The sequence below is a fragment of the Megalobrama amblycephala genome, linkage group LG17 (genome assembly GCF_018812025.1).
Source record: "Megalobrama amblycephala isolate DHTTF-2021 linkage group LG17, ASM1881202v1, whole genome shotgun sequence".
NCBI lineage: Eukaryota > Metazoa > Chordata > Actinopteri > Cypriniformes > Xenocyprididae > Megalobrama > Megalobrama amblycephala.
The window spans coordinates 44,486,348-44,558,436 of NC_063060.1; the positions used below are offsets into that span (position 1 = coordinate 44,486,348).

General features: G+C 39.4%; 4 protein-coding genes and 1 long non-coding RNA gene across 9 annotated transcripts in view; 1 reads left to right on the plus strand and 4 right to left on the minus strand.

The window, feature by feature from the left end:
* Positions 1–7,628: 7,628 nt before the first annotated feature.
* On the minus strand, positions 7,629–8,558 carry LOC125251958 (putative nuclease HARBI1). Its single transcript, XM_048165015.1, has one exon. The coding sequence runs from the start codon at positions 8,556–8,558 to the stop codon at positions 7,629–7,631; it is 930 nt and encodes a 309-aa protein (XP_048020972.1).
* Positions 8,559–12,440: 3,882 nt separating this feature from the next.
* On the plus strand, positions 12,441–14,848 carry LOC125251348. Of its 2 annotated transcripts, XR_007180979.1 has the most exons (4): positions 12,441–12,695; positions 13,764–13,847; positions 14,098–14,237; positions 14,342–14,848. It is a non-coding gene; the product is annotated as an uncharacterized LOC125251348 (long non-coding RNA). The 2 variants fall into 2 exon arrangements; XR_007180978.1 differs by having other exon boundaries at positions 14,098–14,848.
* A 9,692-nt stretch (positions 14,849–24,540) lies between these two features.
* LOC125251959 (ribonuclease inhibitor-like) lies at positions 24,541–39,417 on the minus strand. The gene is made up of 6 exons (XM_048165016.1): positions 39,227–39,417; positions 38,713–38,988; positions 34,330–34,503; positions 33,732–33,902; positions 31,628–31,812; positions 24,541–25,110 (listed from the first exon to the last, which is right to left on the minus strand). Exons 1-6 carry the CDS (start codon positions 39,415–39,417, stop codon positions 25,067–25,069), a joined length of 1,041 nt encoding a protein of 346 aa, XP_048020973.1. The 3' UTR covers positions 24,541–25,066.
* A 1,292-nt stretch (positions 39,418–40,709) lies between these two features.
* Positions 40,710–45,127, minus strand: LOC125250599. 4 transcript variants are annotated; one of them, XM_048163261.1, is made up of 7 exons: positions 44,990–45,127; positions 44,116–44,212; positions 43,674–43,781; positions 43,226–43,333; positions 42,974–43,081; positions 41,566–41,650; positions 40,710–41,067 (listed from the first exon to the last, which is right to left on the minus strand). In XM_048163261.1, exons 2-7 carry the CDS (start codon positions 44,136–44,138, stop codon positions 40,831–40,833), a joined length of 669 nt encoding a protein of 222 aa, XP_048019218.1. In that variant the 5' UTR covers positions 44,139–44,212; positions 44,990–45,127; the 3' UTR covers positions 40,710–40,830. The 4 variants fall into 4 exon arrangements, with proteins under 4 accessions (XP_048019218.1, XP_048019219.1, XP_048019220.1 ...); XM_048163262.1 differs by lacking the exon at positions 44,990–45,127 and adding an exon at positions 44,668–44,803; XM_048163263.1 differs by lacking the exon at positions 44,990–45,127 and adding an exon at positions 44,459–44,607.
* A 23,680-nt stretch (positions 45,128–68,807) lies between these two features.
* The window catches only part of LOC125251961, a 3,394-nt gene continuing 112 nt past the window's right edge, over positions 68,808–72,089 (minus strand). The window contains exons 1-6 of the mRNA XM_048165017.1: positions 71,879–72,089; positions 71,444–71,578; positions 71,354–71,361; positions 69,570–69,803; positions 69,220–69,345; positions 68,808–69,103 (exon numbers count right to left, since the gene is read on the minus strand). The exon at positions 71,879–72,089 is cut by the window's right edge and continues 112 nt beyond it. Of these exons, the coding sequence (XP_048020974.1) occupies positions 68,823–69,103; positions 69,220–69,345; positions 69,570–69,803; positions 71,354–71,361; positions 71,444–71,578; positions 71,879–72,089 (995 nt within the window). The 3' untranslated portion in view covers positions 68,808–68,822. The remainder of the gene's footprint in view (positions 69,104–69,219; positions 69,346–69,569; positions 69,804–71,353; positions 71,362–71,443; positions 71,579–71,878) is intronic.

Consider the following 72,089-nt stretch of genomic DNA (forward strand, 5'->3'; position numbering starts at 1 on the left):
ACATTGTTTACACAGATGTATGTTGTTTTACTGACAGTCACAGGCACAGAGGTTTTTTGAGACATTAAGGCTTCACGTGCATCTATTGGCAGAGCCTGCACAGGAATATTTTGTGTATCTGATTGTTCCCAGCCCTGTCGAAATTGATGTCGTCTGGCAAGAGTCTTCGTAATGTTCTTAAAGTTCCCAAGAACTGTGGCCACTCTTTTAAAATACTGGTGTTTTGCTTCAAAGCGGAGACAGGACAGATGCACCAGAGGACCATAAGATAGGATTAACCTTGGATAATGGATCATGTAATGCATCTTCGGGGTGATTTTTCCAGGAAAATGTTGTTGGAATGTGGACAAAAATGCAACTACCTTCTCTGATAGATATGGAATCCAGGATCTTCTTATAACAGGAGCAATGACAATGTCCACTATCTCTCGAAGAAGGAGGTAAAGCCTCCACAAATAGCCGGTTTCTGGAATTTGTTCCGCAATCATGAATGGCAGTAGTCGAAAAAGGGTAATATTCTCCATGGCACTGCCTCTTTTGAGAGCTCTATCTGAGAGTGGTACAGGTTTTGATGACACATAATTTTTGCCATAAGGAAAGTTCTCAATCTCATAATTTAAATCACTTAGTGCAAAGTATTTCTCTTTTAGCCACCGGGAGATACTTAGACTAAGGACCATTGGTATGATCCCTTCATGGAAATCATGCATAATGTCTGGTGGAAAGAGGTGTAATATTGGAGAGGGCACATGCTCCAGCTTTGAAAGGCAACAGGCATTGGTGATCCCATAGACTGATGAATTTGCAGAATCTTCTTCAACAGCGTCAAGATGATATCTGTAATTGGCAGCATTCCTCATGATGAACTCCTCCTCTGTAGTGATGTCCGGTTCGCGAACGAATCGTTTTTTTTAACCGGTTCTTTTCAGTGAACCGGTCGAACCAGTTCACCAAATCGGTCTGAATCGTTCCAAACAGTTCGCATCTCCAGTTAGCAAACACGAATCCACAAATTACTAAAGTTACTCACTTTTTGACGTGCCTGACACTACCTCTCGAAATAAACCAACATCCCGGAGTTATTCAGTTACTCCAACAGTACACTGACTTTACCTGCTGTGAAGAGAGAACTGATGATGATTGGCACGAGCAGCAGAGCAGCTGATATGACACACGAACGAACATACATGGCCTGTCACCGTTCTCATTCTCGAGTCAAGAACCGGTTGCAACGGTTTTCGGATCATCAGTACACAACTGAGAACTGCTTCTTTCGGACATGTCCAATTTGAGAACCGGTGAGCTGATGATACTGCGCATGCGTATAATTTTTCAAGAGAATGAAAAGCGCGTTAGTCAAGTTTTGTTGAACATCGGACAGTCTGATAATATAAAACATACTGGAAAAATGTTTATGACTTAATTCAAAATACAAAACGTTTACTGTGCTTTTCCAAATACACCATAGCAGATTAATAGCATAAAATACTGTACATAATACTGTACATAATAAACTACATGCATGGACATAATATTTTGTACACAGATCAAACTAATGTTCAGAAATAGTTCTACAAATTTATTTTTCTATATTAATGTTATTTAAATAGTAATATAGTGAAAGTTGTGCAGTTGTGCTTTCAAGTTAATTTTTTTTAAAGATTGGAAACATTTATTTGTTTCATAAATAATCCATGGACAGTTTATTTCATTTCTAAACAAGGTGATATGAAGATTAAAAAATGACGTAATCAAACTACAGCGAGAGCAAACAGGCGACTCCTTTTGAATCGCTCTCGCGGTTCTCAAATCTTAATTTCGTTCTCGAGTAGAATCGGATGCAACAGTTTTCGGATCATCAGTACACAACCGAGAACCGCTTCTTTCGGACGTGTCTGATTTGAGAACCGGTGAGCTGATGATACTGCGCATGCGTGATTCTGATCTGAAGCTACCGAACAGTAACATCACAGCACTGGTTAACTAGGACAACTTTTGCTATGAGAGGACTCGAATGAGGGGCCAATCTGGCGAAACTTAAGTTTATTTAATTACAAATAAATTGTAATGTAAGCGGATCATGGTTTCTGCTCTGATGAAGACTAATTTATTCACTTTATAACTGTAAAACTTTGTTTGCACATCACTGCCTGTATATGTCATTTGGATGCTTTAGATGCAAAACTAAATTGTAAGAAACGCTTCAGATAATGTTTTAGTTGACTTATGTTATGATTACTGACTTTATATATTTGAATGGCTGCGTCCGAAACTGCCTACTTCTCTACTATTTAGTAGGGGAAAAGCAGTAGGCGAGCGAATAAGTATGTCAGAAACCAAAGTAATCATAAATGAGTAGTCAAGAAGTTCCCGTATGGCCTACTGCTTCCGCCTAGATTTTTGAGTGGTCATCCGATAGATACTTTTCTATCCCAGGAGGCCACGGGAGAGGATCATAAAGAAGAAGAAGAGGATACGTTTTGTGCGATAGGTGGCGGTAATGCACTTAAATGTCTGCGATCCGCCATAAAGCAAGAAGGATGGCTGAAAAGATAGACGCGGGTGTTTTCAAATGTGAGTATTACAAACCAAAAACACGGTTTCTTGTTTTAAATTCACATTTGTTGAATTACAGTAGAGCAAATTGTTGAAACTAAAGGCGCTAAATGGTATAGTATTATTGTGATTTTGCTGTTGAACATGTTTTATTATGTATAGCTAACAGGGGAGCTCCAGTAATGTACATTTTAAATACGATTACTAAATGTCTATTTAATATCTTGTAGGAAAATCGTCCATATGAATTTCATGAGTATGTCTATTAGGTCCTAGATATGAAGTAGACATCTGAGTGATGTACATGCTATTGTGTAACTTAGTACAATTCACTGTTGTCAGCACAGTTTGCAATAGATGAATGAAAGTAATGTAAATAAATTTCCATAAAGTAACTAAATATAAGTAACCTATATTATTTGTCCACTAGTTCTGTTGAAAAATTTAGGAACATTTGTGTTGGATAAAAAGTTACTTAACACATCAATAACTACCTCAACATTTAAATGTAGTATTGAGCACACAAATCTCAGAAATAACTTAAATCTTGTATGGATGTTACAGGGACAGATGAGCACACACTTCTGCTTATCCGGTGGAGAGTGGCTAATGAAGCCCTCTTCACCAGAAAGCGGAATGCTTCCATCAAAGGCTTTGAGTGAGTATACTAGAAAAGTCATTAAAAGTCTATTTAAATTGTAACTTGTAGTTTATTTCAATTATTGTAATTTCAAACAGTCCTTACAGCACTTTTCTGATTCTTGATTTCTGTTATTTGCTGCAGATCTTTTGTGGCCGAGCAGGACCTGCAAGGCAGAGTGACCGCAGCATTTGTAAAAAAAAAAAAAAATGGGAAAACCTCAAACAAAAATATAAAGTAAGATCATTTTGTTACTTCTAATAAAGAAATCAAATGATATTGTGCTATTAAAATGACAGCTTTTGTATTATGTTTGTGCATTTTTGTAGGATCTGAAATCTCCAAAGACCGGTGTGAGCACTGAGGATGGAGAACCCACAGCAGCATCCTGGAAATGGTTCAGTGCCATGGATGAGACCCTCCATCACTCCACCTGCCCTTATTGCCTCATCTGACCCAGTTGTAGCTGTGAGTTCTTCATCCTCAGTGAGCCCAGAGCCAACGAGGGCTAAAAGAAAAAGGCCAGACGACCTCCAAGACCTACTCAAACAGATGGAGGAGAGTGAAGTGGAGAGAGCGCGGGAAGCTGCTGAGAGGGAGGAGAGACGGTGGAGAGAAATGGAGGAGAAGGAGGACAGAAGAGAGCGACAAGCGAGAGAGGAAAGGCAAGAAAGAGATGCAAGGGATAGAGAAGAGAGATGGCAACGAGAAGTGAGAGAGAGAGAGGAAAGGAGAGATAGGGAGACTAAGGAAAGGGACGAAAGGTTCCTTTCCCTCCTTGAAATCCTTGCTAAAAAATAAATGATGACACAAAAGCATCTTCTGATCATTTACACATTTGGGTTTGTGTAATATGAACAAACACATTTTTTAAATAGAATTAAATAAAAGCATACGGTACTGTGCCAAAATCATAAGGCACAACCAGCTTTGTTGTTTTAGCAATGCTTTAAGGACCATCCATATTTTCTTCTCTTTATTAAGATAAAAACAGAAAATATGAACATTACAATTAAAAATATATAAAATGTGAATTTAAAAAAAAAATCTGTACAAAATGGCTTGTTTAGGCAAACATCAGTAACAAACATGTCAAACAAGAAACTCTGTGAAGCTTATCATATTACTTCTAATCAGAAGTTTTCTTGGTCTTTCTTGGGCTTCCAGTCCTTTTCCGTTTAAGAAAGCCAGGGTTCTTCTGTTGCTCAAGTGTAAAGGTAATTGGTAATTTTACACTTGTAAAAAACATTTTTGCCACATGTTCATTATAGCTTTGCTACAACAATACCAAATGGTGACTTAAGACTTTTGCACAATACTAGGTATATAAAACAATCATTTCTAGGCAATCACAATATATTATAGACTTCTAGATAATAAGTTATAACTTTGAAATAAATATTTAATTTATGAATTTTAGCATTATGAAGTGCTGAATATTTTGTGAATATGTGTGGTGTAATGTACAAAAACACTTTCAAAATATAGCTGCAAGCAGCAATTTGGGGCCAAGCCCCAGAAGGGGCAGTAGCGCAATACGGAGCAGGTAGAGCAAAAACAACAGAAATTGAATGTACATGCAAAACAGCTGGTTCAGAAGGACAGGTGGAAATGAAATGAAAATCAATAGAAGTTCAGATGAGAATGAACACGGAATGAACTAAAAACACTTGTATTTAATTCAAGATGAATAAAGATTAGTACAATGCTTATTTGGATTAAAAAGGAATCAAAATGACTCAGACACAATTGCATAATGACCACCCAATAGGGAATTCGAACCCACGACCTCCAGGTCCAGTGTCCATTGCACATCTCATTGCACCACTGTGCAGGGGATTGTTGGCACAACTGCCGAAGTTGATTAGTTCATGTGAAAATGAACTCAAAATGAAGAATTTTAATAAAACTGCACTGAATGTTATATTTAATAACTTTGCTTTAGATCATTCTGCAGCTCATCATGCTGTTGCGCAATACGGAGCAGGAAGAGGAAAAACAGCAGAAAATGAACAAACATGAAACAGCTGGTTCAGAATTATGGGCGAGAATGATCTCAGAATGTACAGAAGCTTAGATGAAAATGAACACAGCATGAAACAAAAAGCATTTATTTCTAATCCAAGAGGCAATAAAGGAAACAAAACACACTCTTTCATAAAACCGCTCCACCCGGGATTCGAACCCACTAGCTTCGGATACAGGGCTCTTCAGGTACCTGGCTTTACAAATTGAGCTACATCATGACACATGTTCAATCTGCTGTGGAAGAGAACTTTTAGTGTAAGAAAGAATTTACAAAAAAAGCATTACTTAGCATGGTAACCATATTAGCATGCTAAGCTAACTTAATGCTAATGAAGCTCATGGTTAACCTGATAGCTGAAGAGCCACATTAAAAAGAATGACAACTGGTTAGCATGCTAAGCAATTATCATGCTAAGCTAACTAGCATAAGACAACAAACACAAGCAAGATCACATTCAGAGACAAATATCTCGGGAACGGTAGCGAATATCAAAATTCCGTTCAGTCATTTCTATGCGGCTCGGTCCAAAGATCATCTGAGCTGATTGTGGACAAAATTGGACAAAATTTGTGGGAGGAGTAGCGAAAAAAACGTTTTTCATTTATTTCAATATGGCAGACAGGTACATTTAAGGAAAATGACAAATGATACAACGTTGGAATTGGCATTAGCCAGGGAATAAAATGACATAAAGTATACATGTTTTGGAAAGTGTTTTCAAAAGTTATAAGCGTTTTTGCAAAAAACATTATATCTGTGGAACAGTAGGTGGCGCTGTGTTGAAACTTCTCCGGTACCTTCAGGACCTACTAAAGGTCATACATACCAATTTTTGTGAAAATATGTCAAATAGTTTAAAAGATATTGCAATTTATGACAAAATTCAAAATGGCGGACATGCTTTTCATCCGATGTTGACAAATTCAATATCCCCGGATTCGGCATGGCCCAAGGAATCCATAGACATCAAGATCTTGATTTTCTAATAAAGTGTTCAAAAGTTATTGGCCAAAATAGCCATTTTTCAGATCTCATGACCTGTAGGTGGCGCTGTTCCCAAATTCGGCATGGAACCTCAGATCATGGTCTTGATCAAGTGTACCAATTTTTGTTTTGATTGCTCAAAGTTTGGCTGATATACAGCCTCTATAGCAATTTTGGGTCAACCTTGTTAACTTCGTGACATCATAACTTTTGAACAAAGATGAATAAAAAAAATCTGTTCAGTCATTTCTGTGCGGCTCAGACCAAAGATCATCTGATCAAAGTCTGGACAAAATTGGACAACTTTTGAAGGAGGAGTAGCGAAAAAACGGAATACTGTACTTTTCAAAATGGCCGCTACTGTAATGGGCGGAGACTTAATATAAGAAGTTGAATAGCATCAGCATGAAGAGATTAATCAGATGTACTAAATTGTATTTTTCTAGACCAAATGGTTCAAAAGTTATAACCTTTAGAATGTTGAATTTTTGAACTGGTGGTGGCGCTATAGAGTTGGTCCAAAATTGGTCAGATTTCTAGACATGACCATCACTACAAGTGTGCCAAATTTCATCATTTTCTCATGTTCCGTTGATAGGGCTGCCATAGACACCCATTCGGGAGGAAGAATAATAATAATAAAAGGGAAAACGTACAATTACAATAGGGGCTACAGCCCCTTTGGGGCTTGGCCTCTAACAATAGTTTTATTGTTGTGTATATAATGTGACTTATAAATGCATACAGAGCACATGCAGGGATATTCAGGGCAGGGCATGGAGGGCTACTGCCCTGCTGGGTTCAGTTCCAACACACCTGTCAGTCATTTTCAATTAGTCATTAATTGGTTTAACTAGATTGTTCAGGTGTGTAGAATTAGGATAGGAAAAACTCTGAAGGACAATGGCCCTGAATGACCTAAGAGTTTTGCATTAACTACACACAGTAAAATAGTGGCTGAAGTGTTATTGCACCCAAACATACAAATTCAGTCAGTATTTACTCGCCTTTATGTTGTTGATCCCTCTGTTTTTTTTAACCCAGCTAATACAAATAGTAAATGTATGCATTTTACTAAGCAGCTTTAAGCATTTATGCAAGACACAATTTAAATAAGACTTTACAAAATTCAAGTAAATGCATTTACTTTTATGCATTTGGCAGATGCTTTTATCCAAAACAACTTACAGTGCATTTATTACAGGGACAATGCCCCTGGAGTAAAGTGGCTTGCATAAAGACACACTGGTGGTGATGGCTGCAGAGAGACCAGCAACCTTCTGCTTACCAGTTCAGTAGTTAACTACCACTACAACACTAAAGTAATAAAGCTACAACAAAAATTAGCATGTAACTGTTAACAAGAAATGAAGCTGTAAACAAACAGAATGCTGACATGAATTGTAAATCTTTATTGTTTTACAGGTAGGTGTGCTCATGGAGAGCAGGCACACGGATGTTTGCCGCAGACACTGCAGCAGCCAGATTGTCCCGCACATCTTCTCCCATTCTTGCTTCTAAGTTGTGTTCCGGGGGCCTGTCATCATGGTCTTCCTCATTTTCTGCCTCAACGATGTCGCCATTGAGAAGAGCGAGATTGTGAAGCACAGCACAGCACGCAACCACCTCAGGCACGAAGGCAGGGTTTACCTCTAAGGCCTTGAAGAAAATACTGCGCCACCGTGTCTTCAGCATCCCAAAAGCTCTCTCTACGATGTTCCGGGCACGGGAGTGCTTGTTGTTGAAACGAGCCTGCACAGGGTTCTGTACAGGCTCTCTGTAAGGCGTGATGAGGCAGATGGGTGCACTCAGGCAAGGATAGCCACCATCCCCGAGGATGCACTTGCCTGGTGGTGGATAAAGGCTGCCAGTGTAGACAGGGCTGTTCCTCAGGACCCTGGCATCGTGCACAGACCCAGGATATCCCACGAAGACATCAAGGAATTTCCCCCGGTGATCAGTGATGGCCTGGAGCTGGATGGAATGAAACAGCTTCCTGTTGTAGTAGCAGTGGGAGTTATTTGCTGGAGGTTTAATCCGGACTTGACAGCCGTCTATAGCACCAACGACTCTGCTGAAAGCTGGTGACCCAGCCAGCTGTGCAAATCCTGCTCCCACTGCCTCCAGGTCATCTCCGGTCGGAAAGCAAATCACCCTCCTCAAAATTCCCATGATTGCCTGGCTCACTCTGTGCACAATGTCATGCACAGAGAACTTGGGGATATCGAAGGTCTGTGAGACCACCCTGTAGGATGCTGCATGGGCAAGCCAGAAGAGGAAGACAAGCACCTCGATGTCCCTCTCCCATCCATGGTCAGATTCCAGCCTGAGTGCACCAATGAGGGACATGATGGATGGCAAAGACAGGCGAAGGTGGGCACGGTGGTCAGCTGCTTCATTGAAATAAAGCTGCAATATTGGCACAGCTCTGTTGAGATGGCAGTAGGACGTGGGGTTGTCCGCCTGTAAATATGATATAGCTTGTTAGAATAATAAATTTGAATTAAGATTTGTTTCATGTGTTGTTGATTTGTATTTATTTGTTTTATTCAGTCGTTTACTCATTTTTGTTTATGTTCATCTTGTTGTCAGTTAATGCATGAATTAAAATAATTATATTTAATTCATTTTTTAACTGAAAATTGATATATTCACATTGGCTGCATGTGTGTACTATTCATGCATAAAATGTCATGACAATTAAATTTACATTTTGTTATTTTACACAAATATATAATTTCAGTAAGAAAATATGTAATATAATTAAGTATTGGTTTGCATTTATCAATATTATAGTGCAATCATTCAGGGCTAATGTTAATTTTAGCAATTCGTACTTACACTTTTAGAGTACAAAATCAGTTTTCTCCAAAGGTGAGATCTTCGAGCGGCTGCCCGACGTCTCCTTGTTTCAAACATTTTAAGTGCAAACATTTTGGCAGATGTTGCAGAAAACGTACAAGGTTTTTTTATTGTTGTCCAGCTACTGATGAAATCAATCAGGTGTTAGTGCACCTGTCGGTCATATCTTTTAAATTGTTGCGCTTGTGATAACGTCGTAGGTCACATGATAACGTCAACATGGCGGATTATATCCGGATCTCGCATACTCAACGAGATTTGGCTGTTAAGTACCTACTCTTTTAGCGCTCGTTAAGTAAGTACTTAATGAAATTGAGTACCTACTCATTGAGTAGGCGGTTTCGGACGCAGCCTGTTTTCTTCTTCTTCTTCTTCTTCTTTTAGTTTTTTGGCAGATTGCATCGTTTATGTGTTGCATACCGCCACCTACTGTACAGGAGTGTGTAGAGTGTTGCAGTAAACCTTTGGTTATTCAATCAAAAATGGGGCAAAAAAAAATAAAAAATTATAATAATAATAATACTTTTAAATTCTTTTAATTAAATCACTGTCTTTAAGGAAAATAAATAAGTTTCTAATTCTTTCACTTTGCATTCCTTGTTCCCCAAGAATATCCTCAATGCTATCGTCCATTTCTTTCCATCTTTGTCTCTGCTCACTGTACCTTCCACATCTAAATAAAACATGTTTTACATTTTCCTGTGTTTGACATTCTGTACATAAACCATTTCCTTTTCCTATCATCTTCAGTGTTGCATTCAGTCCTGTATGTCCCATTCTTAATCTTGAGTATACTATTTCTTCCTTCCTGTTTTTCATATTAATTCTTTTTCCACCAACCTGTTTCTGAAAATTGTAATATTGCCTAGCCTTAGTTTCTGCTTCCCATTCCTGTTGCCATTTCTTTATTTCAAATTTTATTTTAGTTTTCGCTTCTCCTTTCCCTATTGGAACATTAATTTCTATTTCTTTATTTTTTAGTGCCTTTTTAGCTAAATCATCTGCCTTTTCATTACCTCTAATTCCAATATGTGCTGGAACCTAACAGAACTGAACTGTTATTCCTAGGCTTTGAATATTTAACAGTATATTTCTAATCTCTACTATTAGATCATCTCTGACTGAAACTCCACTTTCTAAGCTCTGCATTACAGCCATTGAATCTGAGCATATTAGCGATTTTAATGGTTTTATCTCTTCTATCCACCTTAATACTGTTATTATACCAATCATTTCAATTGAATATACTGAAAGGAAATTATTTAGTCTATACTTCAGACCTTTTTTAAATTCAGGTATATAACATAGACTGTTTTACCAGATAATATTTCTATTAAAATGAAAACAGTGACAAATATGATACAAACAATCATGGTAAAAAGGTTGTATGAGTTCATAAAGCAGAGTTCATTCATGTGTTCGAATTAAAACACATTAAAGTTCAAAGTCATATATATATATGATGTTAACATTAATTAGTTAATTTGAGTCTAAAAATGGGTATAAAATGTGAAAGAAAAGTTATCTTTAAGTCTTTAAAGGAGGCCTATTAAGCAAAATTCAAAACTATACCTGTTCTATCTCCATGCAGTATATATTCTCAGTTTCTGACATTACAGAGAATACAAATCTGACGTCATTTATCCGCTATATCGACAGGATGACTAGCCCACTGTGTTTCGAATTATGGGTTCCACTTCCGGTTTTGGGATCTTCCATTTAAAAAGACTGAAACGAATTGTTTCAAATCATAAGGTTGCCCTACAAATAAAGCGTATCTGTCAGCTTGACTGAATGAGCTGTCAATATTCCTTCTTGTTTTATTTTCATACATCATGAGGATAACGTAACACTTGGTATCCCATTAAAGGTGATACAGAGGTTCTTTTTGTCGACTGAGAAACCAAAGACTGTTGAGTTTTTGAAACAAGCGCATGCGTGAGAACAACCCCCCTCCTTCACAGCTCATTTCGAGGGAACGCCTCCAAAACTCGTGCACGAGTATGTTTGTTTACCACCGGCATTCGCTGTGTCATGTTCATTATATCGGACTCACCGCAGATAACTCATAATCTGCAGTTGTTACTCCTGTCTCCTGACAAAAACATTGCATGTGGCGCCTGTGGAGTGTGGAAAGTTACTGGAGCGTGCAGCCGCGCACGTCTCTCACAAGGAACGTCATGGCAGTGACTGACAAGCCAGAGGGCCAATTGTTTACGTGATGATCACACAAATGATTGGCTGATGTTTTTAAGGCCCTACCTCATGCACAGATGATGTATATTAATATTATTCCTTTCAGTGCACCTAATAAATAGTCTTTTATCAATTAGTAAAGACAGTTTCAAGTAATATTGCAAAAATGTATAAAACAAAACATCCTCTGTAGCACCTTTAATAATTCATTGGAATGCACGAAGAATCTCTAGTTTTTCTTCTCATAGCCTCACGTCTCTTTCCAGGTTTGTTTTCACAGGTAAATACAATTTATCATCTGTAAAAATGACGGAAATCACTTTGAAAGTTCACTTAATGCTGAAGTTCATGAACATTTTTATTAAGGAACATATATTACATAATGCACATATATATCACTATAGTTATGGTTAACCCGTCCGTTATTGCTGTAGAAGAATCATGCTTTTTCATGGCCTGTTGAAAGTACCTTGTTGATGCTTTTACACTTTCATTTTCAACACTCTCAAATGTATCTAATTTGATAAACAGAGCTGCGTTACCTCATACTCATGACCAGAAAAGCAGAAGCAGTGCTGGCGACTGTGTCATAATAAAAGTTCTGCTTGTGTGTTGCTCAATCGCTCCAGCTCCTCGTTCAGCTCCCACAGCTCCTGCTCTGCTTCTTACTACAGTAACGTTAATAATCGCATCCATGAACATGATTTCTTCCTGAGTCCTATCCCTATTCTTTTGCACCGGGCATTGAGAATGGATACCACATGTCCCAAGATTCCGCTCTAAAACGTGGCGTCATCAAGCTACGCCTTTGTTTTGAATAGACCTCTAGCGGGCAAAATTATTACATAGTGTACCTTTAATACCCATTGTGTGAGCTGTCTCTTTAATACAGCGACGTTTATATGCAGGTTGCCATTGATTGGGCTGACATTTCTGACACTCCCACCAAACAAGAGAAAATGTATCTCAAACCCCATTTCACACCGTTTCCAGGAAACATGTCGTTCAACCCGGAAACTGTAGCAAAACGTTGCGCACCGGTTTGAGCTTAACCGTTCCCCAGCTCTTGAAGCTCCACTCTCTTCTTGAGAGCAGGAGCTCATTTGCATATAAAGGGCACACACTGAAAGGGTAGGTTTTTGCTCACATGCACATTCTGGGAACATCAGAGACTTATTTTACTTGTAAAATGGGCCATAATAGGTCCCCTTTAATGTTATGAAGAGACGAGAATACTTTGTGTGCAAAAACAATGACTTTATTCACCAATATGTTCTCTTCTGTGTCATTCCCATACATTGTTTACGTCCATTGCTTCCAGGAACAAAAGGCTTGTTTGAGATGAACTACACCAGCCTGCCACTAAGATCTTCCAGTTGCAAGCTGAGATGAACATCATTCAACAGCAGAATAAAGAAGCTCCAGCAGGTGAACAAGCATCAATATCAAATTTTTTCTCTGATTGAAGACTCTGTGTCAGCTCAATCTGAGGATCCATTTATCCAGCTGTAATTCCTCCAGATCTTCTTAAATAAGGAGATCAACCTCTGAATTGGATCAGCTGTGCTTCATAAACCAATCACATTACAGCCTCGACTGGAGTTTGAGCACTTATTAGACAGTTTTCCCCATCTTGGAGAATCCAAGATGGCTGCTGCAGTGTTTCTCTGAGCTTGTGCAAGGTTTTCAATCAAATAAGAATCCAAAGAATCCTGCCCAAAACAACATTCTTCTTTTGAAGATTGTGTGAAGAAGAGAAAAATCAACTTTAAATAGCAAAATTGTGGACTTGAACTGTATTTTGTGGAGGTTTTTGGCTTCAGGTGAACTTTGGGCCTAACAGACCTTGATGACCAAACCATGCCACCTAAAGCAATAAACAACAATACCGAGGGATATGTTACCAGGGCCGGCGACTGAACTAGGCGGTTGCCTAGGGCGACAAATATGTTGGGAGCGCGGGCGCCCTCTAGAGTCGCCGTTACGTTACGTTAGGCAAGTGCGCAGTTGAAGAAAATGAAGCGGTCTAATAAACCCTCCGGTGCACAGGGAAGAAAACGGAGAAAGGAAGAAGATAAAAGGAAAACCCAGTATAGAGATAAATCTTCTCATCTCAGCCATTGAGGTGTTAAATGAAATAAATTTGCTTAGTATTGTGCATCATCACCTTGAACGTTTCATTGCTGTCACTAAGCTATCACTAGCTAGCTAGTTACTTTGCTAGTTTGCTACGTATTACTAGCAAACCAAACTTAACTTCACTGATAACCTACATGGATGTAAATGTCAAAAGACCAGTATTTCGGATAACGTATGCATGCTAGTTATGAAAAGTACAGTTGCTCTCTACTCTACGTTCATTATAACTAGCAGGCTTACACACACACAGTAACCATTATGCTGATAGTGGTGTTGACGTGGTGTTCACCCTTCTGTACAGTTCCCCTCTAGGAATATACTAAAATATGTTTGTTTTTTTTAATTGGCCATGGCCAGATGCACTCAGGCAATATTTGCAGAGGCCGGCACCTGCTGGAGAAAGGACACCTGATCCTTCATGTTCTCCTCTCTCTGAACTTTGTAAGTACAACTAGTACTTATGTTGCTGTTTTTGTTATTGTTATTATTATTAGCAATTATTACTTTTAGCAGCCTAATAGATTAGTAATAATAGTAGTGGTGGTAGTAATTGTAATTTATCTACTACAAGTTACATGGTCAGAGATAAAATGTATTGGTACAATGCAGCTATGTGGTAGGATGATAGAAATAACCAAATGCAATTGTGTAACGAACAGCATGGATGAACTCTGTGTTTAAATACATACAGCTGCAGGAGTAGGGACATCCAATAGTGATACTCCAGGGACCAGTGACACACAGGCCAGGAACACACAACCTGCATCAACTGAGTCTATTTAATAGTATTTATTCAAGCCACATCCATACTTTAAAGTACAACAGAAAAAGGTTAGCATGTATTAAAATACAATAGCTTGTTTTCTTAAAGAAGTTCAACCACATTCATCATTTCACTCACTGCTTGTCTGGCTATACAATATGCTTGTATACAGGTGAAGGTGAAGGGACACCCAGGACCACATCAAGAACTCAGGGCACCAGTGAAAGACAGACGACTGAGACCAGGGACACGCAGCCTGAAGGAAGTTAGTCCTTTGAATATGTCACGAATCCTGTCAGTTCCGGACTACATTTCCCATCATCCCCCCTGTCAATCACATGCACTCACTCCACCTATCACCTGTTGCCACATCCACCCTAGCACACCACACTGATCACCACACCCAGCTGCAGCTCATTATCAGGACTATAAAGGACTCACACTCACACCACCAGTTTGCGAAGTCTTGATTACTACTGTGTCATTTCTGAGCGTGTATATCCTGTCTGCCTGCTGGTTATCTTTTCTGCCTGTCTCTCGTTTTTGACCCTTTGCTGCCTGTCCTGATCATCGCCTGTCCCTTGACTACGACTCTGCCTGTTCCTCACTGTTCCTGTTTGTTCCTGTCTTGACCCTGCCTGTACGACCACTCTTGTTATTAATAAAACGCTGCCTGTGAGTCCCCTTCGTTACAGAATAACTAATTCAAGCTTACAACCATCTGACAATATGTACTAGAAAGGTCATTCTTGTATGCCGCACAGAGGAGAACCGTTTATAAATTAGCTAGTTAATTACTTTGTACGCATTAGAAAATCATTTTTACTTTTAAAAGAAGTAGCATAAAGAACAAAAGGATTATAAAGTAATATCTTACTTGCGTCGCATCTGCATTCAGAGTTTTCAGTCACACACTGACTGAAATTTCCCCTCAAACACAAAGCACAGCAGAGGCAGCAGACGAAGATCTTCCTTCCTCACGTTGTTTCTCTGATAAACACTCATCTCTTAGTGACAGGTTACCATCGTATTTAGATTAGATTAGATTAGATTCAACTTTATTGTTGTAGCACATGTAAGGTACAAGGCAACGAAATGCAGTTAGCATCTAACCAGAAGTGCAATAAGCAGTAAGTACAAAATATACAGTGTCTACAATATGTTACAAATGTACAAAAAAAAAATACAAATAAGGCAATATTTTGGACATACTTTACAGGTTTTAAATACTATCAGCATAATATACAGATAAGTGTACTATGAACATACTATACAGATAGATTATGTATAAGTGTATGTACACTATAAGCAGAAACTATGAACAATGAACATCATTTACATTAGTGCAATGGACAGTAAAAGTGCATAGAAAATATTTCAGTGTGCAAATGGATTACTCAGGATTCTGAATGAACAGACAGTGGTGCAAGTAATAACAAGCTTACTGTTTTCTTTTGCTTGTTTGTAAATCAGGGGCCCGTTTCAGAAAGGAGGTTAAGTGAAAACTCTCATAACCCTGAAATGAGGGAAACTCTGGGTTTTCTGTTTCAGAATGGGAGGTAGGTCAAACCCGAGAAAGCAGGGTAAGTCAAGCCCGTTTCTGAAAGAGAGGTAACGTCTACTCAGAGTCAGTTACCATGGTAACTTACTCTGTGAACCTAACCTGGTTGGGAGCAGGTTTTCTTCGGTAAACCCAGAGTTTCCTTCGGTCTCCTCCCCTTTTTTAAAGTGGAAGTGGTATTTAAGTACCTCATTCATTCTTTCGATACACTCATTTATTGCGCATACAGAGACCTGCATGCAGTGAAAATGGCATGTCCTTTTATGGAGGATCCTGTCGATGAGGAGGCTGCATTAATTCGCAGAGAGTTGCATTTACATCGTGAAAGGATTTTGAGACCCCGAGTGGATTTTTTGTCATATCCCCATGCATTTTTATTTGAGCGGTACCGTTTTTCTTTACAGTCAATTAGGTATATTCATAATCTCATCCATCCGTACATCAGAAACACCAGCCATCGTGGCCGTGCGCTTACGTCCGAGCAGATGCTTTGTGTTGCTTTGCGTTTCTTTGCAAACGGCAGTTTTCTTTATAACATCGGGGATGCAGAGCACATTAGTAAGGCCACTGTGTGCAGAACAGTAAGAAAAGTGTGCCTCGCTCTCAAGCGCTTTCTGCGAATTTTTGTGGTGTTTCCTGGGCACAAACCTGTAAGGGTGGAACTCCTACAGCGGTTCAGACTGTAAGGTTTGCCGAGCGACTAAAGAAACTTTATCAGTAAGATGTTAGAAAACTGTACATTTCTTGTCTATTACCACCCACTGCAACTTATACCAACGACGGAAATAAGGCGCAGTTACAATAGCAAAATATGTGGGAGAGCGTTGCTATAGTGTGACGAATATTGTATTGCAATAGGGAGCACATTAATGTGTCACGATATCCAGTTGGAGTACCCTGGTTGGCCACCAGAGGGCACGGACTACGTCACCAGTTTTCACTTCATTTCCCATAATTCACCCCTTGGACTTATCAGCCTCATGTCATTGCACACAGGTGTTTTGTGTTTGCTCATTAGTTCTGTCTATTTAGTTTCAGTGTTTTTTGCCTGTGTTTGTGGTTCGTTGTTTACTGTTTCGTGCACTTTGTTTCTGGTTTCTGTTTTTGTGGACTGTTTATTCCCTGGACTTACATCATTAAACTGCACGTGGATCTTATCATTTCGTGTCTGTGCATTCCGTGACAGAACGAACCACCAATTAAGATCCAGCAGCATGAGGACTATTTTGTCAGGCTCATGCAGGGAGTGTGTGGCTCTGCTTGGGGCAGTGATTGCGTTACGCCAGGAGGGAGAAGAGGTAGGATGCTTTGCCAAGGTCTTTTGGACGGTGGCGGTGGGGCTGAGGTACAACGATGCGGCGCTGAAGGATCTCTTTAATGGCTGCATTGACGATCCTCTACCTCGGTGTGAGATGGAGGGGCTACAGGACTTGGATTTCTGGAGATTCGCCGCCTATCTTCGCCACCGGGTAGATTGGGCCTCACCAAGTCAACCAGGCAGTGTGCATGCTCCTGACCATGAATCCGTCTCTGAAGTCACCGGGGAGGTGGGCACTGAGCCTCAGCTTCAGCCCGGTAAAGCGAGGAGGAGGAGAAGGAAGAAGGTTTCCTTCGGACGTCAGGGCCCGGAGACCTCTCCGGTCAGTGAGTCCGCTCCAGCCGGTGGGTCCGCTCCAGAGCCCGCTCCAGCCAGTGGGTCCGCTCCAGAGCCCGCTCCAGCCAGTGAGTCCACTCCAGAGCCCACTCCAGTCAGTGAGTCCACTCCAGAGCTCGCTTTAGTCAGTGAGTCCAGTCCAGAGCCCACTCCAGCCAGTGAGTCCACTCCAGAGCCTGCTCTAGTCAGTGAGTCCACTCCAGAGCCCGCTCCAGTCAGTGAGTCCACTCCAGAGCCCGCTCCAGTCAGTGAGTCCACTCCAGAGCTCGCTTTAGTCAATAAGTCCAGTCCAGAGCCCCCTCCAGCCAGTGAGTCCACTTCAGAGCCCGCTCCAGCCAGTGAGTCCACTCCAGAGCCTGCTCCAGCCAGGGAGTCCATTCCAGAGCCTACTCTAGTCAGTGAGTCCACTCCAGAGCCTGCTCCAGTCAGTGAGTCCACTCCAGAGCTCGCTTTAGTCAGTAAGTCCAGTCCAGAGCCCACTTCAGCCAGTGAGTCCACTCCAGAGCCCGCTCCAGCCAGTGAGTCCACTCCAGAGCCCGCTCCAGCCAGTGAGTCCACTCCAGAGCCCGCTCCAGCCAGGGAGTCCACTCCAGAGCCCGCTCCAGCCAGGGAGTCCACTCCAGAGCCCGCTCCAGCCAGGGAGTCCACTCCAGAGCCCGCTCCAGCCAGGGAGTCCACTCCAGAGCCCGCTCCAGCCAGGGAGTCCACTCCAGAGCCCGCTCCAGCCAGTGAGTCCACTCCAGAGCTCGCTCCAGTCAGAGAGTCCGCTCCAGCCAGTGAGTTCGCTCCAGAGCCCGCTCTAGCCAGTGAGTCCGCTCCAGAGCCCGCTTTAGTCAGTGAGTCTACTCCAGCCAGTAAGTCCACTCCAGAGCTCGCTCCAGTCAGAGAGTCCACTCCAGCCAGTGAGTCCATTCCAGAGCCCGCTCCAGCCAGTGAGTCCACTCCAGAGCCCGCTCCAGCCAGTGAGTCCACTCCAGAGCTCGCAGAGGTCCAGGACTCCAGCTCCACTCCAGAGCCCGCTCCAGCCACCGCTCCAGAGCCCGCTCCAGCCAGTGAGTCCAGCCAGATGCCAGTCCACTCCAGCTTGTTCATCCAGAGCCCGCTCCAGTTAGTCCAAATATCTTTAGATATTTTCAATCAGCCAGTGAGTCTTACAGCCAGTGAGTCCCTCCTTCCAGGCACCTTTGGCCACACTCAGCCAGTGAGTCCACTCCAGAGCCCGCTCCAGCCAGTGAGTCCACTCCAGAGCCCGCTCCAGCCAGTGAGTCCACTCCAGAGCCCGCTCCAGCCAGTGAGTCCCTCCAGACCCGCTCCAGCCAGTGAGTCCCTCCAGAGCCCGCTCCAGCCAGGAGTCCACTCCAGAGCCCGCTCCAGCCAGTGAGTCCATCCAGAGCCCGCTCCAGCCAGTGAGTCCACTCCAGAGCCCGCTCCAGCCAGTGAGTCAAGAGCCCGCTCCAGCCAGTGAGTCCACTCCAGGCTTCCAGCCAGTGAGTGTCCAGTGAGTCCGCTCCAGTGTGGCAATAGCAGTTGGTCACTCCAGCCAGTGAGTCTTCAGAGCCCGCTCCAGCCAGTGAGTCCACTCCAGAGCCCGCTCCAGCCAGTGAGTCTCCAGCTTCCAGCCAGTCAGCCAGTCCCTGAGCATGAGAAGGTCCATCAAAGCCGTGGTGGAGCACCGCTTGCACCGCTGTCCGATATGCTCCGCTCTGATACGGCCGTCATCCATCGGCCAAGGCCGTCACCGACTTCCGCTCTCTCTGACACCTCGAGCACTCCCTGACACGGCCACGGAGCGCCCTTGGTCAGCCCTGCCGCCGCTGCCATCCAAGCCTTCTGCCCTGCCGACGCCACCTGAGCAGTCTGAGCCTGCTGTCGTTCCTGAGCAGCCCGAGGCCGCTGCCGTCCCAGAGCTGCTCGCTCTTTTCGATATGGCCACGGAGCACCCTCGATCGGTCTTGCCGTCGCTACCCAGATCTTCTGCTCTGCCGCTGCCATCCAGGCCTTATGTTCTGCTGCTACTGCCCAGGCCGTCTGAACCGTTGAAATTTGCTTGGTCAGTTCCTCCAACGCCGCCCTGGCAAACAGCTGGGACTTCAGACCTGCCAGTGCCCGCCTGGTTGGTTCCTCCAGCACCGCCCTGGCAAACAGCTAGGACTCCAGACCTGCCAGTGCCCGCCTGGTTGGTTCCTCCAGCACCGCCCTGGCAAACAGCTAGGACTCCAGACCTGCCAGTGCCCGCCTGGTTGGTTCCTCCAGCACTGCCCTGGCCTTCGGGGGAGCACGCTGGATCTGGCCCGCCATCCCTCCCCCTGATCCTCCTCCTATCCACCTCCCTCCTGAGTTTTGTTTTGTTTTGTTAAGTGGAGCGTCTGGTATCCGCTCCGTAGGGAGGGGGTAATGTCACGATATCCAGTTGGAGTACCCTGGTTGGCCACCAGAGGGCACGGACTACGTCACCAGTTTTCACTTCATTTCCCATAATTCACCCCTTGGACTTATCAGCCTCATGTCATTGCACTCAGGTGTTTTGTGTTTGCTCATTAGTTCTGTCTATTTAGTTTCAGTGTTTTTTGCCTGTGTTTGTGGTTCGTTGTTTACTGTTTCGTGCACTTTGTTTCTGGTTTCTGTTTTTGTGGACTGTTTATTCCCTGGACTTACATCATTAAACTGCACGTGGATCTTATCATTTCGTGTCTGTGCATTCCGTGACATAATGTTACTAAATCAAAACTAGTTAGCACATCATTTGTAATAGAAAGGGTTTAATGACAATATCTGATTATGGTTACACTTAAAATAATTACAAAATAGATGTATGAGATGATAAAATCATATACCATTAATCGTACACAGCATGTATGAAAAAGTTACCTGAGAGAGAGAAAGAGAAATAGAGAGAGAGAGAGAGAGAGAGAGAGGGCAAGAGAGTGCCCGAGATCCAAGGAAGAAGAGCATAGAAAAGGAGAGCAGAGCAACAGTTAAAATCCGCTTTTATCCCTTCCTTGACCATGTGACTTAAACCCAGACATTCAAACTGACCAATCAGAAGATTAAAACTTCCCCCCACTGTACTAAAGGTGTGACCATTTGTAGACCCCCGATGTACACACATCTTGGCCTACAGGCCTTGATCACTATCAACACCTTTGTGCCTTCCAAATGGCCCTTGGCAAGAGAGAGGGGGTTGAAACAGTAAAGCAAATGTCTTTGTTCATTTTAAAATATCTTTAGATATTTTCAATTCTTACAGTCCCTCCTTGGCACCGTTGGCCACACTCATGTGTCAAAAGGTGGCACAGTCCATGAAGACATGCTTTCTGTTGTGTGTAGATGTCAACTTCAGACTTCTTGTCCAGACTTGTTGCAATAGCAGTCGGTCAGTCTTCAGTCTTTGTTCTCCCTTCAGTCCTGCATGAGAAGGTCCATCAAATGGTGTTGCACCATTCATAGATATGCAAATCATCCATCGAACACTTCACACCTCCACAAGAATCAGGCACTGATAATGGTAGAACTCAGTTGTCCCTCCTTTGAGACAAGACACAGGATTTGAACTTTGGCAGCAGGGATCCTGTTATTTAAAAGAACATATAGCACAACAAACAGCAAAAGCATACATATGGCATTTGTCATTGGTCAGAGGTTTGATGTGGTCAGATTAAATTTGTCTCTGGCAATAAGCCCTTAAATCGATGTACTTGATAAAGTGGTCAAGGCAAGAATAAAAGAAGATCCTACAAGCTCTTACATTGTTTCTGGAAACATTGAAATAAATTGCATAATAACAAAACAACAAATGTTGGTTTAAAACACCCATTTCATGAAGAGTATTAGCAAAATATTCAGTGTAACCAAATACAGAGATTCAATTGAATAAATGTCCAAAAACATTATTACAAGTCAAATGGACAAAATACAAAAGAAACATATGAAGTAAGCTTCAGAGTTGTTTCAAATGCATTAATGATAATACAAATTGTGTGCTTAGGTAGAATGAGAAATACTAACATTTAATTTGGTGAGACAAATAACGAAGTGATTTAGTAAATCCAAAGTAAAAAACAACAACAACAACTGGATGAAATTCACAGTTATAGTGCAGTCTAGACTTAAAGACTTAAAAACAAAAACATTATATGCAAACATTTTGTGAGGCATATGTAGATGTAGATTTGACTTTGTGTTTGAAGATCAAATCTATGCGGCTGCATTTAGCTGTGGCTATGTGTAAATTCAATCATGCTCCAAACAAAGGTGAGGGAGTTTTACAATTGTGATGCAAATTTGGTCCTGTTGTAACAGGAAGCCAGCTTGAAGATGTGAGTATGAGGTGTGATTTGGCTCAAAATCCTTCTACACCAATGTTTTCGTTAAGGAGCATGATAAAGTGCAAAGTTCAGAGTTTCTGAATCCTGTTGTGAGGAAAGCATTTTCATGGTTAATACAATTGTGAATCACATTGTAGCCACATGGCAATTCTGTGCTCCTGTACATGGTTTTACTCTAGCTATATGGACAAATAGCAGAGTTTTCCACTTTAGGAAGGCAAACAAATTCAACATAGTCACACATGCAACTAGAAATTGCTACACAATTCCAGTACTACACTTATTATTCCAATTTAACACAAGGATACTTGGCCTAGAAATGCATAGCATCTACAACCTATTAATCCTAAGTGTTTAATCCAACACTTACAGTAAAGCAATCATGTGTTTTAAAGAATAAACTCAGCTAGTCTTTGTGTACATATAGTATCACAAACAACTTTAATGTGTGTTCTATGCGCACAATGTGTTTAGCACAATCACAAATTTGGAAATACAAACAGGATCATTGCTATTGGGCTGCTAATCCACTAGCAAGTGAAGTCAAAAGTTGGAGGCCTTGCATGAACAATGCAGTTAACTCACTTAAGAGTTTTACCTGCAAATGAGCTCTGATCTTTACTCTTAAAACGTGGTTTCCTACCTTTCTGAAAATAAGGTGGAGGCCTACCCCTACCCAGTGACCAGCATTTGTCCTCTGTATGGCCTATTTTCTGACAGGAACGGCAAAACCTGTTCTCTTTGCCACAGGGTTGTTTGCTGTGTTCTGGAGTTTGAGGGTTTTCATGACTCTCTAATGCTTGAACACCATGCGTTCTGGTACATGACTCTGCGCTATTACGGTGCTGCATCACCTTAAGAACTGAAATAGGCACACTTTCTTTAGCAGTGATCCTCTGAACAAAACATTCCAGATTCATCAGAGCAAGTTCACATTCATCTAAGGAAGTGAACATGCTTTTTAGCCCCATCACTGTTAAGCGTTTTGGGAGACTTTTGAGCATTTAGCTTAGCCTTGAGATCTGCAATGGTCTCTTTGTGTTTTTTACATTTTTCAGTCAGAGCTAACTGTTCAGCTAAGTAAATTATCTAGCTGTGATTGAAGATCCTGAATCTTTGCCTCACACTTTTGTACCTCTGCATTTTTAGAATGCACTTCTTTACATTTAGCATCTATACATGAAAACAGAAATGTGGTCACATCATGCAGCTGTGCACAACTTATGAAGTTTAACCCTTTCGCACGTAAGTTTTAAATATTCTGTCTGACCCCCCAGCGTGAGTTTTTTGAAGCGACCGTTATTTAGAACGTATCACTTTATGGTTTCCATGGTGACGCGTCATTGCTTGTTATGTGACACACCGCAGCACTGTATGAATGATAATCTGCTTTCATTTAATTTTTCCTTTGTTATTCAAAATATTTACAAATTTGTTGACTATAGCATGAAATATCTAATATTCCGATCGACAAATATGTGCAAGTGGATGTGTTTTGCAGTTTAAACACCTTTATAACGATCATGTTAGTTGAGCCATATGCGCGATGGGCGCCGCCATGTTAGATTGCGCCGCACAGAGAATCGGATCTGTTGGATTTACAACCAGTGAATTTATCTTCTCCCGAAATACATGAAAGTAAGTGAGTCGGTGAACTGGGGAAGAATAGAGTAAGCTTTAAAGTTACTTTCACAATCTGATATGAATAAAACGTGTCGTCTAATTATAATGGAAAGGGTTGTTATTTCCGCTTCTATAGACATCATTGTGTATTTTACAAACTCTAAATATATTGTTTTGTTAGTACTCGTGTGTATTTAAATGTCTGAAATCTACAATAAACATTATTTGGTTGAAAACACTGCATATATGTAATATATGAAAAGCGCTGCGCGCATCCGTCTCTGGTTTAGCGCCAGCCAAAGCGCGCACGCACATTTGAATTTGGTAGTTGATCACGCGATGCACTGAACGTTCTAATCACACCGGTGTGATCGTACGTGTTAAAGGGTTAAAGCCTCAATTATTTCACCACGTTTTGATTTCTTTTGGTGTTTGCCAATTATGTCCCACCATTTGAGCATTTCATCATCTGAACATTTAATCCCAATGTATTGTTTCTTGAGTTTGCACAAGGTAGGCTCAACTTTTTTGCTCCATAAAGCAAACAATACTTCACTCTTTCCAGAAATTTTCCCTTCCATCCCTGAGGAGATCTGAATATCATACCATTAAATAATTAAAACAGACTTACCCATTCCTTGGTGAGATGGTCAGCTTTAATCCATTCACAAGATTCAACTGTGAAAAAATGTCCTCATTCTGATGAGCAATCAAAGTAGATTTCAGAAAACTCACTGCAAGGGATGCCCGGGTTTCGGCACCATCTGTAAGGGTGGAACTCCTACAGCGGTTCAGACTGTAAGGTTTGCCAGAGCGACTAAAGAAACTTTATCAGTAAGATGTTAGAAAACTGTACATTTCTTGTCGATTACCACCCACTGCAACTTATACCAATGACGGAAATAAGCACAGCCCTTACGAAAAAGAAGTTTACTTCAAGTTCATTTTATCAAGTATACTTTAGTAATGTTAAAGTATATTTTTTAAGTATACTTTATGTAGTAAGTATACTAGTATCAATGTACTAGTAGTAAACTTGTAAGTGTACTATTTTAATACCGCTTGGGACTAAATTGGCCCAACTGAAGTATACGTTTAAGTGTACTATAAGTGTAACAGTAGTAAACTTTAAGTACACAACTAGTTCACAGTTTCGTTTCTCATTTGTACTGCATCTGTACTACAAGTGAACTTATAAAAATTGTACACAGCATGTATGAAAAAGTTACCTGAGAGAGAGAAAGAGAGAGAGAGAGAGAGAGAGAGAGAGGGCCAGAGAGTGCCCAAGAATCCAAGAAAGAAGAGCAGAGTATCAAAGAGACCAGAGCAACAGTTACAATCTTCTTTTATCCCTTCCTTGACCATGTGACCAAAACTCAAATGTGAGACATTCAAACTGACCAATCAGAAGATTTAAACTTCCCCCACTGTACTAAAGGTGTGACCATTTGTAGACCCCCAATGTCTTGGCCCCTCGGGGCTTGATCAATATCAGCACCTTTGTGCCTTCCAAATGGCCCTTGTAGCAAGAGAGAGGGGTTGAAACAGTAAAGCAAATGTCTTTGATTATTTTAAAATATCTTTAGATATTTTCAATCTTACACCTCAATCTCTCCAGTTTACAGTGTGAATCCTTCAGTACGTCACATAAGTGCTTCATTCCTGTGTTTTCTAGATTATTCCTGCTCAGGTTCAGCTCTCTCAGGTGTGACGGGTTTGATTTCAGAGCTGAAGTCAGGATGACACACTGTTTCTCTGTAATTCTGCATCTAAACAGACTGAAGACAGAGAAATAACAATAGTTCACATCTGTGATGATCATCTTATTGAAGAGCTTCAGCAGCATTTAGTTTCCAATAGTCTGTTTGAAACCCAGTTACACTAGTTCTGTGTGCTGAAGATACTGTTTCTTCTCTTTCATTTTAACTATTTATTTGATCTCTCTATTCTTTATTCTCTGTTGAAAAGACAGATTTCTGCATGTACACAATCAGAACATTATATCAAATGCTGGAAATTAAACAATTAATAAAAAGATAAAAAATAAATAAATAAAGTGGCCAACAGGAAAACCGCAGAAAGTGCACTGCTATAAAATATGAAACATAAGTCCTGCTGTCTTAAAATAAATAAACTTCAATCTCACTGTAACTGCTGTACAGTATAATGATACTAACTGTAGTTCCCATTCAGTCGGTCACGTTCGACGTATGTCGGACAGACCGACGAATAGGAATCTCGCCAGAGAGGCCAATCTACTTTGAGTGTAACTAAACGAGCCAATGCACATTGGCATGCAATCATCTGCATCAGCTGCTCGCCTCGCAGCGCGGGTATATAATGAGCAGCAGGTGCGTTGCATCTTCAGCTTTTCGCTTCGGAGCCGAACTACTGAGCAAACACGGTGGTTTCTATGAGCGAGTGTTTGAAGAACGGACTTCAACGAGCCAGCTCTCTCTCTGACTGCTCTTCTCGTCCGGTGCAGGAGGAACAGCACAGCAGCGGGGCCGATTTTTCTTCTTTGCTTTCGTTTTTGCCTTTTTTTATTTGAGCAAAAAAGCTGTGTATCAGCGTGAAAAGCTGTGTATCAGCTCCTCAGAGGGTTGCTTCGGGCGGCGGCACTGGTGACCTGAGGATCACGGTGAGCGCGTTTCCTTCGGGGAACCAACCCCCTAGGAACCCTCATCCCTCCTGCACTCCGCAGCCAGTAGAGCTGCCGGGGGAGCGCGGTGGACCACCCCAGAGGTGTGTACCATCTGTATCCTTCGGAGCTCCCCAAGACGACCGGATGTCGATCGCTGCATCGGAGGGTGAGCCTGACGCTTCTGGGGATGACGATTCGGCGCAGCTGCCTCCCTCGGGAGTGACAACTGTGCCCGATTCAGACCCGGAAATGATGGCTATGCTTTCCCGGGCCGCCAACAGGGTCGGGCTCGTGTGGAATCCTCCACCGTGTCCCGAACCCTCGAGGTTGGACGATTGGTACCTTGGTGTGGCAAGGGCTGGTTCTCAGCCCCCCACCCCAGTGCCTTTCTTCCCGGAGGTGCATGAAGAGCTCACTGGCACGTGGACGGCACCTTTTACTGCCCGAAACCGTGTCGGTGGGTCCTCCTCCTCACCACCCTTGACGGCGGGGCAGCGAAGGGTTATACGCGCATACCCCCCGTGGAACGGGCCGTTGCTATGCAACTGTGCCCTAACTCCACCTGGCGGGGGGAGGCCTGTGGGGAAGCTGCCTCTGCCCTACACGCTATGGCGTTGTTGCAGGTCCATCAGGCCAAGGCACTGAAGGATCTGCACGAGGGTGGCCATGACCCACAAGTTCTTCAGGAACTTCGTGCCGCGACGGACCTCGCGCTACATGTCGTTGATTTTGATGATTTGATAAGTTTAGATAATTCTTCCTCTCCTATAGCGGCGAATGATTCTAGTTTTACCTCAGGGACACTACAGTGCACTGTCTGAAGCGAAACTGTAGACGGTTGCATGTTTTTTAATTTTCTCTCTAATATTATCAATCTTGCAAGTAAAGAAGTTCATAAAGTCATTACTGCTGTGCTCTATGGAAACGTCAGCAGTTGAATCTCTGTTTCTAGTTAATTTAGCCACTGTGTCAAATAAATACCTAGGATTATGTTTGTTTTCTATTAAGAGATTTGAAAAATAAGTAGATCTAGCATTTCTTATAGCCGTTCTGTACTCAATCATTTTTTCTTTCCACGAAAGGCGAAAAACTTCTAGTTTTGTTTTCTTCCAACTACGTTCAGCTTTTCTAACAGCTCGTTTTAGAGCCCGAGTGTGCTCATCATACCACGGCGTTGGATTAGTTTCCTTAATCTTCTTTAGACATAAAGGAGCGACTGCATCTAATGTGCTGGAAAAGAGAGAGCCAATAGTTTCTGTTGCAACATCGAGTTCTTCTAAGTTGTCAGGTATACTAAGGCGATGAAACTGCTCGGGGAGATTATTTATAAAGCAATCTTTAGTGGTAGACGTGATGGTTCTACAATATTTATGGCTGGGTGGTGGTTTTGTAGCCTTGGCTAATTGTATTATACACAAGACTAAATAATGATCTGATATATCATCGCTCTGCTGTAGAATTTCAACAGCATCAATATCAATTCCATGCGACAGTATTAGATCTAAGGTATGATTACGACAATGAGTGGGTCCTGACACGTGTTGTCTAACTCCAATAGAGTTTTAAAATGTCTGCAAATGCCAATCCAAATGTGTCTTTATTATTATCTACATGGATATTAAAATCACCAACAACAAGGACTTTATCCGCAGCCAGTACTAAACTCTGATATAAAATCAGCAAATTCTTTGATAAAGTCATTATGGTGCCCTGGTGGCCTGTATACAGTAGCCAGCACAAATGTCAACTTACATAATGTTACATAAAGCACCATCACTTCAAAGGAATTATATTTGAAATTCTTTTGAATGATTCTTAATATATTACTATAAATTACAGCAACACGTCCCCCTTTGCCTTTCTGTCGAGGCTTGTGTCGATAATCATAACCTTGAGGACTAGATTCATTTAAAGTAATGTAATCGTCTGGTTTTAGCCAGGTTTCTGTCAAACACAGCAAGTCTAGTTTATTGTCTGTGATAATTTCATTTACAATAAGTGCTTTTGAAGAAATAGATCTAATATTCAGTAACCCAAGCTTTATCATTTGTTTATCTGATTTATCTGTGATTTTCATTTTTTGAACATCAATTAAATTTTTTACCCTTAAAAGGTTTCGGAAGTTTTTTGTATTTACTAGTTCGAGGTACAGACACAGTCTCTATGTGATAATATCTAGGTGAAAGAGTTTCTATGTGCTGTGAATTATTTGAGTTCTGTGACGTGAGGCGGCTAGCAGACGGTCGGTTTAGCCAGTTTGTCTGCGTCCTGATCTGGGCCCTGGTTTGTCATGTTTCAGCTCTAAGACTATTTGCCAAATTTCTAGATAGAAGAGCAGCACCATCCCGGGAGGGATGAATACCATCTCTTTTCAACAGATCAGGTCTGCCCCAAAAGCTTTTCCAATTGTCTATGAAACCTATATTATTCTGCGGACACCACTTAGACAGCCAGCCATTGAGTGATGATAACCTGCTAACTATCTCATCACTCCGACGAACAGGAAGAGGGCCAGAACAAATTACTTCTGCTGACATTGAATTTGCGAGTTCACACACCTCTTTAATGTTAATTTTAGTGATCTCCGACTGGCGAAGTCGAACATCATTTGTGCCGACGTGGATAATTATTTTAGAATATTTACGTTTAGCATTAGCCAGCACTTTTAAATTTGCTTTGATGTCAGGTGCTCTGGCCCCCGGCAAACATGTGACTATGGTGGCTGGTGTCTCTATTTTCACGTTCCGTGTAATAGAATCGCCAATAACTAGGGCACTTTCAACAGGATTCTCAGTGGGTGCGTCACTGAGTGGGGAGAACCTGTTTGATGTTCTAATCGGAACGGAAGAGTGGTGTTTGTTCTTGCCATTATGCCGCCTCACAGTCACCCAGTTAGCCTGCTGCGTGGCTTCTACAACCGGAACCGAATGTGCAGTGTTTACTAGGCTAGTCGCATCCAAAGCAGTATCTAAGGCCCTTTCATTCTCACTATCCTCAATTAAAGTTTGGATGCGTGTCTCTAATTCTGAGATTCTCTCTGTCAGCCTGACAATATCCCTGCATTTATCACATGTGTAAGGCTCACTGCTGACAGAAAGAGCTAAGCTGTACATGTTGCATTTAATACACATGATAATCGTCGGACATGACTGACCGTGTGTTTGATGAACGCCGTCCGAAAAACTCCACAGCTTCCCGATCTGGCGAGGACAGATCAGAATAACATACATCTGATAAATCCGCCATTAAATCGACAAGAAAGGTTGGTTTAGAGGAAAAAAGAAAGTAGACGGTAGCTAGCAGGCTATGGCTAACACTAGGTGATTACGCTGGTGGATTGCTAGTAATAGATCGTTCCGTTTAGTAATACTATGCAATAGGTTAAGTAATCTAGTGAAAAATAAGAAAGTTATATTATGTGAATAGGAATAAAGAGAAGGATTTAGGATAAACTCCACGAAGCTCCGAGCGTAGGGCAGCAGCGTTGAGCAGCGTTGACCACCTTGACATCAACCGTCAAGGTGGTCTACGCTCCCGTCGCATGTCGCAACTCGCCCGCCATCTCCTCCTGTGGAGTCGGAAGCATCTGAGGTCGCTTTGCGCCATTCATGTCCCCGGTGTGCTCAACTGTGTGGCCGACGAGCTATCATGAGCTGCGCTGCCAGGAGAATGGCGACTCCACCCCCAGGTGGTTCAGCTGATCTGGAGAGAGTTCGGAGAGGCTCAGGTAGACCTGTTTGCCTCACCAGAAACCTCCCACTGCCAGTTGTTTTACTCTCTGACCGGGGGAACACTCGGGACAGACGCACTGGCACACAGCTGGCCCCGAGAAGACCCCCGAAGATGCTCGATCGGTGTCGTGCTTTCCTTCTTGCAGCAAGGGTTGGAGCGTAGGCTGTCCCCCTCCACCCTCAAAGTCCATTCTGCTGCTATCTCCGCTTACCACGACCACATAGATGGCAAATCTGTTGGTCAGCATGACCTGGTCGTCAGGTTCCTTAGGGGGGCGAGACGGTTAAATCCTCCTCGTCCCCCCTCCATACCCTCTTGGGACCTCGCTCTGGTGCTAAAAGCACTTCAGATTGCTCCCTTTGAGCCTTTGCAATCGGCAGGTTTAAAGATTCTGTCTATGAAGACTTTGCTGCTGGTTGCATTGGCTTCTATCAAGAGGGTAGGGGACCTGCAGTCATTTTCGGTCGACGAATCGTGCCTGGAGTTCGGGCCGGGTGACAGCCACGTGGTACTGAGACCCCGGCCTGGCTATGTGCCCAAGGTTCCTACAACTCCCTTCAGGGACCAGGTGGTGAGCCTGCAAGTGCTGCCCTCGGAGGAGGCAGACCCAGCCCTGGCTTTGCTCTGTCCAGTCCGCGCCTTGCGACTGTACATAGACAGAACTCGAAGCTTCAGGACCTCAGACCAGCTCTTTGTCTGTTACGGAGGCCAGCAGAAGGGAAAGGCTGTCTCCAAGCAGAGGATGGCCCACTGGATAGTGGATGCCATCGCCCTGGCTTACCAAGCTCAGGGCGTGCCCTGCCTGCTCAGGTTGCATGCTCACTCCACGAGAGGTGTAGCATCCTCTGGGCGCTGGCTCGTGGCGCCTCGCTAACAGACATTTGTAGAGCTGCGGGCTGGGCGACACCTAACACGTTCGCTAGATACTATAGCTTTCGTGTCGAGCCGGTCTCCTCCCGTGTTCTTGCCTCAGGTCAGAGGCACGGAGAGGCCCAGGCTTAGTGTCGGCTTGCTGCGCTGCATGCGCTTCTTTGCTCCAGAGAGTCCCTACGGGCACACCCTGTTGAGTCCTCCGGTCACCCTTCGGCAGCTGACGTGGCGGAACGTCCGGCGCCAGGCCTATACTCTGTTGCATCCCTGAGAACCGGATTTAGGCTGGGTTCCATATGTGTGACCCTACGGGGATCCCATATGGCTTTCTCCACGGCTGCTCCTAAACGAAGCCCGTGTCTTTCCCTCTGGGAGAACCCATCTCTACCGAGTTGGAGTCACCCCAGTTCTTCCATATGTAGCACAGCCCTACAGGGTTAGTCCATATGTACTTCTCCACATAACTCCTTCGGGGAAGGATGTGGCTTCCGCAGCGTTCCTTTCAACGAAAGGTTACGCTTTCCCAGCGTTATCCAATAGTCTCACTGAATGGGTTTGGGAACAACAGTGATCGACCCTCTCTGTGTGTTAGCCCTGTCCCACCGTCCGCAGGCAAGGGGGTTCAGGTGGCTTACAACAGAGCGCTGGAGGAGGCCAGCTCCTGTGGCGCTTTGGTAGGGATTCCTATTCGTCGGTCTGTCCGACGTACGTCGAACGTGACCGACTGAATGGGAACGTCTCGGTTACAAAGGTAACCCTCGTTCCCTGAAGGAGGGAACGGAGACGTACGTCCCGTCGCCACAGTTGTTGTCCTGCTGTGCTGCCGCCTGCTTAGTTCGGCTCCTCAGCGAAAACCTGAAGATGCAACGCACCTGCTGCTCATTATATACCCGCGCTGCGAGGCGAGCAGCTGACGCAGATGATTGCATGCCAATGTGCATTGGCTCGTTTAGTTACACTCGAAGTAGATTGGCCTCTCTGGCGAGATTCCTATTCGTCGGTCTGTCCGACGTACGTCTCCGTTCCCTCCTTCAGGGAACGAGGGTTACCTTTGTAACCGAGACGTTTCTCCAACTTGAATTGTGGGTTCATCAGTAGATCACTGAGGTTTTTCACTCCAGAGTCTCCTAGTTTATTCCAGCTCAGGTTCAGCTCTCTCAGGTGTGACAGGTTTGATTTCAGAGCTGAAGTCAGGATGACACACTGTTCCTCTGTAATTCTGCATCCACTCAGACTGAAGACAGAAAGAGAAAAGACAATGACTCAGAACTATGATGATCAACTACCATGTTTAGCTTCATCCAGCAGACTTTTGCTGACAAATAAACAGGGATATCCAGGTGTAGGTAACATGGAGAAGGCACACATTGTTCATTTAGGGGGCTTTCACACTGGGCTTGTTTGCCGCGGTCCAAGCCCGGTCTCAATTGTTCCCGGTCCCCCGTGGTCTTGTTTCACACTCAAACTGATTCTATCGGACCCTGGTGTGTTTGTGTTCATCTTACGTCACAGACATGATATTCATGTGAACCGCTGCACAGTTCGAGTGCAACCAAACTCAGATCACCTCCTTCAGGTAGTCTCGGTCTCGGTTCGGTACTCCGGTGCACATCAGGCTTCACATGACAGCTTTCACATTAGAGATTTTTCATGAGAAACGCGCCCCGTTTCAAACTAAACTGCTAACGATTCAGTTTCTAAGCACCCTGGAGAAATTGAGAAATTTGTTACAAATTTTTATAGGAACCTGTACTCCCCTGATTTTCAACAGTTAACGAAAACAAAATATATTTTTAATAATTGGCTCCAAAGAAATTTATCAATTTATTGAGCTTTCTTATTCAACATTTAAAATTAACTGGTTAAAAAGATGTGTGCTTGGGTCAGATTGTGGTATTTTATTCCTAATAATATATTTAATAGGGTATGTGGCCTTTTTTTTTTTTTTTGATGAAATGCAATTACTCCACTGGTAAATCACCTGTTAAACTGGTCAGATTTCATCAACAAGCTTTGTTAGCCTGGAAACTGGTCCAGAAAGTGAAGATATTTGTCATTTATTCTTCTCATGTAATGTTTCATCACTTTTCTGGAAAGATTTGAGTTCCTATTGTTTTTCTAAAGTTGATATGAACTGTAATTTACACATTAAGGATGTTGTTTACTTTTTGGAAAACCAAAACAAATCTTTAGAATCTACTGTTAACTTTCTTATCCTTGCGGCAAATTTTTATTTTCACAAACAAAAGGTTTCTTAAGAAAATACTTACTTTTATAGATTTATTATGTGAAGTTGAACATTTAATCAAATCATTAATAATTATTAACAAAAAATGTAGTTCTGTTTTGAAGAGATATGATGAGATCTTTCATGTACCGTGACTATTACCTGTTTTGTTGTTGTTGTTTTTTTATCCTCTTTTCTTTCTTTGTTCTGTTCCTTCTTTTCTTTGTTCTTAAAAAAGCTATTTAAATGTATCTTTCTCTTTTAACGATCATTCTCAATTTATTTTTTTCTCTTTCATATGTTCAGATGACTTTGGATGTATTGTTGATACATTCTGTGATACATTCTATTTCATTAATGTCATCTATAAATTGTTTGCAATAAAAAAAAAATAATAAAAAAAACATTTCGTACTTTGTTGGGACAAAAGTGAGTAACTTCTGTCCACCTCGTCTGTAAGCAAGAAATAAAATTAAGAAATTTATGTTTAATTTAATGTTGATTCTGGAATTTAAAAAAAAACTATATATATATATATATATATATATATATATATATATATATATATATATATATATATATATATATATATATATATATTTTTTTTTTTTTTTTTTTTTTTTTTTAAATGATTCATTCAATCAATTGTTTTTTTTTCCTCCCAGCCCTATTACACGTCACCAGCAATCAGTAAACAAATGATCACATTCAGCAATCATGTTCAAAAAGAGCAACTTATATTTTAATTACACAGAATTAAACTGTGAAAGTTGGGAAAGACATCTCTGTGTTTATAATGCAGCATGTTTTTTCAATCTATCACTTATTTAAAGAGTTTTCTAAGCTCTGGAAAAACATTATTATCAGCTACAGTAACATTACAATGAAAAGTAATGTAATATTTTAAATAAATGAACAATACTCACGTCAGTTTGTTGAGTTGACAGTGTTTATCCTGCAGTAGAGCAGCGATCTGATTCACTCGTGTGTCTCCTAGTTCATGTTCACTCAGTTTCAGCTCTCTCTGGAGTAACGGGTTTTTACCCACAAATCTCTCCACATACTGACAGGCTTCATCTGCAGCAGCACTCAAAAACCTGCAGAAGAGTCAATTCAGTTCTCAACTAAATGTCTGTTGCATTACAAACATGATTGATAAGACAAAAAACTTAATTATTGTTCTAAAGACAAGCTCTAGTTAGTTATTTAGATGTAACAGGTGTGAGAAACATAAGCACAGCGAAAACTGGCTTCTGAAACTGCAGTGTTTGAACATCTGGAGACTCATAGACCTGCTGTAGAGATACAGTGAATCTGGCCTTGATGGAAAACAATTGTGTTCAGAAAACAATTTGACTGTAGCTGTAGCTTGTACCACAACTAAACTGTGTTTATGGTTATCATCATCTTGATCATTTTGATGCAACAAATTGTCCAGCTTATTGTATAACTAAAATAATTTATTTGTTATGAATATTTAGCGTGCATATAACTAATCTTGTTAATGATTTCATCCAGTCTCACCTCAGTGTCTTCAGCTGACAGTTTGGATCCTGTAATAAATCATTTAGCTCCTTCACTCCTGATTGTCCAGGATCATTTCCTGTGAGATCCAGCTCTATCAGGTGTGAAGGGTTTGATCTCAGAGCTGAAGCCAGAGCTTTATAACCTTCTTCTGTTACACTGCAGTTAGAGAGTCTAGAACAGGAATGAAAACATTCAGCTGGTTAATCCGAACAATATAAATCTTTAAACTGAATTTTATTTTGTTCTTTGTACAAATGTATTGAAAGTTAGTTTCGACAACTGAATATAAAGGCAAAAAAACAGGAAAAAGAATGAAAGATAATCTCTGTGTATCTCAATGAATTACCGCACAGAGGTACACAATAATATTAGAATGATCTCTCTAATAGACCACCATCTTCTCTTTAATTAAAAAAAAAAAACATTTTAATTAGACCGAAAGAGTATGAGTGGAAGTAAACATGCACACACTCGCATCGTTCACAGGCGCCATCTTGTACACCAAGCCCAATTTGATCTTTAACATTAGGGGCCCTATTTTGATGATCTAAATCAGGGATGGGCAACTTCGATAGTGACAAGCCCATCATTTTTTCTCCTTAATACCAGGGGGCCAGATTACTAATCGCCACTCACACCATTTACACCAGGATCGACCGGAAATAGCGACCTCTCCTCAATTAATTTAGTATTAATATCATAATCTGAATGCAATCTTTACATTACTTGCTTTTTAAATGTCCAGCGGGCCGTATTTAAAGACATTGCGGGCCGTACGTGGCCCGTGGGCCACCAGTTGCCCATCCCTGATCTAAGTGCATGGTCTAAAGCACAAGGAACAAGTGCACTTAGGGCATGTCCGAATCCAATTTAATTTAATTTCTAAACGCTTTTCTAGCAAGGAAACGGATCTACTTTTGCGCTAGGTTAAAACACGCGAGCAGATCATCTAGCCTACGGGACAAGCAGGATTTTAGCAAAGCATTTTTATTTTTATGCACACAATAATAATCTTTTACATTGTAATCCTTTTATTTTTAATATTTGACATGTTTGTGTGCTGCTGTGTTACACGCCTTGTGCACTCGCCTATAAGCGCATATTACTAACGTGCTCGTTAATTAACAAAAAATATTGTGCCATTGACTTTAGACCAGGTTTCAGTTGGTCAATGGCTCAGTCTTTCAGTTAGATCTCGTTTTCAGACCAGCACGTCCAAGGGGCACAAATGCATTTGCTATTTAAACAATGTGGCACAGGACGTGAAAATGATAACTGCGTCGGGCTTAAACTAGCAAAAAACAATTGCGTCACACATTCCGCCACATTGTGCCAGGTGTATGATAGGACCGTAGATCTTTCCTTTTCTTGGAACAAAACTAATGCTTAATGTCAATTCAATATTACTCTTAAAGGTGGAGTAAGCAGAATTTCCAAAACATTGTTTGGAAGTTAGTCGGGCCGACACCAACAACAAACGTGTAACCAATCAGCATTAGGGGGTGTATGACGGTCGAGGAGAGAGAATTAGCAAGAGGGAGATTTAAAAAAAGAAATAAAAAAACAACAACTGCTAAAAGAGAGATGGGACACAATACAAAAGAGCTGAAAAGATCATCACTGGAATGAAGGTTTATGACTGGGCAAGCTCTTTAGGACCCGTGTATACATTAGAAAAGCTTTCCAGCGCTAGAGAGGCCTGAAGGAAGGCCTGAAAACAGACGCTGATGCTGCTTTCATTCCGCTTCACCTGTTTACCGACTAACAATGAACACTTAATTTGTATTTACTCGTGTACTGTATGTTAATTTTTTTGTGCTTCCATGTTGTTCATCAACTGCACTTTACTTTTCGTGAAGCATTTTGTTGCATGTCAGCTGTGATAAACAGACATCCACTCACATTGCGTGTGTAACAGTGGCCAGATAGTCAGAGTTTTGCAGTTATACTACTGCACAATGACAACCACTAGAGAATGCAGTGTTTAGTTAGTGTTTAGTTAGTTATTGTTAGAGTACTCGCCTTCCCTGCCAGCAGTGATCAGGCCAGAGTGCGAGACCGACTCGGAGCAGGGTGGTTCGGATTGGAGTGTGCGTTTTGGAGGCGGAGCAACGAAAAGAGGGGTGGGCTTGTTTGGGTTTCTTTCACATATTAACAATGTCCAACAGCATTTTTCAAAATCTAATTATCCCACCTTTAATGTAAAACACATCAACAATATAATATTACAGTGACAAACTCGCTTATATTAAACATCTATCTTTTATCAATAAAACAACAGGACTGATGACATGGTATACCCGTGTTATAACAAATAAATTAAGGTCTTTGGAATATTTGCATATGCCAGCCTATGTTCCCAACATTATGAAAGGAATTTATTACACAAGGGCAGGCAGTAACGTCTGGAGCACCACAGCCGAATCATCAGACTAGACTGTTTTTACGATGCCGTTTCATGGGTGAGAAACTGCAAAAGACACGGGAGACAAGTGCAACATCTAAACATGTCCGCCAACATAAAAACATTAGGACAAATAGCGCAATGCAAAAACCTGTTTGATATTTCATGTTTGCATGATGATGACAGGCTGAAAGCTGCTGTTGTTTTCTGTTTTTACAACGCAATTGCTATTAATAATAGCCTATTACTGGTGTTATTTATTGCTATTACTTTTTGGCTAAGAAATATTTAGCATTTTCTTATTTTATATTATTTCAGAGTATATAGGATGTGTTTAAGATAAGTTTGTACAACATTTGTCTTCATACAGTGGTGGTCAGAATTATTGGCACCCTTAGTAAATATGATCAAAGATGGCTGTAAAAATAAATCTGCATTGTTTAACCTTTTGATCCTTAATTCATAAACTTAGCAAAAATCTAACCTTTCATTGAAGAAAAAGAATTGAAAGTGGGGGGAAAGTTACATTATGAAATAAATGTTTATATCCAAAACACGTTGGCCACAATTATTGGCACTCTTTTATTTAATAGTTTTTGCAACCTCCTTTTGCCAAGAAAACAGTTCTGAGTCGTCTTCTATAATGCCTGATGAGTTTGGAGAACACCTGACAAGAGATCAGAGACCATTCCTTCATGCAGAATCTCTCCAGAACTTTCAGATTCCCAGCTCCATGTAGCTTCATTTTGTGCTCAGTGACACATTTTTGTGTTGGTTTTGATGTTTGTTTTGGATCATTGTCCTGATGGAAGATCCAGCCATAGCCCATTATTGGATTTCTAGCAGAAGCGGTCAGGTTTTGATTTTTTATCTGTTGATATTTGGTAGAATCCATGATACCATATATCTGAACAAGATGTCCAGGACTTCCAGCAGAAAAACAGGCCCACAACATTAAAGATCCAGCAGTATATTTAACCGTGGACATGGGGTACTTTTTATCCATGTGTGCACCAAACCCATCTGGTGGGATTGCTGCCAAAAAGCTCTTTTTTTTTTTTAGTTTCCTCTGACCATAGAACCAGGTCCCATTTGAAGTTCCAATCATGTCTGACAACTGAATATGCTGGAGATTGTTTCTGGATGAGAGCAGAGGATTTTTCTTGAAAACCTCCTGAACAACTTGTGGGGATGTAGGTGCTGATATTTTTTTTATCGCTTTCTGAGACTCAAGACTCAACTAATCTCTGCAGTTCTCCAACTGTGATCCTTGGAGAGCCTTTGGCCACTCAAACTCTCCTCCTCACCACGCATTAGGACGATTTAGACACATTTCCTCTTCCAGGCAGATTTGTAACATCTTTAGTTAATTGGAACTTCTTAATTATTGCCCTGATAGTGGAAATGGGGATTTTACAGTCATCTTTGATCATATTTACCAAGGGTGCCAATAATTCTGACCACCACTGTATTTCAGGCATATTTCTGCAAAGATATTTAACAAATTGTTTTACACTTGAAGTGGAGTTTTTTTTAAGTTTTTTTTAAACCACATTGTTAATAAAGAGAATGTTACTTAAATCATATTTTAGTTAAGTTTTTAAGGTGACTAGTTAAACAGTTAAAGCCTCTGAATAAAATGTAGCCTATTTTCCCTTCCTCAAGTATGAGTATGAGCCAATATATAATTCTATGTAAGTCATAAAAGTGTTTATGATAGAAAAAAATTATTTGCATTTTTAACATTTTTTAATATTTTAATATTTTTTATTTTTAATATTTTTTATATTTTGTCTAAAGGTTTGATAAACTGTTTCCATTCAAATTTAGTTTGCTTTTTCAGACTATTATTTCATATGTCATGCTTTAAAGGGTTAAGTTCATGTTTATAATGGGAGAATCACTATAGAATAATGTAGATAAATGCATTTTTCAGATGAGAGCAAAACATGACAAAACAGTATTAAATGACTTACAGAGCTCTTCTGGAGGTTTTGAGGACTGCCGATAATCTAATGAGACACTCGTCTGATTTCTTGAATTTATGAAGCTCAAACTCCTCCAGCTCTTCCTCTGATGTCAACAACACAAAGACCAAAGCAGACCACTGGGCAGGTGAAAGGTCACCAGATGAGAGACTTCCTTTGCTAAGGTGGGTCTGAATCTCCTTCACCAGAGTTTGGTCGTTCAGTTCATTCAGACAGTAGAACAGATTGATGGATCTCTCTGCAGACAGATTACCTTCTAATTGTCTGCTTGATGTACTGAACTATTTCCTTGTTGCTCTGGTCATTGCCGTCTTGCTGTGTCAACAGACCCTGTAAGAGTCGTCGATTCGGACTGGACTGAACAGACCGAGGAGGAAGCGAAGGAAAAGGTCCAGGTGTCCATTTGTCACTCTTGAGTGCCTTCGTCCACTGCAGCCTTGAGAAAATCAATCATGGTTTCATTTTTGTTTTTCCTGTTCTGTAGACTCATGAACAAACACACTTTTCCTTGTTGATGTCTAGAAACAGATGTGCATAAAGGGCTGCAATAAACTCTTGAATGCTCAAGTGAACAAAGCAGTACATGGTACCAAGAATGATCCCTGTTTCCTCCTTAAAGATCTGGGTACACATGCCTGAGTACACTGATGCCTTATAGACGTCAATACCTACAGGCTTCCAGGTCTGTGTCATAGAAGATCACGTTGTTTCTTCTGGAGCTGATGAAATGCCAGATTCCCCAGTGAAAGGATAGTGTCTTTTTATCCAGGAAACATCTGCTGCGTATTCTCCATCATATTTTCGGCGGACTCTGCTGGATCTGAAAGCGGAGAAAGTGTGTGTACATTTGTGTCAGAGTCTTGGGAGTGTCTTCAGTATTTGATTCCTGTGGTGTTTTAGAGATCTCATCAGCCTGATTGTTTTTCACATCATTATTTCTTTTCTCCTCCAGAATGTTCTGGAGAACAGTGGCTGAAATCCAGCAGAAGACTGGGATGTGGCACATGATAAAGAGACTCTTTGATTTTTTAACATGATCAATGATTGTGTTGGCCTGATTCTGATCCGTCAATCTTTTTTCTGAAGTACTCTTCCTTTTGTGCATCACTGAATCCTCGTATCTCTGTCAGACGGTCGATGCAGTCAGGAGGAATCTTACTGGCAGCTGCTGGTCTGGTGGTGATCCAGATGAGAGCAGAAGGAAGCAGATTTCCCTTCATGAGGTTCGTTAGGAGAACATCCAGAGAGGCTGGTGACGATACATCACTCCACGTCTCATTACAATCAAACTTCAGAGGAAGGCGACATTCATCCAATCCATCAAGGATGAACAGGACTTTGAATTGATTCCTTTCTTGTAAGGTTCAGTCCTTTTGTCTCTGGGTAAAAATTGAGTTATAATGTCCATCAAACTTAGCTTTTCTTTCTCCTTTTAAGTTCATCTCTCTGAATGGAAGAGGAAATATGAAACGGATATCTTGATTTTCTTTTCCTTCAGCCCAGTCCAGAACAAACTTTTGCACAGAGACTGATTTTCCGATGCCAGCGACTCCTTTTGTCAGTACAGTTCGGATCTTCTTGTCTTGTTCAGAAGCTTCAAACAAATTTGTGCACTTAACCTGAATCTCTTGAGATTCATGACGTCTGGAAGCAACTTCAATCTGTCTGACCTCATGTTCAGTATTGACCTGTTCACTGCCACCCTGAGTGATATAGAGATCTGTGTAGATGTTATTCAGAAGTATGGAGTCACCATTGCTTCGCCAATTCCTTCAAACACACATTGATACTTCTCCTTTCAGGACCACATTTTAGCTGATCAGTTGAAGACCAGCTCAATCTAAACACAGGAACAAAAATAGGTAGTTTTAGTCTTAATTTATAGTTTTATAGATAGTCTACATCAGTGGTTCCCAACCACGATCCTGGAGGCCCACCAACACTGCACATTTTCTATGTCTCCTTTGTCTGACACACCCATGTCTGGTCTTGGAGTCTCTGCTAATAAGCTGATGACCTGATTCAGGTGTGTTTGATTAAGGAGACATGGAAAACATGCAGTGATGGTGGGCCTCCAGGATCGTGGTTGGGAACCACTGGTCTACATTAATAAGTGTCAATCTGACAGATGGTCATGAGTCTCTGACCTTCTAGAGCATCAGCATCTTCATCTTGCTTCATCTCTCTCAGGTAATGTAGTGTGAGATCAAGAGCTGCTGCTTTGATACTGCATCTATTCTCATTAAAGTCCTTCACAAAGTTTTCTGTGTTCTCATTTTGTAATATTTTCTTAAACTTTTCCAGCTCTTTCTTCAGAAATCTTATTATTTTGCTCTCAAGATCCTACAAACAAAAATAAGGGGAAAAAAACAGTACAACAATTTAAACTAAATTGTACATCTACATTTGGTCAACGCTATTCATTTAATAATTAAAATATCTGTAAAAAAAGAAAAAAAAAATTAAAAGACTAATACCGTGTCTACACCAGACTTGACTTTTTCGCGTCAGGCGCAGCATGTCTACACTGAACACGACAAACCAACCGTTTCAAAGCATTGGGACTACGTCAGAAGTAGAATGGGGAATCTGTTTACTGTTGGGAATTTGCCGCGTCACGCCGCATCCAGTGTAAACAATATCACTGATTATAATGGGTTCTATTATCTTTTGACGCGTCACGTCGCTCGCGTCCGGTGTAGACACGGTGCATTTTTAACAAATAAAAAAATGTGTGCTTAAAAGGAAAAATAAGTGACTAAGAGAAATTAAATTAAATTTCTATTTTCAATAACATGTTTGTTATAAATATTAAACATTTATCAAAATGTGTTTTCCTACCTGGAAGATCCCCAGGAGATTGTCTTTGAAATTCTTGTGGTTCTTTTGAGTCTGAACGTCTGAGTCTAATGTCTCATACTGAAGCCTGTAATCAAATAAATACAATAAAATACTGATTTTCCAGGCAAAACATTACAGAAAGAGAAATAAAACCTGTGAATTAGCTGTGAATACTCTGATAAATATTTGATCTAAAATGTTTCATGATTGGTATTCAAAATTATCCCACAGATACACACTTCCGGTGTGAGAACGCTGGCGCGCTACTGCTGCCGCTTCACGCTGGTGCTTGTTCGCCTGTCTGTTTGACTGTCTGCCGATACGTTTTTATTTTTGGATTCGTTTCTACTGAGTTCAACAGATCTGGATTATTTTCTGGATTACTTTCTGGATTACTTTCTTTACTTAAAAAGTTTTGAACGACTGACCTGGCATTCTCGCGATCCTGTCACATTGATCGGCTACGAGCCCTCTCCATTCCTACTCACATCCTTCCCGACATCTGGCAAGGTGAGTCTCCACTCTCGCTGTCATTTGTGGTGTAAGTCCTCGGTATGGTTGGGTAGCCTTCCCTTCTGTGGATTGTGATTTGGTTCGGTTCTGGCTAACGTAGTTAAACCGACAGTTGATATATGGGTCTGCTGAATACTTTTATGAGTGAATGCCTGCGCAAACTGCTGCCGCTGCTCTCTGACGGCTTCATCTATTTTATTCTGTTGTTTGATTACTGATTTCTCTGGTCGTTTTAACAAACTGCACCTGAGGACTGTTTTTCCCAAATAGAAAACTTCAACTTTTCAGTAACTCTAACTGGGCTGACGGTTTGATCACGGCCTTTGGTGTCGCTTACTTCTCAAGGAGCTATCCAGGAATTTGTTTGCAACAATGTGGGTCAGCCGACTTCTCTTGTGGATTATATTTTATTTCATATACCATCCAGTGACATCGATACTTCAATATACAGCGGCAGAACTTTTCAAACTGCTATTTTGTGTCACCGAACCTCCGCTGACCCTTAAGTCTCACCAGAATATTAAATACTATCCTCGGCAGAAGTAGAAGAACCGGCTTTACTGACAAAATGTGCGTGACAATCACATGCGATATATCCCCCAGCCCTACTATCCCTACAACAAAGTGATTGTCTGGTTACTTTTAAATCACGTCTTAAAACCTACTTATTTAAATTAGCTTTCTCTGACCAGTTTTAAATATTGTATGTTAGCTGTTGCTTTGTTTGTATTGTGTCTCGATTTGTTTTATGACTACCATTTTACTGTACGGTGTCCTTGATTGTTTTGAAAGGCGCCTTTAAATATACTGTATTATTTATTATTATTATTATTATTGACTGATACAACTTTTTAACACAGTCAATGTGTGACCAAAAATTAGAAACATAAAATACCTTTTATTAGATGATGGTTTTTCCCCACTGAACTTTGGTGGTTCTCCATCTTTTGACCGATCACTCTTCAGAGACACAGAGATGGACACATGAGATCCTGATCTTACACTAATGACACAAAGAACACAGAGAAAAACACTTTAGATACTTCAATGTCTATCAATGATTTTATTATCTAAAAGCCAAAGTCATGGATTGATACAACTTTTTAACACAGTCAATGTGTGACCAAAAATGAGAAACATAAAATACCTTTTATTAGATGATGGTTTTTCCCCACTGAACTTTGGTGGTAATCCATCTTTTGACTGATCACTCTTCAGAGACACAGAGCTGGACACATGTGATCCTGATCTTACACTAATGACACAAAGAACACAGAGAAAAACACTTTACTACAGGAGATACTTTAGTCTATTTGAAAAGGTTTAATTTTGCAATTAAATGCAGTATAACTGTGTATTTGTCCATTTATGACTACAGTTGGATGGATATATATATGTTTAGTTTCATGCTCTATTTTCCATAGTGAATTTATGCCTCCTTGTGGCTGCCTGTGTAATTGTGTTACTGGAATGAGTTTCATAAGGATCCCAGAGAATTGAATTTTATTGTGACTTATTGTTTTATTCAGTCAAGTTCAATCACATACAACACTGTGACAAATAATGCAACTCTATAATGTAAACACACAAATTACCTTTTATTAGATGATGGTTTTTCCCCACTGAAGATGGGTGGTGTGCCATCTTTTGACTGATCACTCTTCAGAGACACAGAGCTGGACACATGTGATCCTGATCTTACACTAATGACACAAAGAACAGAGAGAAAAACACTTTAAATACTTAAATGTCTATCAATGATTTTATTATCTAAAAGCCAAAGTCATGGATTAATACAGTGTGGTCCTGTGAAAAAGAAGAAAATTAACAAATTATTAAAGTGATATTGTCAATAGAGTCCTGTGGCAAACAGAGTTTTATAGACAATGTCAGAGTTCATTTAAAAAGTTCAAAATTGAGGTTTAAAGAAATTACAAAATAATAATAATAAAACACTGATTAAAGTTTTGTTATTCACAGGGAAAAACAAACTCCAGTAGAGTTTGAAATGATGGTGTGAAACAGACGCAGTGTTACCTGTGTTTCTCTGAGAGACTCATCTTAGAGAGAGAGTCCTTTCCTCGCTCCTCTGATCAGCACTGGTTTGAGAAAACAATCAATCGTTCAGCAGGACCTGGAAATGACAAGATTTTACAGAGATGAAGAACATGAAAATAATGAAGAATGATGAGTTAGACACAACAGCAAAAACAATGAATAAAATAAAGTGAGTTACTAATATATTGTCATGTAAAATAACTGAATGATCTTAATAATTTCAGATTGATTGATGAGTTTAACTGACTCATTCAATTGAATACTAGCAGATTTTTGTTCTTTGACAAAAAATAATAAAACAAAATGTCTGGTTCAAAATTACTTTCGATTTCGCGTCACAAAAACAACAGCCTAAAACGGAAGAGAAAATGGTATTCGTTTTCAATAACTCTTTCTCTGTAACCCTTTCTTCATGTTTTAACATCCGTGGTCTTCAAAAGATTGTCAAAGATTCTTCGTCTGTTCGGATATCAATTGGTGTTATGGATCATAACTGGTGATCATAAAATGCGCGTGCACGCAGATGTTTACCTTGATTTCCGACAGATTCGTCACATGTGATAATTCACGGATCATAGATTAAAAACGCGTGTTTCACCAGTTGTAAACATTGTTATGCATAATAAATTGCTTTGAATTCGCAGCGTCTGTTTGTGTATTCGATGACTTTTTCAGGAAGTGTAGCATATGCTCGCGTCACGCTCACTCACGCACACACACACACACACACACACACACACACACACACACACACACACAACATCTGAATTTTAAAAAAAATGACCCAGTTCAAAAGTTTATACCCTTTTAATACTGTGTTTTAATACTGAGTTTTAATACTGTGTGGCGTTACCTGGATGACGACTTTTTTTTTTCTTTTTAGATGGTTCCCACATGCAAACAGACTTGGCCCAAATGTGGCCTGCACTGCTGGCGTGTTGCCGGCACTGGATGCACATGTCAGCCAACCGTGGGCCATGTGTGGCAATGGTGCACCAAGAATAAAAGATGACACAGACCCCATTGGAACTCAATTGAGAGAAGTGAAGCCCATTTTTACGATTTTTACACTTCCGTTTCTGACGCGCAGACTCAAAAACTTGAACGTCCGAACCTGTCTGACAGATGTAAATATTCTAAGCTGTGCGTCCAAACTGAGTTATCTTGCAACGGCGAGCTTGAGCGGGGAGTTCTTTGGCGTATGAGCAGGAGTGTCTGATTAATTATGTATAATATTTTAAAATAACGCCTGAATGATAATCACCCCGATTGCCTGCGAGCATCTCCTCCTGTCTCTACGGTAATTTCTCTTTGCGACAGAGAGTCGAGTGGTTTGACGCAATCGTTAGCCTATTTTTACAAAACTGTTTCTACGGGGCCATAATTAACATAGAAGGTAATGGAGCCCTTTATACATTGTCGTGTATCTTTAGAAATAAATAATGACAAATGGAGTCTTTAAACGCCAGATGTAAAGTTATTACTGTCAAAGTAGCAGAATAGGAGTCAATGGGGATTAACGCAAGTGAAGTTCTGCTACAAGATGGCGGCACCCGGCCACTTCAACTTCCGGTCGACTTCCTTGGGCACTGGGTGGCATGCATGCATGACAGCAGACAAATTTGGGCCGATTGTGGATGTGAGGTGTGTGGCCCAATCATGTAGCGATTATGGCCATACTCTGTGTACTGGAAATTGTAAGTATTTGGCCTGCTATTTCAAGGCAAGATTCCACGGTAACACCGCTTTTCTGGTTGGTGGATGAGGTCACGTGATGCGTCGGTTGAAATTTCTCCCACTGAAGGGTGAAGACGTCTGTCGGACAGCTGTTCTAGGTAAGTGAAGTTATGTTGTGTAAAACATTAGATGTTATGATGTTAGAGGAATCAAATTTGGCCTTTTGAATTGAACTTAAAAAAATTTACAAAAAAGCCGCCAAATGCGGTTAAAACTCAGATTATTTTGGTTATTATGATTAATGAATTCCATCACTCGTAACAGCTTCTTTAAAATAGAATAACAACCCATTTTTGGCGCTTTTTGAAATCTGAAACTCGGATGCCACTTAGTTCTTTATTGAAGTGAATTTGCCTATAACTGATTCCTGCCCTTGAACTTGAGAACCCAGATATGAGGTTGACGCGACCGGGGTGAGATAGACCGGCCCGCGGGATGTCCAGGCGCGGTGCTTCCTGTCCAGTGTGTGAACAATGTAGCCCACTGTTGTTAAAAAATCACAGCAAAATCAGCAAAGATTGACTTTTTCAAAGATTCAAAGGTTGTACAATCGATTTAATTATATCTAAATCTAATCTCTCTGTTCGGAGGTCTATCAATTTTTGTTTTGCTAGTGACATTCTTAAAACAATAAGAAAGCAATTTGATTTCGTAAGCATTTTAACATGTGGTCAAATCTGAATAATCATTGTGTCACATAAACAAAGACATGTTTTTGGTATTTGTAGGAGGTCATTGTTGTTTACATTAACCTATGCAATAAGTCTGTTTAAGACGACAGATTCATTTTGAAATTAAATCACTTTTTTTGATGAAAATGATATTTCTTTGAACGTTACATTATCAGTACTTCAACATCATTGGTTACTCTGTTTACACCACAGTTTCCATATCTCAACATTAGGTTTTTGTTTGCTAAAACTTATTTGTCATAATACGTGTCAAACTTCACCAGTTAGTCATTCAATTGCCATATTATTGGCAACATTTCCTTAAAAAACACCAAAGCAACCTTATTTTTATGTTACCTACATTTATTTACAGTAGATGGATGAATGTTTGTATATGTATTTATAATTTTGTAAATTTTGTCTTTTGCTTTGAGGAATTGTTGACACCACCCCGCAGCAACATAGTGTGGCCCAGAATGCCCACATCTTACATGTGTACACGCAGACCAGATTGGGCCGATGGCCCGACTTTTTCAGACAAGACTAAAGTCTGTGTAAGGAGAGAGCTTGTGGAGAAATGAGGGGCTGCAGATGTACTTCACTTCCTAAGGACGCTAAATAGGTCACGTTCTCCCTCACTACAAACACTGATGTGTAAATTTGTTTTAAGTATTTTTTTTTTTAATTTGCTTTTTTTTTGTTTTTTGAGAGTAAAATTACATTATAATACTTTACATTTCAGTGCTAGACACAACATGAGGTGGTAATAAGATATCTTTGATTGTACTAAATAAAATAGCCTTAAGTTAAAATTCTGAATGTTATTATTATTATTATTATTATTATTATTATTATTGGCTTGTGCAATATTGTTAAATAAACTAATTTGAGAAGAATTTTCTTGTGACTCATTTGTTCAATGGTTTGGGTAAGATTAGGCTGGGTTATGGCCATTTTTGGGGTTTCTGGTTAAAGGGTTTAATGGTTACATATGTGTTTACCAATAATAAAACTGATGGCCCACTTCAGGGCCAGTTAGGGTGATACTGGCTGTGGCGTTACCATGTGTGACCCCTGTCTTTAATCCAGTTCTGGCCCACTTCAGGGCCGTCATTCTTTTTTGGGCCGAGGGAAACGTGATCGTTGGCCTTTTTTTTGGGCCAGAAAACATTTGAGATGGTTGTTCATGAATCTAATCAATTAAACTCCCTAACGTTCTTCAGAAAAATCCAACAGGTCCTGCAGACTTTTGGATATTTGAACCAACAAAGACCAACAATGATCCAAGACTTAGTGGATACTTAATGGATGCAGTAATTACAGCTGGCTGTCCTGCATCCATTAAGTATCCACTAAGTCTTGGATCATTGTTGGGCTTTGTTGGTTCAAATAGAAGACACATGTATTACTTGGATATATCGATATTGATATACACTGTGTGTGTGTGTGTGTGTGTGTGTATATATATATATATATATATATATATATATATATATATATATATATATATATATATATATATATATATATAATAGATGTTTGTTTTTTTTGGTGCTGTTCACTTTATTTAAACAATTTATTGTGATTTAACACCATTGTTTCTGGTTCAGACGTGATTGCTTCATGTTAAATTGACTTGAAATGGTTACTAGAATATATATATATATATATATATAAACATTTTATTAGATTTATTTAACTTTAGCACACGCCTGGTGTTTACGGTCAAAATTAACTACAGTTATTATAAATTGAAATAGCTGAGATTAAAAGTGAAATAGTTGTCTATTCCGTCACTTCTCCAAGTGTCCACCAGATGTCACCTAAAGTTAACATGGAATAGTAACTTGGTTCACCTAAAGCCGAGTTCAGACTGCACGATTTTAGCCCCGATTTTGGCTCGCCGACAGGTTTTGAGAAATCGCCGACAAATGCCCGAAATCACAGGCAAATCGGTGCTCGTTCACGCGAGTGACAATCACGCAGTGTGAATGAGCAAAGACGCGATATGAGAGAATCGCCGACGAGTCGCCGACGCCCGTGAGATATTTGGCATGCTAAATATCTGGACCTGTCGGCGATTCAAAATCCTGCTGTGTGAAAAGTGTTCTGACTGAAAACTACATCGGCGATGACCGACAGCCAATGAGAGAGCAAGATACAGAGCAGCATGGAGTTCGGGGAGGAGTTATAAACCACAATATCAGCAAGTATGGCTTCGTTTCAGATAAACATTACAATTATATAAAACAAAAACAAAGCACAAACATTTGCTTGACCATCCGCAACAGCAGCACATTGAAAAGTTATGTATTTAGTTCCAACTGTCGTTGCAGAACACACAATCCACAGTCTCCCCAAACATTTCCTTCTCCATATTCTTCTTTTCTTTATGTTGTTTTCGCTGCAAATCAGCGCACAGGCAATTCCTATTTCAAGCTTCTTGCGGACTACTATTTTTAATAATAATCCCACCGTGTGTCTCAATCAGCTTCCTAGTTCAGTAGTCAGGGCACTGATCAGGGTATCAGCCACATTCACTTTCATTATATACTGATTCACGACCTAGGGAGCTAGGGAGCTGATTGAAACGCAGGGCCAGTCTCACGTGAGAACTCCGGTCTTGAACGCGTGATATCGCGTTGTTTCCTTGTCACGTCTCGCGTGTGTTTGGTTGTGAAACGTAGTTTGCGTGCCAGACAGAGTTGTCGGCGATTCTTCCTATTGTAAAGTCATGCAGTTTGAAACCTTCCATCGCCGATCCATCGTGCAGTTTGAACACAGCAGCGACTGAATGCTGGCCAAGATAGTCATGCAGTGTGAAAAGAACAGTGACCCGACTACTTTGAAAATCGTGCAGTCGGCGATTCAGATTGCACGATTTTAGCCCCGATTTTGGCTCGCCGACAGGTTTTGAGAAATCGCCGACAAATGCCCGAAATCACAGGCAAATCGGTGCTCGTTCACGTGAGTGACAATCACGCAGTGTGAATGAGCAAAGACGCGATCTGAGAGAATCGCCGACGAGTCGCCGACACCCGTGAGATATTTGGCATGCTAAATATCTGGACCTGTCGGCGATTCAAAATCCTGCTGTGTGAAAAGTGTTCTGACTGGAAACTACATCGGCGATGACCGACAGCCAATGAGAGAGAAAGATACAGAGCAGCGGGGAGTTCGGGGAGGAGTTATGGCTTCGTACACATAAACATTACAATTATATCAAACAGAACCAAAGCACAAACATTTGCTTGACCATCCGCAACAGCAGCCCATTGAAAAGTTATTTATTTACCTCCAACTCTCATTGCAGAACACACAATCCACAGTCTCCTCAACCATTTCCTCCTCCATATTCTTCTTTTCTTTTTCTTGTTTTCGCTGCAAATCAGCGCACAGGCAATTCGTATTTCTTCTTGCGTGCTACCGTTTTTAATAATAATAATAATAACTCCGGTCTTGCACGCGTGATATCGCGTTGTTTCCTTGTCACATCTCGCGTGTTTTTGGTTGTGAAACGTAGTTTGCGTGACAGACAGAGTTGTCGGCGATTCTTCCTATCATGCAGTGTGAAACCTTCTGTCGCCGATCTATCGTGCAGTTTGAACACAGCAGCGACTGAATGCTGGCCAAGATAGTCATGCAGTGTGAAAAGAACAGTGACCCGACTGCTTTGAAAATCGTGCAGTCTGAACTCGGCTTAATATTCATTAATGTCCTCACTCAATTACAGTATTTTTAATGTTATGTCATATTTATAATGTATTATGCATACCAAAATTGTAAAATATCTCTTCATTGCTCATTTTCTATGATTTGATTACCTGCTTCCATGATTCAAGCTCTGTGATTCTCCTGCTAAAACACAACAAAGTGAAAGACTGTTGCTCCATCTACTGGTTGTCTAATTGTTGAGGGCTTTGTATAGTGAAGACTTATTTAACTGTAACATCAGAGTTTCTGCAAAAAAAAAAATGCCTTAAAGATTTAATTAAGGCCATAAAAAGGGCTTATATCAAAGAAACTCTTAAAGACATTAAGTCATTAAATGTATCATGCATTTTAAAAACTGAATATCTTCCTCAGTATTTTTGATTTAAAGATGTTTAATCTAAACATTTTTAAAACAAGATGCATTTACTCGCAAATGTAAAATTGCGTTTTGAGAAATTGAACAAAATTAAGTGAGTTTACTTAAAACAAGAACAAATATCTGTCAATGAGTTATAAAACTTCTCTTTGAATTATGTTGATTTTTCTGAGCCCATAAGCAGATATTTGCTCCGTTAACAGTGATTGCATTTTAATGCATTGTATTTTCAGGGCTTGCATTTTTGGGGGCTGAAATTCAGTGTAAATTTATGCTTTAAATATTTCAACTGAAAACATTTCACAAGCAATTTCATTATTAAAAATTCAATAAACTCTTTTCAGATTTCCAAAATATTCAGTCTGTTTAAAAATACCACCTATAATGTTCGACAGACAATTTTTGGTCCATATTATTTCACTTTACAAATTTGCTACCACAAATTATGTGGTTCAAATTCAGCAGAATATTTAACATTGCACAAAGGGGAACTGCAGGAACAGCGAACATCAGTTGTAACAATGAACATCAAACAATAGACTGTCAAAATTAAAACTATTTAATTGTTGAATTCAGCTGTAAAGGTCTCAGGGCAGGCAAAATCAGGAGTTGATTTGTTTAAAATGAAATACTGTTAAATGCTGTGATTTATCAAACATATCGTTCTGTTTTAGTAGTCACATGTTTGTTTTCAAACTTTTAGCCTGATGCTCTTTGTAAATTATATCTGTATGTATTTCTACAAAAGTACTGTAAAGCCCTTTTGGCTATATACACAATAGCTCTTATTTTCATTGTTAAAAGAAAAAAATCCCTGAAGCCAATTCTCATGTAAGAGTGAATGTTCATTTAGCTAATTAAATGCTGACCCATCCAGGCACATCGTCCTGTAATAGAAAGACGTGATTATTTTCAGCCGTTACACATCTCTGGAGTCACACTCTCTGAGCTAAATTTGATGAGCGCTGCCTTTATCTGTCTATACAGCTTAAGCTGAGCTACGGGAATTTAATTATCAGCATGCTTTCCTCAACAAAAATTACTCAATGACAAACGTGTCAAAGAGAAACAAGTGTTTGTTCTAATTAACATTCATAACAGACGACAGACACCTGAAAGAGCAGAATTAAATATCACATTAAATAAAACAATATAAAAATTAAATGTAAGAACCATATATCTCATATTAAATTTAATACTATATACATAATATTAATTATACATCAACACTGACACGTTTTATTGCCTTTATGTTTTTTGAGTACAAAATGTCTGATTTATTATATGAAACAATCAAAAATGTCAGGGACCTCTGAGACATAAAGGAGGCTTGTCCACTTTTTAACCACAAGATGTCGTCAGTGTTGCACTGAAAATCTTACAGTGATGAACTATTTCATGATACAGCAGAGAGGAAACTTTTGACTGGTATTGTTCACTTCAGCTTGTCTGCAGTGATTATTTGTTACATATTATGCAAACATTGCAATAAATACACCTGAACTAATTAGTGAATCATTAACATCTGCGATAAATCAAGGCAGAAAAAAACTAAGACTATGTACAAGAATGGACTTCAAAATTAAATACATAATTAAAGACAAAAATCATGAACCATGTCAAAATGTCAGAAGATGTGTCAGTCAGTGGTTTCAGGGAACAGAAGTGAGAGAAGTTCACTGCTGCAGGGGTCTAAAGGATGCTCTCTGATCACTTGTAGATTTGCAAGTGTTTGATCCTCTAAATTATGCGACAATGATGTAACGCTCCATCTCTGAAGCTCAGCTCGGGCTTCTTTTGCTCTTTGAGATCATGAAACTGCATACAGACTCCTCAAGGGGTTTCTGTTTGAACTGTGTGGAAATATCAGGAGGAAATTTACAGCTGCCCTGGAACAAATGTATTGGAGTGACAGCATCTCTGATCATCAAACCATTCTCCAAATTGGACATTCATGTGAGCTAAGTAATCTATTTAAAGAAAGTCATCATTTATTGCATCAGACAATCAAACTGACACGAGAAAGTTGCTGACGTGGACATATGTTTTCTCATTTACTGAAAGGGTTTTCTGTTCAGCAGTGGATTTTAACACTCCAAGACATCACACAATCTGCTTCGTTGAAACCCATAAGCATTTCAGAAACTGAGAAACCAGCAAGTAGGAAGATACTCAGTAAACAGTCACTAAGTGTACTTACTGATCCTGATCATCATTATAAACCCTGATGTTCACTGAGAAAAACCTTTCACGGTAGTAATTTAGAAGGATGATGGGTTAGCACTGCTTTTACCTGGGGTTATTAATCCATTTACATATAGACATTTTTTTCAGTAACAAGTTTATTTTGTTGTTTGATATCTTGGAAAACATATGTACCACATGTAAGGAAATTGCTTATGCAGCTGCCAAGGAAGACCACTATAGGAACAACTACTGCATAAGATACAGTAAATACTTTATTTTAATGAGACTGACTCTGAAATAGCACAAAGAGAATGATTGAATCTAAATTTGAATCTAATCTTCTTCGTCCAGTGTACACCAGGATCTGACTTTAAACACATACACCCCTACTGTAGCTAGATAGTAACCAAGTGATGATTGTGTGCAATCTTTGTGTACCATGAAAAATGTCTCTGTCAAAGAAATGGAAGGTGGATTCAGAATACCGTATACTTCAAGAGAAAGGTCAGTTGAATTCCTCTAAGAAATGAATAAAACATCAATAAAATCAATATTTGTTTAATTTGCTCCCAGCAGCTGCAGGCATGGATATTCATCATGATGCTGGTATTCAGAATGTCTGCTATCTGTTATAATATGCTATTTTTTTTTATTACTTTTTTACAGTTTCCCATTTCTCATTTTTCCCCTGTTGTGCCTCATGTGTTTTTATTTAAAGGAACATTTCTTTAAAATTGAGAATGAAGTTTCTTTTTTTATGACAGCTCCACTCTATATCTATGAAAGTTTTTTTTTTTTTTTTTAATTGAGATGTTTCTTATCTTAAATCTTTTGAAAAAATTCTGAAATCTTTTTTCCTGCAATTGTAACTCTGCAAACAAGCTTCCACTTAGTGCTGTCAGCGCAGGACCCCTGAGAATTTGCTCACTGGCAAAACATTGGCCCCTTAGCGCTTACTGAAAATAATAAAGTTTAAATAAGAAAGTCACCGTTATGGAGGTAAGCACTTGCTTTAGTTGGGCTCTTGACCCTTGACTTTTAACTTTAATGTTTTTCTTTTAACTGTGTGTTTGAAGCAATGTTTTTCAAAAATTGCAAGAAATAAAACTGATCTGATTCAGTCATCATGCAGTGGTTTGATTCACCCAGAATCTGATCTTTAAAGACATTATATACATTTAATAATTTCACATTTGAATAGCCTTAGAATGCTACTGCATGAAATTTTGCTCTGCTTTAATATTATGAATGTTTTCATAATGCAGAAATTATTCAGACAGGATCAGGTAGACTCACACAGACATCAAGATTCAGAGTATGAACCTCAACAATGGTGACAATCAATGAAAAGCTTTTTTGTGACTTTAGTAGCTTGTTTTGTGATGTTCAGCTGATCTGAATATTTTGCTGATTGTCACCATTGTTGAGGTTCATACACTGACTCTTGATGTCTGTGTGAGTCTACATGATCCTGTTTAGAAAAATTGTTTATGAGAAGCTTTGAATTGGGCCAGGTTGAGCCTGGGGCGACCAGGCAGAAGCTTCCAGTCTGTGAGGGGCTCTGGTGTGAAATCAATTGACCTGCAGGGAGCAAACAAAAGCATCATGAGAGACGGGGTTGAACTATCTCATGTTTCACAGCACATATCGTTACAATAATAATGCTCATAAACAACAAGAACTCTGTTCTGTACCACCTGACTGCTGCAGATTCATTTCGCCGTTGACAGTGTTCCCAGATAGCAACTTTGTGTCAGCCCAAATCCGGCCCAAATCTGGCCCACATCTGCCACGTGTGGTATGATGATCTGGGCCACATGTTGCATGGAGTGATGGCCCTTGGCCGGACCGCTCCCGTGGCAGGCCATAGCAATGCCACATGTCAACCAAGAGCAAAGAAATAAACCAGAACTGGACCTTATCTGAGCCACACAATCTTTCTATATTATGTATAGAATCATCTTAGCCTTAACAAGCCTGCAGAATCACTGAAGGAAAGAAAAGAACAGAAAAAAGAGACAGAAACACAAGAACTACAACTGACTTAAGCCACAGCCTTAGATGAAATCAACTGAAGATAAAAAAAAAGACTAAATCAATTTAGGCTTACAATACTTTTGGGAAACACTACCCAGACTGACTTAATTTCTGTCATACATCTACAGAAGTTCTTACTGAGAAGTTCTTATTAACAGAAGTTTACCACTCATGTTTGTTTCATTTGAAGTTACATTACTGGGGCTCTTAAATCTTTCAAATATGTTTGTCTTCTCTGGTTGTTGTGACAGTGTGTTTGTTAAACACATTTGCAGTAACAAAGAAAGCTGAAATGAGATCAGATAAAGAACAAAAACAAACACAAATATGAGCAATCAGCGTATGAATCTCAACAATGGTGACAACTAAATATTCAGACAATCAGATCAACACTAGACATCACAAAAAGTTACTAAAAGACAGAACAAAAACCACAGCAAAAAATGAATGCAAATAGTTAGAATTAAAGAAAATAATAGGACAATTCATCTGCATAATTTATTCATGTTGTGATGCATGCTGGGAGTTTTGTACTATTGTTCCCAGCATACATTGTGGCAGGACACTTTTGATTGTCACCACTGTTGAGATTAATGTGCTGATCTCACAATAGAACAAAACCGACCATCATTGAGATGTCATAACCAAACAAAAATGATCATCATGGAAATATCATAAAGGAACAAAACCAACTGTCATTAAAATCTCATTAGGGAACAAAACCAAGTTGCACTGAAATCTCATAATGAAAAAAAAAGAAGCTGTTATTGAAATTTTGTAAAGGAATATAATCGACTGTCATTTAAATCTCATAACCCAGCAACCCAGCAAAAGCTTAAGCAAAAGTTACGAGATCTCATTGAGATCTCAAAACCAAACAAAACCAGCTGTCATTGAAATCTCATAACCAAATAAAGCTGACCGTCACTGAAATCTTGTGAAGGAACAAAACAATCTGTAATTGAAATCTATAACGAAATCGATTTGACTAAAAACTTTAAATAAAATGGAATAAAACAAAACCGACCGTCATTGAGATGTCGTAACCAAACCAAATTTTGAGATTTCTCGTCTTCACAGTTGGGACTCTGATTGAAAATCTGTTGGTGTGTGAAAAACTGTTGCTTGCTACAATCCACCATCAAAATGATAAGTTTAATTATTTCAGCTGCTGTGAGAACAGGCTATAAATGTGCTGCTACCAGCAGCGTCCTCACGTGAAAAAAACGACTAGCCTGGACGGGACTCCTTCCTTTCTGTTTACAGACGTGACGTAATGACGAACAGAGGAACGGCTGCATGCTCGAATTTCCCGCGGAAATCCACCATGTCGCTCTTATTATAAAACATTATTACAAGCTTACCGTTGTGAATCGAGCTAAGATAATGAGATAGTTTTGAACACTGGCTGATTATGTACTTGCTCAAAAATTGATTTTGGATAATTTTTAACAAAAAAAGTTACAGACTGCAGCTTGAAATATAGGATTTTTTTTGTCCTCATGTTTGTGGTCTCTCACATTTTGAAAATCGTATAAGTTTTCAAAAATCTTTTAGTGTGTATCCAGCATAAGTGATTGCTATCAAGATGTAAAGAGACTTTCAACCAACAATAAAAAAATCAATAAATAAAAATAAGCAAATCACCTACCATGCCTTTAAATATTTTAAGCCTGAACATAACTAATCTTTTATAAACAATCAATAGAAGGAAGAGATTTTACACTAATGTGGTTAGCTGAGTGGTTAACTTTTAAAGCGATCTGTCAACTCATTAAGAAATGTGAACATCTTTGAAAAGTATAGTCATTTATATTGTTAAAATAGGACAACAACTTTATACATATAACAGTCGGTAAAGAAGACAAACATATTATAAGATTTAGGAGCCCAACAAATGGAAACACCAATCACCATTATGGTGACTTTAAATGACACAAACATGAGCGTTAAACTTCGGTAGATGAATGACAAAATCAAATCAGCTACCTTGTCTTTAAAGATTTTAAGTCTGAACATAATTAATCTTTATAAACAATCAATAGAAGGAAGAGAGTATGTATTTCAATTACATACTCTATTTTATTATGGTTCTCTCTTTTCTGCTTGTGTGTCCATTCCCTGTGTTGTGGGGGTTAGAGGATAGAATGTAGAGTTTGTACAGTAGAAAAAAACGTTATGTCTTTGGAGAGTCCTCATAAAACAAACAAACAAACTCTATTACAAAGGATTTTTTTCCAACCCCAAATAGGCATTGGACATGCCCTCAAGAAATGTTTTTCTCGGTAAGGTAAATTGCACTACACACTATATATATCAAATATAAAAAAGTAACTGCACACGTATCAAAAAGCCATTTTTGCAACGTAATAATAAGCTAAATAACGTCACTGACCCATATATTTCTCCATAATAAATGGGCTATTATTAATCATTCACACACTACTTTATAGGTGTCGGTACAGCCCTACACTCTGCTGTCTGAAAGTGTTGTCTTCTTAACATGTCAAACATCTGAATAAAATTAACTACAAAATATCTTACGACGTTAACAGGCAGTGACGAAAACGTCTCCAGAGGAAATATTCCCGGAGCCCACGCTTTGATCCTTGACAGGGGGGGGGCTCAAGATGGCGGAGAGAGCAGACGCATTGTGAACAGCTCAGAGTAGCAAAGCCTTGAAAATCAACGGAGTTAACTTTTAACTTAACAAAACCCTGAAATATCAGATGTAAAACCATAGAGAACTTATCATAATAATTCAGAATCCTGTTAAAGACCCTGAGCACATCCTGAAGTACGATATTGCAGACCACAACATGTCTAGCACAAAAGCTAATGCTAAATTGAAAACTCTTCAAGGTCAAGATCACGACTACAGTGGTCCAGAAAGGATGGAAACTAACACCAGAGGAACTAAAAACACCTTAGCATCCCCTTCCAAACCACCCGCACCACAGAAAAAGTCAAAATCAGACGACGTCATGACTACCGGTGCCCATGCTGAAAACGCCTCTAATGCTGCGATATTGGCTGCTATCGGCACTCTTCAAAACATGATGCAGAACTTCACTGAGGAACTAAAGCAGAACACGCTGACCATAGCCAACATCGCGAAAGCGGTAGATTTTAACTCTGCCGAGATCAAAGATTGTAAAGTACAGTGCCAAAAACTGCACGCCGAGGTGAAACAACTGAAAGAGGAGAACACAGATCTGGAGAAAAGAATAGCAGAAGTGGGGAAAAGAGCTGTAGAGTTGGAGCGTTATAAAAGAAGATGGAACCTGCGATTAAATGGATTACAGGAGGAAAAAGACGAAAATACACGACAAGTTGTCTCTGATATCATCTGAAAGATTGTACCACACTGGAGGGAAAAGATGGATTTCATCCTGGATTCGGTACACCGACTGGGACCGAGTAACACCAACCGCCCTCGTCAGATAATCATGCAGTTCACAGGACGCTACTTCAGAGACGAACTCTGGCGGATCACCAAACTTCACCGCGTCTGCAAGGATCTCAACATCCGTTTCGCAGAAGACCTCATCAAGGAGGACAGAGAGGCACGGAGGGCTGTGTGGCCGAAAGTTGAACAAGCAAGGAAAGCAGGTCTAAAGGCAGTGTTCCGGGGCCCCCATGCTTTCATTAATGGTCAAAGAGTTTCACCATAGACAGAACTGTTCAGGGTTTTTGATTCCCGTAAACGAATGAGTTCAAATGGAAACGTATTCTCGGGGCTTTGCTACTATTATATATTCCTGATAGGTAACTTCTACTGTTGTTCTAAGTAAGTTCATCAATCCGTTGTTACAGTTTGTCACTTATTATTTATTTATTTATTTTATTTTTTATTTTATTTTTTTCCATGTTCAGTTTAAAGAGTAACATTTCTCTCATTTCTGTTAATGCAAGGGGTTTAAGAGACATGACTAAAAGAAAAAGTATTTTTTTATTTTGTAAAGGGAAGAAGTCAAACATCATTTTTTTGCAGGAAACACATTCTAAGGCTGATGATGTTACATTTTGGTCTAAACAATGGGGAGATGAAGCTTATTTTAGCCATGGCACTTCAAGGTCAGCAGGTGTCGCCATCCTCCTAAATAATTTCAAAGGTCAAATTGTGTCCCATATGGCTGACGAATTTGGTCACTGGTTGATTCTTATCATAAATATAGATGGTCTGAAATTCATCTTAATCAACATTTATGGATATAACATCAATAGAGAAAACCGAAACCTATTAGAGCAAATTAGTTTAGAATTAGACAATCTTAAATTAACACATTCGACTGATAACATCATTATTGGTGGTGACCTAAACCTAGTTCATGATGAATTTCTTGATAAATATCCTTGCAGATACTCTGTAAGCCATCCAAACACTATATTCACGAACTTCTGTGAAAAACAAAATTTGGTTGATATTTGGAGACGCTTAAATCCAGAAATATCTAAATACTCCTGGTTTAGTTCAAGCCACAATTATAAATCCAGAATTGATCACTGGTTAATTACATATAATTTGCTACTTTATAATATTAGTTCTGATATTTCTGCTGCACCACTAACAGATCATAGTGTTATTCTACTACAGATCAAACCCAATGACAACAATGTCCACTCACGTACATATTGGAAGTTCAATTCCAGTCTGCTCAAAAATAATGACTACTGCCAAAAAATCAAATTATTAATGAAAGAATATGTCAATTCTGAGGAGCTAACAACTGCTACCAAAAAGTGGGAATTCCTAAAATATAAAATACGCCAATTTACCATCTCATTCAGTAAAATGCTTAAAAAAGATAGTGAAAAACAAGAAGTAGACATTATTAATCAGTTAAATATGTATTGCAATAGACCAAACCCAACTGAAGACGACAGACAGAAGATACTAAGCCTCCAACCTAAACTAGATGAAATTTACAGTCGCAAGGCCCAAGGGGCATTCATTAGATCCAGAGCTAAGTGGATAGAGGAGGGGGAAAGAAATTCATCGTATTTCTGTGGTCTTGAAAAAAGAAGACAGGAAAAAAACAGCATCAGATCCCTGATGGTTGATAATAAAGAAGTCACAGATGAAAAAGTAATCTCTTCAGAAATCTGGAAATTCTATAGCCAGCTCTATAGCTCTAAATTTTCTAGCATGGACTGTCAGAATTTTTTTCATGATATAGCAGAACATATTCCAAAAATAGAAGATGGCTTCAAACAAACATGTGATAATCAAATAACAATTACAGAACTAGACGCAGTAATTGGTCGTCTCTCTCTTAACAAAGCCCCCGGATCCGATGGTCTCACAGGTGATTTTTACAGACATTTTTGGGTAGATTTGAGAGACCTGCTGCTACAAGTCTTTATTGAAATTTTTGAAGACTTGTATACTTCCACCAACAATGAGACATGGAGTTATCATCTCTATCCCAAAACCTGGAAAAGATCCCAGAATTATAGATAACAGAAGACCCATTACACTCAGAAATTCAGACTACAAACTCCTAACTTACATCTTTGCTTCTCGTCTTCAAAAAGGGATTTCAGATCTTATTGCAGATACACAGTCAGGATTTTTAAAAGGAAGATCAATTCATAACAATATAAGATTAGTAATGGACATTATTGAGTATAGAAACCAAATAGAGGATGATGGTTTTCTTCTCTTTCTAGACTTCTATAAAGCATTTGACTCCGTGGAACATCCATTTATTCTCTCGGTGCTCAAACACTTTGGGTTTGGAGTTAAATTTAGAGAATGGGTTGGTGGTTTATATCGTGATATTAATAGCTGTGTCCTATTACCTAGTGGTACCACCCCAAGCTTCAAGATTAATGTGGGCATCCCTCAAGGTTGCCCTATCTCACCATACCTTTTCATCTTAGCTACAGAAATGCTAGCAATCTATATTAAAAACTGTAATGATATTAAAAAACTTAATGTACTTGGCACAGATATAATAATTAGCCAACTAGCAGATGACACAACAATTTTCTTAAAAGATAGATACCAAATTTCAACAACTATTTCCAAAATTGAAAAATTTTCGAAAGCCTCAGGTTTAACATTAAACTTAAAAAAATGTGAATTGCTTGCTGTACACGACACTCCACTGAAAAACATCTGTAATATCCCTATTAAATCAGAAATTAAATACCTGGGAATTTACCTTTCCAAGGACCAAAAACAAAGCCAATTTCTGAATATAGAAAAGTAAAATTAAAGAATGCAAATCAAGATTAAATAGATGGCTACAGAGGGACTTATCAATACTAGGTCGAATTTACCTAACTAAGATGGAATGTTTATCAAGATGTATTTATCCAGCCTATTCCAATGCCATTCCAAACAAATTGATTAAATCTATCAACCAAATCAATCTAAACTTCATTTGGAGAAACAGACCACATTATATGAAAAAAAGCAATATGGTTAAAGACACAAAGGATGGTGGATTAAAAGTTATTGATTTTGACTGCCTTAATGGAACCTTAAAAATAAATTGGTTAAAATCTTGGATTACACACGGTAATTCCTTCTGGTATTGTGTTCCAAAGACCTTATTCAAGAAAATTGGAGGATTAGATTTTCTTCTTAGAGCAGATTTTAATGTTAATAAATTACCTATATCATTGTCAGAGTTTCACAAACAAATACTCTTGTATTGGAAAATGTTATACATACATAACTTTTCACCCCATACATCTGTACTCTGGAACAACAGGTATATTTTGCACCGCAACCGATCTTTGTTCTTTGAGGATTGGTATGGGAGAAACATATGGTCTATGACTGACTTAATGGATACCAACGGTCATTTTTTAAATTATGAACAATTTTGCATCAAACATAATTTCAAACCCTCAGAATCTGACTTTTTTAAATTACGTAAAGCACTACCCCAAGGTTTTGTTCTTCTAACAAGAAGCATTTTGGACATATTATACAATACAACCACAATTGGCTCCACTATCAATTCAAGGGATCCATGTTTTGGATAAAAAATGCACTAACCACTTTATTAGAAAATGTTTTATTAATTATCTTTACCCTAATAGACAAAATAAAAATAACATCCTACAAAAATTTGATAAAGATTCAGTCACTAAATTAAGAACAATGTATTTAACACTCCCTATACCCCCTAAAGTGAAAGAAACACACTTCAAAGTAATGAATAATATTCTACCCCTCTAAAGATTTACTGAATCTTCGCTTTGGTATAAATGATAATGAATGTACATTCTGTGAAAAGGATATTGAAACTACGGACCATGTATTTTTCTCATGTAATGTGATTCAGACGTTTTGGTGTGATGTATATAAATGGGTTAATCAACAGATGTCTTCATTCTCAACCTCTTTCTCTAGGGAAGACATAACATTTGGTTTGATATTGCAAGACAAATATGATGAGCTCTGTATTAATACAATCATATGTCTAGCTAAATTCTTCATTCACAAATGTAGAACTGTGAAATCATCTCCCAAATTTATTGTTTTTTTAAATGAATTTAAACTGTATGTGAAATCTTTAAAAATCTTGAAAGGTCCTAAAGCACAAAAAATATTTGATACCCTAAAACACTTCCCAACTGAGGTTAATAGCTAAACAATGACTGAATCCTCCCCTTATGTCATGTTAAAATTTTTTTTTTTTTTTTTTTTTTTTTTTTTTGAAAATCATCTTTATTTTTGTTACTAAAACTGCAAATATTTTCCTGATTGTATTAAGTGCTGCTCCCTCAGGCTATATATTGTCTGTATTCTACTTGAAGAAACTGATCTTATGCAGCCATGTTTGTTTGTAAGTCTTGAAAGGTTCAATAAAAAAAAAAAAAAAAAAAAAAAAAAGCTTTGATCCTTGACATTCCATTATGACATCACCATCATTCTGTCAAAGGACGCACGCGCAAAACAATCCCCAGATTAGCTGGAATCGCGCTGTGACACGCGCTCAAGGAGCATTTGTCTTCAGTGAAAGAGACGAAACTGAATCAAGTTTGGCAGGAGGCAGACTCAACGCTTCTACTGAAACCTTATTTGTGCTTGACTTAACGCTGTTAATCATGGATGCGTCCCTCTTTCAGTTCTTCATTGAGGAATTCGGCGACTCCAACTGTACTCTTATAGATGCTTTCCAGCGCACTTTATACGAGAATTCATCTTTCGCTTCGATGAGCGTCGATGGTGGGGATTGTACTCTTTGTTCGCGCATTTGTTTTATTCAGCCCTTATAATGCACATTAATCAGCATCGCTTGTATTTTCCTCTAAGGTATCTATTGTAACTCCACCACGGATGAAATTGGAACTTGTTGGCCAAGAAGCAACTCTGGACGAATAATTGAGCGACCGTGTCCGGAGTACATTAACGGCGTCAAATACAACACCACGAGTAAGAGACTCTGTTCACTTTCTATTCATTAAAAACGGCTGTAGAGTAAGATATGTGCTTCCTTCAGATGATCTGAGCCTATTCATCTGTGGGTCAGTCCTTTAGTCAGAGCTGAAATACTGTATATCAGCAGAGTCAGTAGATAGATCATGATTTCTGTTTATAACATTTCAAAGCTTACAAGATTTCAGTTTGACATTTTTTCTCTCTAAGCTTATTTATGCAATCTTTATTCATATAAATGACAATAGTAATAATTTAAGCCAGTAGTCATGGGGTCATGGGGACCCACCGCTTTTGCACATTTTGTCTTCTTAATTTAACACATCTGATTCAGATCGTCAGCTCGTTATGAAAGAGCTTCATGTGTCAGATAGAGAGATGAGCAGAGCAGAGAGTCCCCTGGAGTACAGCTGATGTAGACCAGTGGTTCTCAACCACATTCCTGGAGGCCCACCAACACTGCACATTTTGCATGTTTCCTCAATCAAACACACCTGATTAAGGTTATCAGCTCATTGGTAGTGACTCAAAGATCTAAAATGGGTGTGTCAGACAAAGGAGACATGCAAAATGTGCAGTGTTGGTGGGCCTCCAGGAATGTGGTTGAGAACCACTGATGTAGACAATTGTTTTTTCACCATTTGTGCTCCTGTGGACAGTGTTATCTACATGTTCTTTGCTTTAATGTGTGAGATGAAGCAGGGCTGTGAAGTTCTCGTAACACACACACACACACACACACACACACACACACACACACACACACACACTGATCCGTGCTGACACTCAATCTCAGTGATGCAAAGATAAGATTTTATTTAATTTTAATTTGAAAATATACCTTAAAATAACATGACATGTTAAAGTTGTGTCTGTTTTGGTTGAGCTTTTATATGCAAAATATATGCATTTGTTATTTTTATATTACCTGAAAACACAGGACACGTGTAAAACACTCCTAATTTGAAAAAGTGAATACATTAATTCATTCAATTCTACCATGATAGACAGTATAGATGTACAATCTAACACATGGATGTTATCTCAATATGAAGAGCATTTAGTGTTGTACACCTTGTACATTACGTACAGCTAATGTTTTATCTGATGTTGATTATATTTCATAATTAACAGTTGTTTTTTTGTCAGTTTATGATTTAAAAAACTTAAGTTATATATGACAAATAGACAGCTTGCTTTCCATATGGTTAAAAATATGTCTTCATAAATAAGCAATAAATGCCCTTGAAAATCAGTTCTAGGGGGCAAATATCACCCCTCAATAATAAAATATTATTTCTGACATAGTTGTGTATACAAATGATTATGTAATTATCATGCTCATAATTATGTAATCATTAATACCCTGTTCAGATCACGCTGTAGTTCAAAAGACATGCAGAAGACAAAGTATTTGTTACCAATAAAATAATCGATGTAATCTCTATGGTGTCTTTGATAGGATTGTGCACATTTTAATATGATTTAAGAAAAAGTCACTGCATTCATACAAAATGTGTATTTTAAAGTGAGCACGGGTGTCTGTGATCTTCTGTGGTCGCTGGGAATTCTGAGCACAGATCATTTCTCAGCATTATCCCCCTGTGTGCGGCCCAGCATGCAACTTTCTTCAGTGTATTGATGTGACTTTCACATTGGAGGATAATTCAGGGCTTCAAGGCACATTTACGCCTTTCATTGCTGAGCTCTGAATGTATACTTTAGTGAAATAGCTCTCTATCTGCACATATATTGACCTGCTGATAATATTACTTTGGCTCTTTATGTTTTTATCAAGAAAATTGGCATTTTATGTTATTGCCGCCTCACTGGTATCACACTGTGCACTCTTTCCTGCACAAACATGCCTCTGTTTTGTGGATGAATTCGTATTATTATGTTTTTCATTTATATAGCCGTTAATGTTGTGCTATAAATGAAGTTTATATATGTAACCCCTCACCCAGGTCCTACTCGTCCCGCTCTGTGCGGGTCTCCCGCGTCGGAGTCGGACGCTCTAACAAGGAGGCTAAAGGCTGCAACCGCTAGTGTCAGTCACTAGAGCATCTCTTGAGATCAGAGGAGTGAGGTTTACTCACACAGTGACTATTAGCTGGCCTCCGTTACATATTAATAGAATGTTTCTAGCAGTAATTCATCAAGTGATGATCAAGTGATGGAGAAGTTATAAACTGGACAATGTGTTTGTAGCATTACTCCTGCATTATTCCTTTAGTGAACTAATACAGCACAGACAGCACATGCCAATAAATGTGTGCTGCTAAATGAGGAAGCGTGTCTGTACATTTTTATATGCCTGTCTTCTGTACATAGGGAACAGTAGAGTAGTTGAATGGTGACTCAGACTCCTCACGTCCTCCTGCATCCCTCACACAGCCTGTTTGTGTCCACACTTGCTTGCTGAAGAGGAAGGTTCCTCCTCCTCCTCCTCTCTCTGTCTGTGTTGATCTCTTTTATCGTTCATGGTGTCCTCCTCACCTCACCCACGGATGGTTTCTCCCTCACTCCAGCTCAAATAGATTTGTCTGAGCCTCTGTAGACAAATGCACTTTTAAACTATTAAAGGAAAGAAAATAGAAGAAAATTGTTCAATGATTTTAGCCTGGGGCTATTTTGGTATATTGTGAAGGTCTTTACTAACCTCCCCGCAGTGTACAGTTCAATTAAATCTTCAGGAAAAGAAAAAAAATAGGGATGTAATAAAAGTACAAACAAAAGCAAAGTCTTTGTGAAAACTGACAGAGTAAAAGCATTTAGCAGTGTCACAGAGGTGTTTGTTTTCCTGTAGAGGAGAGTTTAATAGATGACACTTATGTTTCCCCTGAACATGTGCGTTTATGAATATGTGCATTGAGTTTCATGTAATGTCTGTTGCAGTGGTTAGGATTTCTCATCCCATCAGCCAAAACGTGCTTGTGATGTCAGCCTTGTGAGACATCCCGTCCCCCTCCGTCCACCTCCAGACCTTTCATTCCTATATTTCGCTTGTCCTTTTTACCATGTGTGTTATAGAACAGGTACAAAAAAATAAACTTTTAAAAAGATCAACCCTGTAAAATCATGTAAGACTATTCTTTTGTATATGTTTCTCTCCTTTTGTTTTGTAAAGGGTTTTTGTTTAACTTCTTTGATGGTCACTGCAGCACTTTTTGTACATTGACCAATAAAGACTTTCCTTAGAATGAGTGAAAGTGTTTAATTTCCGTTCAAATGCTAATTATTATGCTTTGTGTATATACTATAGTTTGAGTACAAAACTGTATAGCTATATCTATTTGATCATGAAATGAAATACACACATAGGCCTACATATACAGGTCTGTCTGAATAGGCCTGCTTGGAGAAGTGTCATGTGACTGTGTGCAACATTGTAGACTTTATGACCAAAAAACTGATTTTAATAGCAGATTACAAGTGGACAAATACATGTTATCTTCTGAGCTATTCTGAGATGTGTCTGAAGTCTGTGGTCTTTTAGCCTCGTATTTAATAGCGCTCCATTACAATCGCTGTTGAAGAGGAGCGTAATATGATGGAATTGTTTGTACATATAGGCACATTAAAACATTTATTAAACCTTATTTTATTTTGTAGGTTTTTAATGACTTTTTTTATTTTTAAAGAAAATGACAGTGAGAGTACACCACCCCCTATGAAAAAATTCATAATCAAATTAGCAACCACTGATAAAAACATAGATGTCATCTTAAAGCTTAGAAACTCAATGCATCCAGTCATTTTGATTTTGAAACTCTTAACGAGTGCTGAGTAGTCCCTTCTAAACTGAAGTGTACCACCTGCAGGCACCACCTAGCTCAAAAAAATCAGTACTCATATTTTTCAAAACTACTGCCTTGATCAACACAAAATAGGTGTTATTTGAAAGCTTAACTCCTAAGTAGTGCTGTACCAGTTTTTGTACATGAAGCCCCGCAAGACCCATATGTAAATAATATATGGATGCTGCATTTGCCACATTTTCACTCGTAACTTCATGAATAATTTCCTGATAATTTACTCACCCCCATGTCATCCAAGATGTTCATGTCTTTCTTTCTTCAGTTGAAAAGAAATTAAAGTTTTTGATGAAAACATTCCAGGATTTTTCTCCATTTAGTAGACTTGAATGGGCACCAAACAGTTGAAGGTCAAAATTAGTTTCAGTGCAGCTTCAAATTGTTCTACATGATCCCAGATGAGAAATAAGGGTCTTATCTAGAGAAACCATCACTCATTTTCTGAAAAAAAAATGAAAATTATATAAGTTTTAATCTTAAATGCTCATCTTGAACTAGCTCTCTTCTTCTTCTCCTCTATTAGAATTCCAGCAGTGTAGACGCTGCTAAGTGTATTACTGCCCTCCACAGGTCAAAGTTTGAACTAATCTTTATATACTATTGAACTAGCATATTGCATATAAAAATTAGTTCAAACTTTGACCTGTGGAGGGCAGTAATACGCTTAGCAGCATCTACACACACACACACACACACACATATATATATGTGTGTGTGTGTGTGTGTGTGTGTGTGTGTGTGTGTAATTTTGAATTTCTAGAGTTCAAAAAAAATCCAAGATTCAGTTTAAGCTGTGGGTTAATTTGTAATCATGTATAATTACCCTTAGATGTACATGGTATATTCTCAGTTTAATAGCAAAAGCAGATTTATAATCACTGCTACTTTCTTGTGGTCACAACTGAGAGATGACAAAGGCAAACTCAGACACCCCAAACCCCTGAGTCCTAGAGGGTGAGCAACCGCATAGTCTCAGCATGGGTGTTCTGGATCACCGGATGGAGAGTTTAGGTAAAGATTCTGCCTGATTTCACATCTCTGATTCTGACTTAATAGGTCTATTGGCCAACTATGTTGAAGTGTGTGTATGTTCTTTGTTCATAGGTGATAAAAGAATCTCTACAGAAGAAGAGGAAGTGTATCAGTGTATTGTTGATTATTAACTTCTAAATCTCTCTGCACAGAGCTTTTCCTACTGACAGATCACTCAGCCACAATGAATGACAACTGAGAAACTAATGTAAGTTTCTTTTATTAAATAAACATATGAAAAATAACCATGTTAAATACCCCTAATGTATATATAATTTTCCAAAGTTGAATTCTGTGTGTAAAAAGTATCAATACATTAGGGATATTTAACATGGTCAATGGTGTGTGCATAATTCCAAATACAAATAGGTTATTATACACCAAAATAACACTGATATTGTTCAGTAAACATGTAAAGGACATAAATTAGTAATGCCAATAATTAACTCTATTGCACTGTAAGAATCATTTAAAGCTAAAACCACGAATTAAGTTACTTTATAACATTTACAAACAATTAATTTTAATAAAACTGCCAAAGATAAAATTACATGAAATATGAATGAACATATATTAAGGCTTCAACCTCAAAGAATATGTTATAGTGCATCTATTTTACTCTTTAGTGAATCAGCACTTATCTTAAAAAATCTTTATCACCTGCAGTTAAGACTTGTTGAGAAGTATGTTGAATTCATGACTTTAATAAGACCTCAAAGCAAAAAAAGTAAATGGCCAACAAATGAAGTTAAGTCATTTTCATTATTAAAGATCCATGTATTGTGTCGGAGACGCACATAGACATGATCTCCTTTCTCTAGAGTCAAAGAGAATGAATTAGCTGTTGATTCATAGCGGTCACCCAGAGGATGATTAATAACATTTAACATCGGTTGTCCATTTTTTAAAAGACTTAGATCCATTATTCTGTTTGAGCGGTGACGTCCAGAGATAGTGAAGAAATAGACGCCTTTAACTGGTGCTGTGAAGATACCTGTAAAATCATATGCAACAATTAACACTGATGATTTTTATGCTCATATAATTACACTGTTTATTTCACATGTAGATTTCAGAGTGTGATATCAAACATTGATGCAGAACACACACCAGTGGTTGGGTTGTAAGCTCCTCCTTCATTCACAAAGACCTTTTTGTAAACCAGAGTGATATCAGTGTTGAAAGGTCCAAGGTTACCAATGTTTCCAAGTGTGGCGGCAAATGCCACTTTATAATCTGTGAGAATCAGAGTTCACAATTCGTCAAAAACAATCATGAAAACCTCTGTGTAATATATCAATTACACATCTCAAGATTTTTATTCCAACAGATGGTTAGTTAACAATAAACAGAATTATATCTATCAACAGATTTTATTTTATCCATCCATAGTAATTCATTTGTTTTCGTTTTCCATCTGCAAGTTTGATAAGTGAAATGAGAACAAACAAGGGGGTTACCGTTTCTCCTGAGCTGCTCCAGTTGTTCCTCAGTGTTCTTCAGTTGTTTCTCATTGTCTTCCAGTTTGTTCTTCAGTGAATTCACAGTGGATTTCAGCTCTGCCGTCTCAGAGAAGATCGCTGTGAAAAAGTGTTGCTGACACTCACTAGGAGTCAAAACAGCACCTTTTTGTTCCACATTCAAACGCTCAGCCTGCACTGCCTTCTCTTCCTGCTGGACCTGTTGTGGCCAGTCTGCAGTGTCCTAAGATGATTCTGTTCTCTTCTCAAAAAAGCTCTCAGAGTCAGAAGTTCCAGGTCTTCAAAAGATATTCTTTATTGCCAGGCAACAAAGTGAGATGTCAGCTTCTCATCAGGCATCACATCTGATCTAAACAGCGTTAATCAGCTCGTTTTATATGTTTCTCTTATTGTTACAGATCCAATTAGTATTCCTCTAGTTATCTTTTTCTTTTAACTCCACCCTGGCGTTTTGCCACTGTTATCTATGAATACTCCTCAGCTTTGATTTTAATGGTGGCGGATCGCCAGCCACTATATTTTTTAAAAACATGTTTTAATGGTTTCTTTGGTGCCTTCCACGGCTTGCTACTATAATTGCTATATTTTTAAAACATGCTTTAATGGCTTCTTTGGTGCCTTCCACAGCTTGCTACTGTAATTTGCTTTGAATACACTTATATCTCATTTACGCTTGATGCTCTTAGTGCAGAAAACCCGGTACTTTCCAGTGCTTTTCATGCAAGTTATTCTCTACTGGTAATACGTTAATAATCAATAAATTTTCCCAACACATCCCCCCTTTGGGGCTCTCTTTATCCCCACTTCTATGCCCTTATCCCAGAGCATGTCCTCATAGGTCAGCCCGTTTCCTTCTTCTTTCTTAGTGACCAAGAATAGTCACCCATCTTTTTCTACCAAGTGACTTTCCCATGGGGACACACTCCAGAGGAGAATGAGACCAAACATCTCCCCCCTTTGTTTGCCTAGAGAGGAGTAAAAGATCCCATCTCCCTACCTAAAACCTTCTTTTAGGGGGATACTTCTTCACATTTTAATTGATTCACAAGCTTTGGTTATATCAGTAGATCAATGCACTTCAGTGATTACATCATACAGTAATAGAATAATGGCAGTAGTAAAATGCACATATATATGTATATATGGTCCCACGATGCCAGAGGAACTCTCAGGCGCTTCCGGTGGCCTGGAGCGCTATCTGGGCTGCTCCACCGTTGCCAGAGATACCTGGACCTGCCTAGGGTACTATCTGGAGTTGGGACTGACAGCGGGTTTTTAAACCACCAGTAGAGTCAGCCCTTGCTGCTAAGCACTGAGGTGCTCGTCGATCCTTCCTCCAGTCACCAATAGGATTCTCAATGGATAAGTGAGTGCACATTACATTCAAAAGTGAGCTTTCATTGGTTAAATAAGAATAATAAAAATAGTAAAAAGGCCTTCATATTCTTTTCCCTGTAATCGGGTTGCATCATCCCTCGGTCAACCAAGCGCCACTTTTTTTGTATTTTTTTCTACGCTTGGCTTTGTGCCGGATGATGGCCTGCTTCTGACCCTCATTCGTTCCCTCTCATTCTTAAAGTGATTTTTAATAATATGCAGGTATTTTTATAATAATGGAAAAACAAAAATGAAAATAAAAATCGGAAGGGGGTTTATGCCAAAATAACAAACAAAACATCCACTTACTAACTGCCTACTCTACCCATTGTCTAAAATGCTTACTTGAGTTTTTGCCCCAAAAGAAAATACATGTTCTTGCCTACCTCCCTCTCTATCAAAAACAGCATTAAATTCAGGGTCAAAAATAAAAAAGTGGCACCCCTTCCATTTTTCCCAGTTAAGGGTTTCTTTACGGGAATTCGTCCAGCTCATCGAGACCTGGACCTATTGGATACACTCCAGTTGTCGTGGTGCATCCAATGTCAACCCCAGATTGTTTTACAGACACATTCACCATCTGCTTGGCTGCTGCACCCGCCATCATTGATCTGAGAAAAGGTAACACACAACAAAACAACAGCACAAAAATTCCAAGAGCAACTGCTATTATTACTCCCACCTTTACCAGCCATTCTTTCCATGAGCCAAAAAGAGAGTCAAACCACTCTCCAATTTTTCTGTCTCTTCCAGCATTTTCAGTGACTTCTGTCCTCAGATTCTTTAGCTTCTTCATGGCTTTGGTAAAGGATCCATCAGGTGCTGTATTGTTTGGGATAAAGGTACAACAGTCAATTCCAAACATCACGCAAACCCCGCCTTTTTCCGCGAGTAACCAATTTAGCGCTTGCCTGTTCTGCCAGGTCATTTTACTGGTGTATTTCAATTGTTCTCCCAGAGCCATCAGAGCATCATCTGTATAATTAATAAATCTTTGCTGATTATAGTAAATGTAGTTAATCCATTCAGCATTCTTATTTGGGGTTATCCAAACAAATATAGACTCAAATCCTGATTTCACTTCATCTCTTGCCTTGAATTCATGTGGTATGCCTCTAGGCT

Coding starts and splice junctions, on each gene's coding strand:
- LOC125251958 (XM_048165015.1), bottom strand. CDS start 8,558: ATGTCCCTCATTGGTGCACTCAGGCTGGAATCTGACCATGGATGGGAG.
- LOC125251959 (XM_048165016.1), bottom strand. CDS start 39,417: ATGACACAGACCTGGAAGCCTGTAGGTATTGACGTCTATAAGGCATCA. Junction 38,989..39,226: donor CTAGACATCAACAAGGAAAA/GTGTGTTTGTTC, acceptor TACATCAAGCAG/ACAATTAGAAGGTAATCTGT. Junction 33,903..34,329: donor TGTCAGCTGAAGACACTGAG/GTGAGACTGGAT, acceptor ACTCTTCTGCAG/GTTTTTGAGTGCTGCTGCAG.
- LOC125250599 (XM_048163261.1), bottom strand. CDS start 44,138: ATGAGTCTCTCAGAGAAACACAG. Junction 43,334..43,673: donor AAACCATCATCTAATAAAAG/GTAATTTGTGTG, acceptor TTGTGTCATTAG/TGTAAGATCAGGATCACATG. Junction 41,068..41,565: donor ATCTCCTGGGGATCTTCCAG/GTAGGAAAACAC, acceptor TTTTGTTTGTAG/GATCTTGAGAGCAAAATAAT.